The following is a 72,089-nucleotide window of genomic DNA, read 5'->3' on the forward strand; positions in this document are numbered from 1 at the left end:
ATTCGGGGTACATCAGTGTCATATATGTGACCATAAACTGTCATTTGGGTACATAGCAGGGTGCAGATATGAAGGAGCGATATGTACTTTTGGAGTGCAGATTTAGACTGTTAGTTTTTGGACACCATGTCACATTTGGAGAGACCCTAAAATTGCCCCTACAAAATGGGGTCACTTCTTGGGGTTACCTTTGAAGGGTTTTCATTGTATTGATGCTTTAGGGGCTTTGCAAATGCGACATGGCACCTGAAAACTATTCCAGCCACATCTGCCCTCCAAAAGCCAAATAGCTCTCTTCCTATTCTGAGCCCCACCATGTACTCATACAGCAGATTATGATCACATATGGGGATATTGCCATGTTCAGGAGAAATTGTGTAACGAACTTTAGGGAGCTTTTTATCCTTTATACTCTTGTGAAAATGAAAAATTTGGGGCTAAGTTGATGGTTTATTTGAAAAAAGTAATTTTTCATTTTCATGTCTCAATGTTAATAAATCTGTGAAACAGCCGTAGGGTCAATAATATAACTATTATATAATAATAGGAATAATATTACACTTGGTCACACGACAGCTATAGACAGAGATGTGACAGGGCCCACGTCTAAAAAAATCCAATTTGAACCATGTTCTGTCAACTGGTCGTTTTGTGACATGTACTTGAAAAAGGCAGATAAGAAGCCCCCAGGTTAAACCCCCAGGCTCTGGGTAACACCACCCCACAGGCACATCACCACAAGAATGACAGATACCATGCAGAACCACTTCCGATCTCAAAAAATTCACCTAACCAAATGGTCTCTGCTAGAGGACTGCGAGCTGGTAGGTGGGTTCCTAAGGGTCCATTCACACAGAGGAAAATGGAGCTGAACTTGAGCACTAAAAAAAAGCCTCCCATTGACTTAAATGGGTTCCATTTTCTGCTAACAGAATTGAAATTCTCCTAGCAGAAAAAGGAACCCATTAAAGTCAATGGAAGGCTTTTTTTTTCCAGTGCTGAAATTCAGCACCAAATTCAGCGCCATTTTCCACCGTGTGAATGGACCCTTGTGCAGTCACCTGATAACTACAAAACACCTGGGCCTCATGGAAGGAGTGCTGGTACCAAGGCCAAACAAAATGGGGACAGTCTCAATTAGAAGTGGTGTAAAATAGGTGATGGTTCATTATATTCTGTTTGTGGTCACTAATATAGGGTCATTTTTACATTGTATTAATGGGAGTCTGTCAGCAGACCTTAGCATAACAACCCCACAGATAGATAGCTTGATTCAGTTGCCCCTAACCTATCGTTTCCCCTTGTGGATCAGTGCCTTTGTTGCTGATTTGTCAAAAGGAAAATGACCTCTATGGAGCAAGGTGTTGCCTCTAATCTCTTTGGAGAAACTACAACACCCTCCAAAAAATCTAATTTGCATATTGAAAAAACAGCGATATCAACACTGATTGACAAGTAGAGGCTCCACTGTACAGACTCCATGGCCACAGCTCTAATATGTACAGGAGACCTTCAAAAGGTTTGAGCGGCTGAACGTGACCACAATGACTAGTTACCGGCCTCAGGAGTTGTCAGCAGGGGCGTAACTACCGTAGAGGCAGCGGAGGCGGCTGCCACAGGGCCCGGGCCATTAGGGGGCCCGGTGACAGCTGCTACCGCTGCATTTTTTTTTTTTTTTTTTGTAATAGGCTGTTACGGGCCCTATTTAGTGACACCGTGGGCCCCACAAATACTATCATTATACTCGGAGGTCTTTGCAGACCCCCGAGTATAATGATCGGCGGACCGAGAGAGGTAAGGGAACGTAAAAAATACGGTTACTTACCTCTCCATGATCCTGCCAGGCCTCCCTCCTACTTGTCTGACGTCTCTGATTTGATTGGTTTGCTTCCCGGGTCATGTGACATCCGACGTCATTAAAGAAGGATGAGAGCGGCGGCCGACAGCATAGGAGCCGGGGGACAGGTAAGCAACTGTTTTTTTTAATGTTTTAATTCCCTCGGGTCTCTGATTATTATACTCTAGGGTCTTTTCAGACCCCATAGTATAATAATTGTTTATGGGTGTCCACAGAGGGACATAATACTGTGAGCAGGGGACACTATTGGGGATAATACTGTGTGCAGGGGCCACTAAGGGACATAATACTGTGTGCAGGGCTTACTAAGAGTCATAATAGAGTGCGTAGGAGGGGGTCGGTCGAGGTCGTCGGTTTCGGTTGGGGGGGGGGCATGTCAAACGTTCGCCACGGGGCCCCGCCATTCCTAGTTATGCCACTGGTTGTCAGTAATGGCCGCCCGTGTTTGCTGCTTCACATACAGAATATATCCTGTGGTAATGTCAGTCTATATCCTACTGACCATGTCACATTTGGGAGATATAATCTCTCCATCACTGCTCCTTCTATTATCTGATGCCTTCCCGCTCATACAGGGAACAATCCAGATAATAGATGGATATTAGGGACTTGTCCTACCTGCACCCCTATAATGGATGAAAGATCTCACCTTGGTATATATGAAGTTTAGGTCTCCTTAATTTTTGTAGAAGACGACACTGGGGAAGTTTTACTTATTTATTACAAGACTACATGGACACCCAATGAAAATAAATCACAGACACATCATGTAAGGGGAGAAGGGAACATTTTATTTCTACTTAGTAGGGGAGGGGGGTTGGGGCTGAGTTGATCCAGAGGAAGGAGAAAACCCTCGTGTAAGGGGGGAAAATTCCTTCCTGACCCCAAATATGGCGGCCAGAACAAGTCCCAGGATCAAAAGCCAGTACTAACCTAACAGAGAAAAAAGTGTATTTTGTAGATATATTTACTAATATTATCTAATATCTAATGTTTTAGGAAGCTAAACCTAAGAAAAGATAAAAGTATAAGAAGAGTTAAAAGGGATTTATTTTTAATTTTTTTATATTTCTTTTTACTAATCTGGTATTAGGCTAAAGCTATTATATATATATATATATATATATATATATATATATATATATATATATATATATATATATTTGTTACTTATTATACAATTAATTCTAATAATATATAATTTAAAAGACAAATTAAAGATCTATTATATTAAAACTATTTTTTTCTTTTTTAAAATATTTAAATAATTTTCCTATGTGACAAAGGACAAATTAAAGATTTATTACATTAAGCCTATATTTTTTAGATTATTCCATATTATGTTAAATACATATTAAATTCTATTTCTATGAATAGATAATAAATAACCTACATACAAGATACATTAAAGATCTATGAATGAAGGCAGATCTATCTTATTTAAGGCAGTTGATCCAGAGGAAAGAGACAATTATTAGGGGAAAAATTCCCTCCTGGTCTCAGAAATGGTAGAACAAGTCCCTGGATCAAAAGCCATTGCTTAACCTATGTTTTGTTTTTTTGTTTTTTTTATAGTTATTTTAAATATCTGTGTTATGTTATTATTTATAGTACATGTTAATAATAAAGCAAATTATCAGACTAAATCTATTTCTAGACTGTGTTGATCCAGAGGAAGGCAAAACCCCCTTGAGGAATGAGCCAATTTTCCTTATATAAGGGGGGAAAATTCCTTCCTGACCCCAAATATGGCGATCAGAGTAAATCCCAGGATCAAACGCCAGTAACCTAACCTAACCTGTATGTATGTTTTGTTTTTGTTTTTTAAAAAAATATTTTTAGCCATCTAAATTTTATAAAACTAACCTATGTCTGTGTATATATATATATATATATATATATATATATATATATATATATATATGTATATATATATATATATATATATTTTTTATATAAATAATTGCTTATAAATTTTAAAGATCTATCCTACTAAACCTATTTAAGGCTGAGTTGATCCGGAGGAAGGCAAAAACCTCCTTGAGGAATGAGCCAATTGTCCTCAAGAGGAAAAATTCCTTCCTGACCCCAAATATGGCGATCAGAGCAAGTCCCAGGATCAAAGCCAATATCTACATCAGTTCTATGACTACTCTATCTATCTATCTATCTATCTATCTATCTATCTATCTATCTATCTGTCTATCTATCTATATGTCTGTGTGTATATTTGTATCTATGTGTCTATACTTATATCTATGTGTATGTAATGTTAATATACTGTATGTTGTGTACAACTTACCTGGCCTGTGCAATGATAGAATACATGCACAGGCCGCTGCTGGTTGTCTGGAGACTCTTCAGGAGGTGATGATGATGATTTCCAGCCAGATATTGAAGGATGCCATGTCAAGGTGTGGACAACGACTTGGTTGTAACTTTGCAGTCTTCAGATGGTTGGAGAGGATGTTGTCGGCAGCCGAGGTCTCGCAGCAGCAGAGGCATGGTCCGGGTCCAACTTGGGGACATATAGTTGAATTCGTCCTCCGGGTGAAGGGTTTGGTTCTCCGGCCATGGCAGATCTTCATTCTCCAGAATAGCCTTGAATGGAATGAAAGGCGGCTGTGCTCTTCTATTCTCCAGATCCTCCCAGCAAATGATGTTAAAAAATGGATGGTCTCTGATCTTGCTGTACACATCCATCTGCATCTTCGAGTTTACCTGCTGCAGGTTCAGGAGCAGATCTTCTAGGTCGGCATCCAGCCAAGATGGAAACTGTGGCTCGTTTCTGGTGTTGTTGCCGCCATAGTGAAATGGGGGGGATCCTGTTGACATCCTATACATAACAATCCCCAGTCTCCACCAGTCAACTGCTGCATGAAATGTCTGCTCCTTGGGGTCCTGATAACTTGATGTGCCCGCTGTTCCAGGGATCTTAGTAGAGGAGGTGACACTTTCACGGGCAATCCCCAGGTCGATGATGCAGATGTGTCCATTTCCATCCAACATGATATTTGATGGCTTTATATCTCTGCAATGAAAGAAGACGGATGACAGGTTAGAAAAAGAGAATGATAAATCTATTCAGATACAGTGACATAGAAAACATGACATGTACTATAACAAAACTAGATATCAATCAGGACTCTGGGAAAGCTGAGTACATTATTTTCCCCATTACAAGGGAAGTTTCTGCTTACCTGTGGACGATGTTGCGTCTATGGAGGAAGTGGAGTCCACATGCGATCTCTGCTGTGTAGAATCTGAGGACAGAGTATAGAGTCAGTGACATGAAATCTTTCTCTAACAATTCCCTAATATCATGTTACTATTACAGTGTCAGTCACCAGTAGTAGAGAGGAGGTGCTGTGTATGGCCGCCCTATAGTCACTGCATTCTTATATAGCTGACCTGTCATGTCACCCTAGATTTTCCACCCTTTAGTCTTCTTTCAGTCTCTTTTCCCTGATACGTCATTTACTCGCCTTACGGTGTCGGTGTTCAGTCTGCCGCACATTGTTATTAGTTCCTCCAGGCTGCCGCCGGGCAGATACTCCATGATGAAATACGCGGCGTCCTGAGACTGGTGTGCGGCATTCAGTTGGCAAATAAATGGGCAGTCTCGGGCCTTCAGGAGCATCTGCCGCTCTCTCATTATAACTGCTGCGTTGTGTTCTGTCTTGGTGACAACCTTGACGGCCATGAAGGTGTTTCTGCCGGGTAATGATGTCAGGAACACCTGAAGAAAAAGAAGGAAAAATTATTAAGAGGTCCCACAGGCTCTTCATTCCCTGAGAGCAGCTTTCCATCACACTGGATACTCCTTTCTAGCAGACTAGACCTATAGAAAGAGCTGCTGATACCGGTCACACATATGGATATACAGTTACTGGAGATATCAGATATAAGGAGGTGAGCAGGGAGCTAGAACATTTCTGGACATCCTAACATTCATGCCATTGGAAACTACACTTAGCCTCTGATATTGATTAATTGGCTGATAACAGGAAACAATAGCTTGCATACAGATGAACAGCAAAAAATAAATAAATACAAATATTCTCTTTCCCTTATTTAAAAAAAAAAAGAAATAAAAATAAATTAAGATTTATTTACTTACTTTGCCAAAGCCGCCCCTACCCAATACCCGATGGATGGTGAGTCGGCAGATATAAAAATTTGGGTAGGGGCTGGATGTTACAGGGTCCCGGCTGCTCCCTGGTCTTGGCCCGTCATCCTCCAATATTCTGGCCTCTCCTTCTCTCCTATTCTTTAAAGCTCTTGATCCACACTCATCTTCCCTCTTCCTCTTCTCTCTCTTCTTTTCTTCCCTCTCCTTCTCTTCTCTTTTCCTCTTCTCCTCTCTCTTTCCTTCTTCTCTCTGCTCCTCATCTCTCTTTCTCTTCTCCTCTCTCTTTCCTTCTTCTCTCTGGTCCTCTTCTCTCTTTCTCTTCTTCTCTCTCTTCCTTTCTTCTCTCTGCTCCTCTTCTCTCTTTCTCTTCTCCTCTCTCTTCCTTTCGCCTTCTCCTCCTTGTCCAGTGGACGCCATTCTCTATAGATCCTCAGGTAATCCTGTAGTAAAGTCCTCTCTCCGCCGTCGACAATTGAGACTAACTGTCAGTTAGTCGTGTGCAGGTCACATGATGCCACCTGCCTGCCAGTACTACATGTACCAGCTCTGCCATATAGGATGTGCGCATCATGACTGATAGTCCAGTGTCTAGAGGAATGGAGAACTTCATGGCTGGTTCTTCTAGTGCTATATTATCTGATGATGGGGCAGAGGATGTGACTTTATCACTGGCTTGGCAGTGATGCCCATAGTCCACCAGAATCTCTGTTGGCATTTTAGAATAAGTGCAGTTGTGTAGAAACTCAAATGATCCAGATACATTACTATATGTTTTATCTCCATAGGTGTTAATGGGCAATGTCCTTGTCAGTGTGGATCTGGGGGTACAGTGGAGAAGAGGCTTCTATGGAAGTTAGATCGGGGTTCCTCTACTGAGGTGTGAAATATTAGAAAGGTTTCATTTAGAAAAGTATTAGGATAGGAGTGATCTTATCATCCATAGTGGTCATGGTTTGGGTCATTGTAGGGGGAGGGAATGGTCACAGTACTGTATATCCTGCATTTTAAGACTTAAAAACGGCTAAGAGTCTATAGCAGGGGTGGGCAATTAATTTTCCCATGCGGCTGTATAAGAAATTGAAACTATGCTAGAGGGCCGTGCCACTACAAATTTAGCTCCACCCACTTCTACGTTGACTCCGCCCATTCCCAATCATCTTTCCATGTGCCCCCACACAGTATAATCCTCCTACAGTCACCCGTACATTATATGCCCCCACATTGTAATGTTCCCTTCCAACTGCCCCACAGTATTAAGTCCCTCTCCTGGTGCCCCAGTATAAACTGGTGGAAACTAGAGGGGACATGAAGCTGGGACAGCTGGAGGGAGACATTAAACAGTGGGGGTAGTTGGAGGGTGGCAATAAATTGACAGCTGGAGCGGGACATGAAACTGGGGGCAACTAGAGGGGAACATTAACCCCTTCCCGCCGATGGCATTTTTTGATTTTCGTTTTTGACTCCCCTCCTTCTAAACCCCATAACTTTTTTATTTCTCCGCTCCCAGAGTCATATGAGGTCTTAATTTTTGCGGGACAATTTTTTTCTTCATGATGCCACCATTAATTATTCTATATAATGTACTGGGAAGCAGGAAAAAAATTCAGAATGGGGTGGATTTGAAGAAAAAATGCATTTCTGCGACTTTCTTACGGGCTTTGGTTTTACGGCGTTTACTGTGCAGCCAAAATGACATGTCCCCTATATTCTGTGTTTTGGTACGGTTCCAGGGATACCAAATTTATATGGTTTTATTTACATTTTGACCCCTAAAAAAAATTCCAAAACGGTGTTAAAATTTTTTTTTTCTAAAAGTCGCCATATTCCGACGGCCGTAACTTTTTTATACATAGGTGTACGGGGATGCATAGGGCGTCTTTTTTTGCGGGGCCGGGTGTACTTTTTAGTTCTACCATTTTCGGGAAATGTTATTGCTTTGATCACTTTTTATTCTAATTTTTATCAGAATTAAAACAGTGAAAAAACGGCGGTTTGGCACTTTTGACTATTTTTCCTGCTACGGCGTTTACCGAACAGGAAAAATATTTTTATAGATTTGTAGAGCGGGCGATTTCGGACGCGGGGATACCTAACATGTATATGTTTCACAGTTTTTAACTACTTTTATATTTGTTCTAGGGAAAGGGGGGTGATTTGAACTTTTAATACTTTTTATATTTTTTTATATTTTTTTTTTATTTTTTTTTTGCATTTATTAGACCCCCTAGGGGTGTTGAACCCCAGGGGGTCTGATCACTAATGCAATGCATTACAATGCTAATGCATTGCAATGCATTGCAAAAAAGCATCATCTCTTTTGCAGGCTGTATACCCCAGCCTGCAAAAGAGAGAATTTGCAGACAAGCCTGGGAGCCTTTAACAAGGCTCCCGGCTGTCATGGCAACGGGGGGGTCGGCCCTGGAGCATGCTCCAGGAGCCGGCGATCCTTGCCAAAATGGCGGAGCCCATGCGCCGCCGGGAAAATGGCGCCTCCGGCGCCTTTGACAGCAGCGCCGGAGGGGTTAATGCCTCCGATCGGTCCGGGGACCGATCGGAGGCATTAGAGCTGGTTGTCTACTGCTTAAAGCAGTAGACACCCGCGCGGCTATGACGGTCGCCATAGTTACAGACCCGACACGCGCCGTACTATTACGGCGCATGTCGGGAAGGGGTTAAAATCAGGAAGCTGGAAGCAGACATTAAACCGTAGGGGTAGCTGGAGGGTGACATTAAACTGGGGGCAACTAGAGGCAGACAGGTTCCCCTCCAGCTACCTCCACGGTTTAATGTCCCCCCAGTCTGTGCCCTCTTCATCTACCCCCAGTTTCATGTCCCCCCACCTCCATTTCTCCCTCAGTTTCACATCCCCCTTTATTTTCCCCATTTCATGTCCTCCCTCCATCTCTCCCCCAGTTTCATGTCCCCCCCTCCATCTGCCATCTCTGCCCCTAGGTTACTGAGACACACACAGACAGACAGACAGACACATATATATAGACAGACAGACATAGACAGGCACACATATAGACAGACACACATATAGACAGGCACACATATAGACACACACATACAGACACATATAGACAGACACACATATAGACACGCACACATATAGACAGGCACACATATAGACAGGCACACATATAGACAGGCACACATACAGACACATATAGACAGACACACATATAGACAGGCACACATATAGACACGCACACATATAGACAGACACACATATAGACAGGCACACATATAGACAGGCACACATATAGACAGGCACACATATAGACACGCACACATATAGACAGACACACATATAGACAGGCACACATATAGACACGCACACATATAGACAGACACACATATAGACAGGCACACATATAGACACGCACACATATAGACAGACACACATATAGACAGGAACACATATAGACAGGCACACATATAGACACACAGACACACACACATATAGACAGACACACATATAAACAGGCACACATATAGACACACATATAGACAGGCACACATATAGACAGGCACATACAGACACACACACATATAGACAGGCACACATATAGACACATATAGACAGGCACACATACAGACACATATAGACACACACACATATAGACACACACACATATAGACAGGCACACATACAGACACATATAGACAGACACACACATAGACAGACACACACATAGAGACAGACAGACAGACACACACACACACACACACACACACACACACACTCTCTCTCTCTCCCCCCTGCAGCTCACCTTACATCTCTCAGTATTTTATGACACGCTCCACATCTCCATCTTCGGCCGGCACTAAGACACGCCCCCTAGACACGCCCCCCTAGTCAAAGCTGTGCGGGCCGGACTGAATCAGTCAGAGGGCCGGATATGGCCCGCGGGCCGTACTTTGCCCAGGTCTGGTCTATAGGCAGATCCCTAAAAATGATTTTATATTATACATATATGTGTGTATCCAATCCACAATATGACAGAGAAGATGTAGCCTGGTATATAGGTGATTTCGTAGAATGATATAATTTAGTATGTTACCCATATGGACATAACTGGTCTAGTGTTTATGGCCAGGGCCAAGATAATGATTAGGTGAAGAAGGAGGCCCCCTAGGGGTGCAGGGACATGTGCAAATTTGTTATTGCTCAGACAGGCCCCTGAAGTCACCCATTTCCCCTTAGCTGCTGCTAGTCTCTTTTTGTCCCCCACACAGTATAATTCTCCCTTAGGTGCCCCAGAAGCTATGCCATAGAAAGGATTTACTCACCTGGCTTGTTTTCATTGGAGCAGATCCCTACAGCGCTGACTATGGTGTGGAGCAGCACACGTGATGATGTCATCGCAGAGCGTCTGACTGCGCCAAGGCACAAGCAGTGCAAATCACTTGTTGAATAATGGAGCAGGGAATTTGTGGCTCTAGAGCTGATGGTTAAATCTGGTCTTCAAACGACTCCTTTAGGCCGCGGCCCCATGTTGCGGAAACACAGCTTTTTTTGTTGCAGATTTTGTTGTGGTTTTTTTTTTTAGCCAAAGCCAAGAATGGCTACAAAAGGAATGGGTACTTTAAAAAAAAGTTCTTATATTTTTCACTTCTACGCAATCAACTCTTGACTTTGGCTCAAAAAACCGCAACAAAAAAAAAAGTTGTGTTTCTGCAATGTGGGGCCGCGGCCTTAAGGTATGTATGTAACCCATAGCAGAATTTAAAGAATGTATAACAGGTGGATATTGGAAGACATCGAGAAGGCATGTGCCTAAATAAAAAACTGTGCGCAAACATGGAATGCAACAGGGCCGCTTTAATCAAAGGACAACAGTGCACTTGCACCAGGCCCTATGGCAGCGGAGGCCCTGTTGGGACAGTCCTACATATGCTGTTCCACGCTGCCCTAGTTGCATACAATAATAAAGCAGGGAGCCCTCTGTTCCCTGCTTCATCATTCTTCCCCTGGAGCTGCAGGCATGATGTGATGACATCACTTACATCGCGCTTGCAGCTTCCTGAGATTCCAGACCCCAGACAGCAAGGAAGAGAGTAGAGGAGAGTACTGTTGTTTTTTTTTTAATTTTTGTGTGGTTGGAGAGGGACATTAAACTGTGGGGACATCTGCAGGGCTATCAAGATGACCATTGATTCATTTTGAAGATGTGAATCATGATAGCCCTTACAGATCTGGAGTGATTCCCTGGTGAAAACGATGTTCAGCATTGAAATCCCATTGCAGATTTCAATTGCCGATAGTGTTTTTTTTAAACTGTAATTTTTATTGAATTTTATATAAATTTAACCTTTTCGCTGCCAAGGGTCTCTGGAAATTTTGCACCTCCAGTAGCCAGAGCAATTTTCACAGTTTTGAGATGAACAAATCAAACCTAAATTGCAACATTAAAAAAGCATCCAACCCCCCATACCTATATATTTTCTTAAAGTAGACACCTGCAGCATTGTCAGAATGCCACTTGGTACTGTATACGAACAGGCACCTTCATGCAATTTTGATTTAAAGTGAATGTTTTATGAAAAAATGCAAATAAATGTACATTAGTTGTTAAAAGCGGAAACCAAACAAAAAATTAAATGCACCAAACCTCCTAAAAATAAGAGTTCAACATGTGCAGAGTTCATACATATCACTATAGCCTGCACCCGCATGCAGGTGTCTTCAGAAAATCACTAGAACTGGAAGGAACAAAAATCTGCTTTGAAGCTGGAAATGTTAAAAAAGTATCATCCTATAAAATGTAGGGATTACACACCATGAAAAGTAAGTGAACCCCTAAACCCTATATATTTATTTTTTGAAAGTAGACAACCTGAAGATTACAAATATCATAATGGGTCATTGATAGCCACATCCACCTTCATGCAACTTTGCGACCAACACAAATAATTTTTTGAAAAAATACACTAAAACACATATTTGCACCTAAAACTCATGTTCAATCTCAGATTCATATACAAAATACTTTTAAAATAATAGCTTATGGTGTATACAATGTGTAAATATACTATATGTACTGCAAACATCAACTACAACAAGAGCTCAGACTCCCTAAAACACGAATACAGAAGACAAGCAGGATTTTGCTGTTGTTCACTAATATGTTAAAAAGCTATACTGCACCTACCAAACGGTGACTGTGATACCAAAATCTAACTTTTTTCAGAGTACACAGCATACCGTATATAAAAACACAATTTAATAGTTCATATATACAACCACCTTCATTCAACTTTGCGGCAAACAGAGATTGCTAGCAAAAATTGCACAAAAATTCAAATTTGCCACTAAAGTGCGGCTCAAGCAATCCCTTTCTGCAAATATAATGTACTGTCCATAAAACTGCAATATGTGAGGAGTTCATACATACCACACATGTATATATTTACAGGGGCGGGTGTTAAAGAATGGCCAAAATCGCAGAAATGCGCCATCCCATTTTGTGCATGCAAATTAAATAGGACTTTACATAAAAATGTTAGTTTCCATCCCCCTATAAAAATTTTAGCAATCTATACGTTCATCTCTAGTGATAACCGTTATTACTATTATTTTAGTGTGTAACGGATATCACTAGAGACGTATTTTACTGTAGAAAGCTCAGGTATAGACAGGACAGGGATTGGGTGAAATGTAAACTTTATTTGCGACTTTATGTATATGTTGTGTAAGTGTTTGGTGCGACTTTTTTTTTTGGCGCTACGACCTGGACAATGGTAAATGTCTGGGTCACAGCGCCAATAAACTTCCTGGTTATGTTCAAGAGGTATAACATAAGAATACCCCACTAGTAAAGCTAAGGGGGGGAATTACATTATACCTGTATGTGATAATCAGAGACAAATGTATAGTATGTTCTCTGATTGGCAGGAGAAGGGTTAATAGGGACAATAGAGTCCCTGCCACCCCCCTCCTGCTGTCACATACAGGGTATGTACAGAGTCTGATTGTTTCTCTGTCTCTCTCTCCTGAACTGCTCGTGTCCCTCTCCCTTTCCTGTTAAAGTTTGCAAATTGCTTGCTTAGACAGGAGGGGGGGGGGGGGGAGGGACACTTTGGAGCTCTATATCTTTGGACTGCATCAACATATCTTGATGCTTTCAATTGCATTTTAAAGAGGAGAATCCCATCTTTAAAATGATACCAGGAACTTGATGATTATACTTACGGTTTTGGAGCGATACACTGTTGAAACGCTGTCGGGAATTGAGATCTGCAGTTGGATCTCAATGACAAATAGTGTTTTCAACAGTGAATTGCTCCAAGACTAAGTATAATCATCAAGTCCCTGGTATAATTTTAAAGATGGGATTCTCCTCTTTAAAATGCAATTGAAAGCATCAAGATATGTTGATGCAGTCCAGAGATATCAGCATTAGTAGGGAGGACGTAGTAACTACGTCCTCGGCTACTGAACTGCCACCTTGGGAGCACACATAGCTACGTGCCTGGCAGTGAAAGGGTTAAAAGTACAAACAGAAAGGCATTGCAGACCAAACATAATAGTTTGGAGCACAAACAACTTGTACAATATGCAACCAGAAAAAGAACAATCCAAACGGGACAAACAGAACACAGGACCTTCCATATATAGAATGGGGAGATGAGGAAGGAATGAAAGGGGGGGAGGAGGGTATCAAAGACTGTGAAGTTTGCAATAAATGTCCCACGGAGACCAGATGAACTGGAAGGCATCAGTTGTGTTGTTGAGCGTAGGAGTAAGAAACTCAAGATTACACATCCTTGACTCGTGCCACAAGGACAGGGCCAGTAGGAGGATGTACACTCTTCCAGTTGAGGGCCACAAGTGTTTTAGCAGCTGTACAAAGATACAAGAAGAGTCTAGAGGTCTTTTTACCAAGCTGTTGAGGAGGTAAGTTAAGCAGGTAGATGAAAGGAACCGACGGGCCACCCTGGAGAAAGAGCCCATCAGCTAGTACCTTATTCTCTGTCCAGAATGTACAAATCAAGGAGCAGTTCCAAAAAAATGTTGTATAATGTGCCCTCCCCTGAGAGACATCTCCAACAGATTGTGGGAATACTGGGGCTGAGGGTATGTATGGAAGAGAGCCGGAGTGTGGTAGCAGAACATCAAAAGCTTACATTGATTTTCACGGAAAGTAATACATGCGGATGACTTGGCTGCTCGGGACCACATGATCTGCCATTGTGCGGGGCAGAACTGCTTACTCAGAGCCTCCATCTACCTGACCATATATTTGTGGAAAGGGGGAGGAGTCAGTATATTACAGCTAATATACAGGTATATTATCTGTGGACAAGGGAGAAGTTGGAATGACTAGGGGGCTCGGTGTTGGTTCCAATCATGTGACAGTGACTACAGTCTCTAAAACACCCCACAGGAAGTATTTACAGGCTCCCTTGAAAACCCCTTTATTAAATGAAAGTAACTTGAAGAAAATGCCAACAATTTTTAACCAAATAATTTAATATTGGCCGAAAAAAAGAACAGACAAAACAACTATGATATTAACCAGTGTTTGAGAACATTTACATCAATAAAAGGAGAATATCCAAAGCTCCTTCCTTATACATTCAGAGAAGGATCCTTGACAGTGGAGCTGAATTTACAATAACTGGAGCAAACTAAAAATTTTGTTACAGAAACCTAAAAATCGAAATGAGGAGTGTTTAGATGAAAAGCAATGAAATAAGCCAGAATCATCTTCAGTTGTCAAGTTGTTAAAATTATAATAAACTGTTTCTTAAGGGGGGATGTCTTAGATTTGCAAAATCACTGCTGCTTTCTTCCAGAAACAGCACCTCATCTACTTAGAAGTGACTGGAGCTGAACCATTCTACACCCAACCAATGGACAAGTGTGGGGTTGTTCTTGGAAGAAGCTGTCTAATCTGGAATTCTACTAAGGAGACTGTCTGATTTATTAGGGAATTACTTGCATTAGTACAGAAATAAATATCTGTACTCTTATCTACTATCCGCTTGATATCTGTTACTGGAGATCCTGCCATGTCTGTACATTATATGGACAACAGATTGATATGACCACGCGCTTGCAATGCTTCACTTTCCTGTGGCAAGAGGAACTGAACATTTGCTGCCAGGTTCCCTGACGGGTTCCAGCTAATTGTTAGGGGTGCCTGCAGCAGGACCCCTGTAATCATCTTATTGTTGGGGTACCCTTTTAATATAGAGGAATTTTTCTAAACATAGGTGTTTTCCCACAAGGGCAACCTATAAGATAGGGAACACATGGCAAATTTGTGGGGTACGAACGCTCAGACACCCAATATCACAGTGAAATGAATGCAGTAGTGTGAATGCTGTCCGAGTAACCTCTCCATTCAGAACTGGGGACAAAATATCCCTTGTTCTGATCGTAGGGGGTCTGAGAAATAAGACCTCCACTGATCTGCAAATTATTCCCTACACTGTGGATGCAGATCATTTGCCCAAATGGGAACACCCTTTTAATTACAACTGATTGTGGGAAAATTCTGTGACTTTGTTTTGTGACTTTTGTAAATCAATATGGCCAACGTTACAGCACTCACTGGAATTGTCACTCAGCACTGACAATAATCAGTTATACAGTAAGTAAGAGTATAACATTGGCAAAGTAGGGGCATCTGCTGTAATGGCCGCCATATTGATTAGCATATACAATTAAAGAAACTAACAAATAGTTAACAACTTGACAGACGATGATGACACAACTTTATACGTACTGAGAATAAGATCATATCCTACTTTGAGCAGTGCCGAATGTACTTTGTTCCCAGATGATACATTCACACGTTATCACAATGTTAGCTACAGAGTCCGGTTACTGGATGTGCAGTGTTTGGGCTAAGCATTACACATGTACAGCTAATCTCATTCATCCCTTTCCCATTTGTGTATCACACTTAAAGTGCTTTTCGTTCCTTAAAGAAACACTCCGGGAAAACCAAACTGAAAAACTAGATAAAACAGAGGGAATCCGTTTTCCTCGGGGTGTTCCTTTAAGTGCATTTAGTATTTCTAATGAGACTGGGCAATACTAGAGAAATACTCCAGGATGTCTTGAATGGTGAACTCCATGGTGATTCCAGCTCCTGTGTAACATTTCTCAATCAGACCTTCAAAGTGCTTATACTGGCGGATAAATTCATCTTGCATGGTGTGCCAAACCACCTGCGGGATAGAATAGACACCGCATCACATTAGAACAGACATGACCATGTCATCATGGTGCAGCCCAAACCTTTAGATACCTGACAGTTCTCCTGAAATCCCTTCTATATGCAATATAAATGAGGTCACAAAAGCAAGAAAAGCTATACAGAATTGGCAAGTGTCAGTCTATTATTTTTTTATATACTAATTTTTATTGTTTTGTTTCATAAAAAAGTGGACATAGTGAAAATTGCAGAATATAGTATTTTTTTTTATTTTTAAATATGCACTCCAGTGATTTTTTTTCCCCATTCATTATGAACCTAGTCCCCCAATATATATAATTCTGCCAGTATTACATCTTATTTAGTTATTCCTTTCTATCTGAAATCTTCTCTTCTGTAAGGTCATATAACTCTCTCTCTGACCAAATAAAATACACAGGAGTTAAAAAGTCAGTTCCTCGCCTTCTGTATTATGGACTGTTCCGCACAGGCTCTCCTCACCTCTGTCACTAACTACTGATGGACAGACAGTTCTTGTCACATGGCTGTAATAAAGGTGCTCAAAGTTCAGCCCAACTATATATTTACAGTATCTGATTGCCTAAAAAGGATCTTTACCAGCTCCAACAACTCCACTGATATAACAGGAATTTTTTTTCTCTAGCCCCCGCTATTCCTGAGCAATCAATGCTGTTAGTTTTGGTGCCTGATACGCTATCTAGACTCTGTACTGTCAGGTGTTGATGGCAAGCAGGAGCATACAAGGGGTGTGATTCTGAGCTCTGACACTGGCTGCCTCTGATTGGAGCTCTGAATCACACCCCCTGTCTGACACAGCCCACCTGACATTACAGAGCTTATATGGGACATCAGGCATCAAAACTACCTGTACTTGTTACTCGGGAACAGGAGGGGAAAGAAAAGCTAATAGAGGAGTATATTAACAGATGCTAAGAGCTAGAATTTGTTGGAGGTGGTGAAAGGTCCTCTTTAAAAAAAAAAATAAATAAAAATAAAAAAATACATATATAGATAAAGTGCAGCCCATGGGATGCTGTGTTGATATATTGTAGAACTGATATAGCAAAAGGTAATATGAAAAACAAGATGCTGTATGAGCAGGAGCATAGAAGATGGATAGCAGGAGTATGAGGGCAGTATATATGAAAGAAGTCTAGAATATGACAATCAGGTGATAAGTGCAGGGATAGAAAAAATGCTGGAGTGCTTCTTTCAAATAAAAAGGCTGACAATTAAAAAATAAATGTATTTAATATATTAATAACTCTAAGTCAGAGAGGGGCAAAAACAAGTCAGAATATATAAATTGTTAATATATATTTTTCCCATTATCGGCTATGTCACACTGGTTAGAATTTGACCATCATCATTACAGGGATTTCACCATTACAATAACTATATTTAAATTTGTAAAAAATTAAAAATTATATATTTTTACAAAAATAGGTAATGAAAAATTTTGCAAAGTTTTAACCCCTTCCCGACATCAACTGCCCCAGTACGGCAGATGCCGGGTGTATAAACATGGCATCGCCATGACCGCCGGGTGTCTACTGTTCATGGGAAGGGGTTAAAGATTTTAATCTTAGTGGTGACAGTCTGTTGTCTTGATCAGTTGCCAATGGAGACCATGAATACTGGAAATTTGTATGGCTGAGACTTGTCAGAAACCCAGCCATGATTTCCTTATTGTGCCCGGGTTATCGCTCACACATGTAGTGACCCTGCCTGATAATCTGTCCATAGAAAGTTTCTGCATTCATGGTCGTATGCATTGGCAACCCATCAAGACCACAGGCTGTTACCTCTAAGATGGTTAGAGAAAATCTTTAAAACTCTTCAAAATTTTATTTATTTCTATTTGTCAAAATATATAATTTTTAATGGTCTATAAATTTTAGTAAGATCATAGTTCGGGAAAGCCATTGACCTTTTGTGCTTCCTTGAATGTGGTTTTATAGAACATCAAATCTGCTGTCAATCCCTTCTAACCATATAGTCACCTGCAGTAAGTTCTCCTCCTCACACAGATGCTTGTCCACCTTTTTGTAGAGGTTATCTAGGCCTTTCTTCACCTCTTTACCAGGATAGTCCTTTATGACTTTACGCAGCTCTTGCTTGCTGAATGCCAACTGGTAGCTTACTTCATCGTAACCAATTCCCTGGGCAACACGAGCTTTCACCCCTTCAAAGAAAATCTTTGGGGAAAAATAAATAAAACAATCATTATTTTAACCTTATAAGAATTATAATTTCTATATAAAGAATATTTTTATTTTTTTTTATTTGTGGCTAAAAAACTAAACTAATAGAGATGAGTGAACACTGTTCGGATCAGCCGATCCGAACAGCACGCTCCCATAGAAATGAATGGAAGAACCTGTGACGCTGACTTTGCCGGCGGCCGGCGTCACAGGTGCTTCCATTCATTTCTATGGGAGCATGCTGTTCAGATCGGCTGATCCGAACAGTGTTCGCTCATCTCTATAAACTAACAATGTCAAGAGTACCTGCCCTGATATCCGTCTGCATTCTCTATGAAAAAATGTAGGAGCTTGTTTTGCATCAAGGGGTAGGAATGTGAAGAAGAAGAAAAAAAAATGTAAGCGGCCATTTTCTTGTGGCCTGGGCATGCGTAGTGACTCTGCCCAAGGCCTAGAAGATTGAAACCCAGGATGGAAGAAGACACAGGGAGAGGGCATTCCAGACGAAGATAGAGATGGCGCTGGAGAGTTCTCTCACAGCATTGGGGACGCACCCAGTGCTATTTGAGCATTGGGGCCTGCCCCCAGTGCTGCAAAAGAACTCATTTGCATACTGAAGAAAACTGGGATTTCTACCGAACGGCAGTGCGGAGAAGACATTTAAAGGTAGGAGAAAAATAGCCTTTCTTAAGGCTATTCCTACGTGTTAGTCAGTAAAAAGGGTATCCAATGATAGGATCCCTTTAAGCCCTATCCACAACTCCTGCGTAACCCCAACCTCTCCCCTCCAGCAGCAGGGAACTTGTGCAGAATGGATCAGGGAGTGACATAAATTACAGGGTTCTGCCATGAGTTATGGTAAATCTGTCACACCAAGACATCCCTAACCTCGACCCCTACCCTGTTCTGTCCACTTTTCTCTAATGTGGCATGCAGATAAAAAAAAAAAAAAAATGCCTAAAGCTCACAGGCCGCTGCCACCATCTTTGCTAACAAGCCCGCTTCTTGTGACATGCCACTATCATTCCAAATGTAATACCATATCCACATTCCATCATCAAGAAATGACCCTTAGAGAAGACATTACATTTAACTTCTCCAGAGGATGTCCCAGGGAGTAGATGACGTAGGACTGCAGATGGTCATTATACTTCTGTTTGGCCTCTCTCTTTTCTGCTTCCAGACAGGAGATCTTTAACCGAGAAAGAGTTGCAAAGATGTGGTGGAAATTTTCCATCATGACGACATCTCGAGGAGTTTTCTGGCTTTCATTTGCAACTTTTTCAACTTGAAGAAAAGAAAAATGACAAGATGACATAACTGAACTGTTTTTAAGTGGCACAAATGGGATGACCCCATACACATCATCATACTCCTTACTTTCAGCCCTCCTTTGCATACATTTATGCTTTTTTTAATGAAATTTACCATTTATGAAAACGGCTCTTATCAGTTTTGTATAAGCTTTATCCAAGTCTCCTCGTCTCTCAGCTGATCGAAAGATTGACTCTGCCAGTTCAGCAAACTCTTCAAACCCAGACACAAATGGAAGAATGCCGACCTTGCTCTTTTTTGAGATTTTGACATCCTCCATCTGTTTGATCTGGTTGGTCTGAACAAGGAGAAAGATACCATTAAAAGGTGGAATACCTTCATTTTCTGCAACCATTGCTAGATGCTAAAGGTTATCAACCTTGCCTTAAGGTTATGTAAGTTATGTAATATACATTCTAGCATATAATATAGTGTGCAAAATCCTGTATATATGGCTTGTGTGTACTTATACAGCAATGAGAATGCACATTTACATACATGGAGATCTTAATACATACTCGTAAACCTGAAGAACATATCTCACAGAAGCCAACAACAGACAGGGAAGGTCAAAGTGCTTTAGACATTACAAGGCAGTTTTACCTTCTTTAACCAGACCGCAAGAACTTCCACAGACAACACAACACAACCATGAAAACAATCTAAAAGTTTAGCCTCCATAGGAATAATTGTTAATGCATTGCTGTATCGGAAAGGATTCATTTTGCTTCTTGATGGTTCTACTTCAATTCTAGCTTTGTACCATATGGTACAGGGGTGTAAAGTCCCAATCCAAACCAGTAACCATAAGACATGCATACAACTTCTGGAAAGTTCTATACATTAGGGAGAGGGGTTACAACGTTATAAAAGTTCAGTGTATAGGCTTTGAATTGACTGTATATCTTGGGGTGACAACAGGGGCGTAACTACCGGGGTAGCAGCGGTAGCAATTGCTACAGGGCCCGTTTTTTTTCCTCTTTATAGGCCGTTACTCCAGCCAGTAACGGGCCCTATTTACTTACCTGCCGGGATTGGTAAGCAGCGCCATGGGCCCCACAAACACTATTATTATACTTGGGGGGGATGTTCTTTTCAGACCCCCGAGTATAATGATCGGAGGTCCGGGAGAAGTAAAAGAACATATAAAACACTGTTACTTACTTCTCCAGGCAGGCTTTGGGTCTACTTCTGTGACGTCGTCCCTGATGTCACATGACCAGGGCCTTCTGGCAGGAGCCATTATGGGGCATAATAGTATGTGCAGGGGCCACTATGAGATATAATTCTGTGTGCAGGGGCCGCTATGGGGCATAATAGAGCACACTGGAATGCAGGGGTATCGGTCGGTCGAGGTCTTCGGTTGGGAGGGGGACCCCTCATGTCAAAAGTTCACTACGGGGCCCCGCCATTCCTAGTTACGCCACTGGGTGGCAGCGCATATCAGATATGGTTTCTCCACTTGAAAGTAAGTGGTAGGTGGTATTCTTATTCTCAGTATCCTTAGAAGCCAATGTACAATAACTTGCTAGGATTTTACAATACCAGGCCAGTGTAATATTCTTGAACCCTCCCAAGTCAAATGTTAGGTCAGGGCATTGTGCATAATAAGTTATTATGACTTCTTCTCGGTCTGCCAGTGACTATAATACTACAGAAACATATTGCCCTGAATTTGCATGTAGATTTATGTAAGATCATACAAGGTCGTTCCACTTACTATGCACTTATCAAAGTTCCTTTTCACTGTAACCAAGACATTGCCAAGTGTAGTACTAAGGAAGGAGGCAGAGTCCACATTCTCTGCCGTCCATACATGGTGGCTCATCTTCACCAGCATATACAGAGAATTAAAGCTGTCAATCTTGTCTCCCAAGGCAATGAGGTTGTTGAGTTCTGGTTCTATGCAGCGGAAAATGTGAGTCATCATCTGTCGGATCATTTCTTTCCTGTAAAGTAGTAAGCAAGCCAAAGTAAAAATAAATGATCAAGAATCATTACTTATTAAGAGATTAAATAGCTACATCAAGTGCATGTAAGAATCAGCGATTCTGTGACTAGAACCAAAACGCAAGAGGATGAAGCTAATCTCTTCACTAAACAAATCTAAGGAACATAAAAAGGAATGGAGGAATTTATTAAAGGGGTGGGTCAAGTTTTGAAAAGATCCTTTATTGATAGAATAGGGGATAAAATTTCATGACTGCTGGGACCCCCCAGTGATCCAAAGAATGGGGCCTGGTTCTGTCCTGCTGGAGCAACAATCGAAACATACCCTGCCACTCCATATTGGAATGTGAATGCTGGCGATAGCAACCATTCACATGCAACAGAAAACTTCCTGGGAAATTTTTGGTTCCACCACGTCACAAAAAGTGTTGCAGAGATAACTAGAATATTATTTATTTCATGTGTAAAAGCAGAGAATCGATCCCCTTCAATAACAATGGGGCTAAAATTCAGGAGATACCAGGAGCTCCCAGAGACACCCAGAAATCACTCTAAACCAGGCTAAAAAGGTATATGGGTGCACTTATAGGGGGTAAATGAATAAAAACTGACATTCAGAAACCACTGAGGCAATCTACATACTAAAGGTAGGTGTGGAATAGCCTTTCTAAAGCCTATGCAAGGATGTGTTAAGATAAAAATGACTTTTCCCAATGATAGAGCCCCTTTAATAGCTCTAATACACATTTTTTTAAATACATTTTTTGCCCAGAAACCGCCTTTAAGTACTGATGATTTGATACAAAAAAGTAAAGTAATAAATACATAACATAAGCAATAATAATAAGTGCAGACGTACTCTGAGGATGCGGTTAGGGTTATGTTTTGTGATCGAGATACTCCACCACCATCTGCATCATCTCCGTCACCCTAAAATAAAATTAAAAAAACCAAGGGGATTACATAAAAACCTACACAAGCAGGATTTCCTTACAGTGGTTTATCCCACAGCTACCAGATATTCAAAGGACCACAGTCCTAAGCTCCATTGAAACGCCCAAAAATCTGCCGGTATGACTTCATTCTGAATTTGATAAATTTGATGTTGATAATATCGGATTACTTTGTGGAGAATTAATATCCTAACATTGAAGCATTATTTCTGAGAGTGCGGTGAGTCTATTTTGATTTGACCTAGTTCTCCAAACGCACCTTGCCTTCCTATGAAGTGTTGGTTCAGGGGAGTCTTATTACTTACTTACTGCCTGGGTTTTTTATGTGTTAGACCTCTGGCTTCCAAGCTGGTTCTGAAAACAGGTCAGGTGACCGGAACAATTACCCGGTACCCTCCTCTTCACTCTGCTCCATGTTTAATAGTAGGACGTGTACATGGAGGCTGGCAGACTCCATCATTGTAATAGTATAAACGTCTTACCATTAAACATGGAGCAGAAGGAGGAAGAAGTGGGGGTTCTGAGTGCTGGTTCTGATCACCAGACCTGGCGTTAGAACCAGTCCAACTGTATCACATGGGGCCTCAAATTTAGCTGTGACTGATCTGGAGTGCTATGATGTCTTTAAAGAGGACCTTACACCACTTGAGGCACATGCGGTTTTATATGTACTGAATTCAGCGCACTGTCGGCTTTCATGTTCTGTGCTCTGTGTGAAGCGCTCTCAGTGCTGGTAATGTAGCTCTTCACCATCAGAACGGCGTTTCTGACAGTCAGTCAGGATCGCCCTTCATCACAGTAGCGTTTATAGTGCTATACTGTGAGAGCAGGGAGGAACACCCCCTGATAGATGAGTACTGGGGAGTCGTTCCAGGCTGACTGTCAGAAACGTCCTTCTGACGAGGAAGAGCTACAGTACCGGCACCAAAAGCTCTTCACCCGGAGCACAGAACATGAAAGCCGACAGTGCACTGAATTCAGTGCACTGTCGACTTTCTAGCGGTATATAGAACCGCATGTGCCCCAAGTGGTGTAAGGTCCTCTTTAATCATGTGATTGGTGGAGGTTACTGGAGTCGGAGCACCGATGATCTGATATTGATTACCTACTGTATGCTAAGAATAGGTCATAAATATTAAAGTCATGGAATACCCCTTTAAGTACAAGGCACTGAAATATAGAAAAACAAGGCTTTATAAACAACATTAAACGGAGTAATACACATTAATATCATGATCAGGTTTTGTTTAATAATAAATAGTTTTCTTTTCAACCGAAATAATAAGAGTGAGACCCTCATCCACCTCTAATCCATTAACCTTATGATATACTATATACATGTCAACTAGTCTTTTACAAAACCACAAAAACAGATGAGCGAGTTCAATTATTCATAGTGTCATCATTTCGATTTATTTATCAGTCGTCCCGGTTCCCCTTAAAAACATTCACTTGTGATTTTGTGGTTAATTCATCTGTTCATCTAGACATAAAAGCCTTGGTTATATTTGAGATGCCGCTTATTAGATATCCATTACCTAAACCTCCCGCCCCCCAAGAACAATAAAATTATTAGATTGGTACATAGATGCAATTATATCAGACTGGCAATGAGGATGCAATTCCCATACAACATTACTGACTGCTTAGAACATCATTTCCAAACCTAGGTACCCCAATAAGATTTTTTTTATATAGTTAAAGGGAACTTGTCATAAAACTGCAATCTGATCTGCGGCAGCATGTTATAGAACAAGAGTAGGTGGGAAGATTGATATATAGTTTGGGAAGAGATTCAGTAACTTACTCCGTTATATCTTTGCGCAGTCATCTAGTCTTGTGGCCAGTCCTACCAGTGACTGACTGCTATCTCGGTGCGCACATACATCATGCATGGAAGGCTTTCAGTTACTGAAAGGACCACCACCAAGACTAAATGACTGCAAAAGGAAGTGATACAATAGAAGGGGCGTTTTTACCAAGGTCTGTACAGCCCAGATGAATCAGATGTGTTAGTAATAGAGATGAGCGAACACTGTTCAGAACAGCCGTTCCGAACAGCACGCACCCATAGAAATGAATGGACATAGCCGGCACGTGGGGGGTTAAGCGACCGGCCGCTGGCAAAGTGTACGTGCCAGGTGCTTCCATTCATTTCTATGGGAGCGTGCTGATCCGAACAGTGTTCGCTCATCTCTAGTTAGTAATCTTGTATTTAGAGGCACAGAAGGAAAGAACTGATGTCCTGGTAGATTACAATATCATAGTAAGTCCATTTACTATTATAGAAATTTGTGCACAGTAAAGAAAATATATACAGTAACATTAATAAATAATTAGTTACTATACCATGGGTGTCCGAGACATGCTCTGATGTTGGGATAGATTAAAGAATTTACTGATGAAGTCTTGTTCAGCTAGACAGAGCGGCTCCAGTTCACTTAAGACCTGCTCAAAGATCTGAACAGAAAAAAAAAAAATTAAGATTATATTGAGTGGCCATTTCTTATTAGCCACACTTAAAACCCTGTTAAGCAATTACTCTATACAAGTCACGAAGGGCAGCAAATGAGTAGCACAGTTGTGCAAAAAAGTAAATGTTCCTAAGTGATGTACCGGTTAAGGAATATGGACATCATGGGGGGAGGGGATTCGTCATCAGGATCCCGCTCTGCAGGCTAGAAATGAGGAACTCTACGAGCAGCATCTCTTCTGATGCACTTAAGGTGTTCTTGTATGCAATAGATGGTCTTTGTTCATTCAGTCATTCTAATGTGGTACTTTCCCCCTCTAAGGGTAAGTTCACTCGGGTTATTTTGGACTGGATTTTGATGCAAAGGCTGCCTCGGAATCCGGTCCAAAAAACAGCTAGCTGCGACTGGATGCTGATGCAGTGCACCGGCATCCACTTGAGGCATTCCACTCTGCATTAGGCCCAAATGAATGGGCCTCGTCGGGAGGGAGGTGTCGTGCTGCGGAATCCGTGGCAAGAAAGGGCAGCTCGCTTCTTTTTTTCCCGCGAGCGCCAAAAAACTGCTAGTGGATAAAAGAAGTGAAGGGCTCCCGTTGAAGTCAATGGGAGACAATTTTTGGAGCCAGATTCTGAGGCGGATTCTACGTCAAAATCCGGTCCAAAAAACCCTGTGTGAACGTACCCTAAATCATCTATCTCCTTGGGGTGTTGGGTGCAGGATCTGATGCAACGAAGAGTCTGCATTCTGAAAAATGTTGTCTCTCATAAGGCAAATCCTTTAATGACACGGATGCATAATGGGATTGCAGTTCAGCCCAACTAAATGGAGCAGTGTAGGAAGCACAATTGCAGTACCATTCTGAGGACCAGTCTTCTAAGTGTAATGTATGGGGGTCAGGTTATTGGTGCATCGAGTCTTCACTGTTGTTTCAGATATAGAAGTACAAGTGCCGGGTAGTATAGTTCATATTCAGTCACTTCCTTAGGGCTGAACTACCTGTACAGATGCACTGCTATATCTGGAAAAATAGTGACAAGTCCAAGTAATTTAAAGGAGCTTTCCAGCCTCTAATGTAGATTTCATATTGATGGTAAATTAAGTCCCCAAGCGGACCCTATGTTCACGCTGTCTACTAATCAGCCATATAATACCTGAAAGTATCTGCTTTTAGAGAATAAAAGGGAAAGGCAAAAAAATAAAAATACCTTGTCAAATTTAGTGCGGTCTGCTACATCCAAGTCAGAGGCAGACATGTTGCCCATGTCTAATAATGAAGAGGACTGGGATCTGCGGCTTCCTGAACTTTGGACCGACAGCTTATTCAGACTGGACGTGGATCCCGTAAGCTTCCCAGAGCTGCCATGAAGACCTGAAACCCAAAAGGTAAGAAGAGATATTATAGCACAAGAGGAGGAAGTGGTTTGGAATTATTATTTCTCTGAATAATCCAACTACCTATTTTAAAAAAATATCTGGGTCTTGTTATTTTAAAAAGATGAACCAATATGAAGGAGAGGGGAACATTTTTTTTTATAGTCCTATACATGCTGCACCTGGAATATAATGTTTGGATCAAGAATTATAGGATGATTTGATATGGTATTTTTTTTATCGTTAAAGAGGTTTACTAGGAGTTACATATTGATTGACCAAAACTATTATAAAAAAAATAAAATAAAATTCTGAGTGCAACCATACAGATCAGCCACCAGGTGGCCAAATACCACATTGCACTTTTAAAAATGTTATTAATGGCGACATTTCTACATATCCACAGCACTGTAGTTCTACCAATGAATCTGAAAACTGCAATGATCTGCATTAATGCCGTGTGTAGGTGCAGTCTGCCAATAGTTTGTGTGACTGTTTCCTTAATTGTTTGGGGGGGAAGGGGCTGCCTTCATGGAAATTCTCTATAATTACATATTAATTCCATATACTTTTCTCGGTCTATGTACTGCAATACTTAATAACCTATGATGACCTGTTACCAGAGGCGTAACCTGAAGCTCCTGGGCCCAATGCAAAATCTGTAATGGGGCCTCTACCTACCATGTGGAATTTATAATATTGCTCCCAATGGGTCCAGGGCCTGGTAGTGACTGTCACCCCTATACCCTCTGCAACTACGTCCCTGCCCATAACTAGATCTGAATCTTCTATGTGAAACAACTCAACACACAAATTTCCAATGATGGGGGTGACGTATTAACATGACTTCACAAAACAGAACCTAAAGGGTAGCGGTCAACACTGACATACTGGACCTAGTAAATACCTGATATTCCAGAAATGTCATTTCATAGGATAAACATCTTCTTTAACTCTTTAATGTACCCTGAATATTTTTTGAATAAATTGATAACTGGGCATTACCATTTATCTTGTCAAAGGGGTGTGTCACAGTCTAACAATGCCAGCACTGACTGGACGGTCTCAGACTACACAGTGACACTTCCCCAATGGTAAGACCCACTTGTCAATGTAATCATAAATTTTTAGCAAGAAGTTGATAAAAAAAAAAAAAAAAAAAAAAAAAAAAAAAAATAATCTGCTTCAGAATTGTTATTTCATGGGGAATACATGTACTTACTAAATTAGACATGTCAGGGATAGGACAAGTCCTCTTTACAAGACTGTCCACTTCTTTTATTATAAATGACGACCTAGCCTTAAGTCATGATCCCCTCAGTTTACATCGCACACAGTTTCATAGCAACTGGGTGACATAATAATTACAGCTTGGGATGAGTAAAAGTGATCAATAAAAAAAATAAAATAAAATGGACAATCCCTTTAACTACATTTGCAAAATAACAACATATTTGAATGCAGAAGTTTTGAAAGTGCCCTGCCAGGTTCTCTATCTTTTTAGTCTTCTTCTAGCAAACCATTCAATACTTTGGAGTAATATGAAAAGACGATGATCATGAACATGTACAACAGTGGAAGTTTTTTTTTCCTCTGATGTACTAAATGACATTCGTCTCAAGAAGAGATTTATGTGACGGTCTCAGAATAATAATAAACCATGCAATGTGTCAGGCATTCTGTTGTTTTATTCCATCCGGTTTCCATCATGGTTATAGGAAAAATATATAATCTCCAGGTGTGAACAGTCCCTTAGAGGGATACCTACTTGTTTACTTGTCTCAGTACAAAATCTAAAAAGGTCTTCAATGAACACCATGCAAGAATCATCCAGGAGGCAACAAGTCCAATGATGCAGTCATGTATCAAACCATTTGGTAACATTGCTGAAAGATGGCAACCATGTTATACTCACTTTCCGTCTCCTGCTTCACGGCACTCTCTTTTCGAGGCAGCGTAGCTGGTTTGGATTAAGTTGCAAGCACCAAAGACAAAGATGCATTAGAAAACAGGCATTTAGCGAAGACCATGCACAAGAGGCAAGTTAGGCACTAGTTGGAAAGAGACATGCAGAAGACTATATTAAGTAGATACGGTTAACCAAAGCTGTAAACAGTTACATGGACAATTCAACGTATAACTGTTGTAAGGAGACACACAAAGGCACACGTCGTATTAGAGGTACCCAGTCATTCATGTAGGATGGTATGAGGTTAAATATACTCCAGGCATGGGAAAGATATCAGAAGAGACAAGGATGTGACTGGATATATATCTTTAAATGCCTGTTTAAAGAACCAATGCAAATTTATTTGGGAGATTAATATTATAGCAGAAATGGATCCTATGGACCTTTCACCCTTATGGCGGTGACTGCATTTTTAAATATTCTCTAGACACAGATACAGGTATCAGAATAGCCGATTATTTTCCTTTCCAGAACACTATCCATTCTAGATAACATCTGGTCAGTAGGTAGTTAAGGTAAAAAAAACAGGACAACATTATGAATGTAACACAAAGGATTCTGACTTAGGTGAACATAGGGTGTATCCATTACGCTTAGTGCACATTAATGTACTGACTTTCTCCTTTACCGTGTTTATTGATTATTCTTGTGGAACCAACATTATCTGTATTAAAAGGAGAAAAATGTGTTGTGTGAAGAAAACTCAGACCATGTAACATACAGCCACCAAGACCACCTTAAAAAACCTTCTTCATGTTAAGCCTCACACATCCAAGCTCAGTCCACACATCAGCAAGCAAGTCAATGAATAGCAGGCATATAAAAAATCTATCAAATGCTAACATGATAGACTTTATAAGGACCTTAAGAACTGCACACAAGCTGAATGCCATCTAGTGTTACAAAGTACAGTACACCTGCGGAGCTGCAATGCCTGCAAAGCAATAGCCTTAAAGGGATCGTTTCACAATGTATTTTGTTACTTTTATGACCCATCTGATTGAGAGGTCATAAGTAAGAAAGGCAGATGTACAAACTGTAGGAACCTCGTTGAAAGTAGTCACTGGGTGCCACCATGTTAATTCCTGTGTTCCCATTATTTCCAAAAGGAGTTGTCCCAAGATTCAAAGAAAACCTGTCATTAGGTTTGGGACCCTTAAACCAGCAGCCTGTGCAGTGAAGTGAGGTGTATTGTCTTCACAATGTACCGAGAGTCGCCAAAGAGGAGTCGAGCTGGTCCCTAAATAAACATTACCAGAAGGAGAGTTGGGAATAAGATCATAAAGTTTGCGGCCCTAACCTCCAGCAACGTAAGTACATGATGGATAGCAGAGCCAAACCTCATGACAGGTTCCCTTTAAACATATATCCACAAGACTGGTGGGATCCCCAGAAATCAAGAGAATGGAGGGTCTCATGTATGAATAGAGATGCATGCTGTCCCTCCACTCAATTCTGTAGGAAAGATGGCGATAGCAGAATGTGGTACTCGGTTGAGTGGAGTCCCATAAAGGGATGCATAGGATTCTTGTTCTTGTGATCCTGTGTATAGGTGATAAGTTTAACTTTTGGGACAACCCCTTCAACAAACGAAACACACAAGTGTGACTATACATCTTACTGAGCTAATTTGTTCTGAATAAACTCATCCATTTGCCCGCATAAACTTACCAAACTTCTTTCCTTCCTTAGCAACACCGGTCATCTTGTTTTTAGCCACCTCGAAAAAGTCCCTGATCTCTCGGTCATATAATCGGACAATGTAATCAATATAGTTCTGAAACAGATGAAAAGGTCAGATTGTTAAATAATTTCTCTTTAACTCCTAAAAATAGTCAATTTTAGATGTCAATATATGGGAGACGTATTGGGCAGTATGCGGATGATCAGTCACCCAGGGAATGTCGATGTGAACAATTCCACCAACTCTATAGCAGATTACACCAATGAAGAAGCCAGTCTACAAAAATAGAACATGATTGTCTAGATTCAGACAATCACGCCATATACTTGTGTTTTTGGCCAACTCCAGACGTTTTCCAGTTGGATATAGAACACATTTTGGCACATAGAAGTCCACATAGGTACTGAATAGGGAGAAAGTAACTCTAAGGATGAATTATCTTCCCAGAGAACAAAAGGATTGAGTAGAGATGAGCGAGTAGTATTTGTTCAAATATCGAATCCTATTATAGTCTATGGGAAAAAACGGGAATGTTGTTCTGGTTTCCATGGAAAACAAAGTTCGACACCTTGGATCCTCCAAGTTCCGGAAGTAGCAGGATGAGAAGCACGAGGAGGTTTTTGCATTGAACTCAATGGAATTTTCCCGTGTGGTATTCGACCGATACGAGTATTTGATCGAATAGTAGTATTCGATCAAATACTACTCACTCATCTCTAGGATTGAGTATAGTAACACTTACCTCCAGACAAAATCTGTCTAGGTAGAACTGGAACACCCCCAAATACATCAGATATTCGGCCAACCTCACCAGAATCAGCCAGTGTCAATGTAATGTGACCAAACATTTTACCCTTTATATGTTCTAGGGTTTTCTTTACAACAAGGCAGAGACAAAGAGAGCAAACCCAACAAACCTTGGTAAGGCCCTCGTATCTGTTATACTCGGTGGTTTTCAGCCACTCCATCAGCTTGGCATATCTGAGAAGGTCGCGGTGAAAAGGATGGTGGTTGGGGAGAGTCAGCTCAACGGAGAGCGTAGAAGTCTGATCATGGCCCTTTTTAAAACATTAACAGGAGAAAATAATTTTGTATAATCCATGTTATATCATCTTTTATACAAAGGACATATAGAATATTTAGAAAAATTAGCAGACCATAAAAACTTTGCTCCAACACAAACCGCTGCGCTTAGACAAGTACTATAGAATATTCCCCAGGACATCAGTACATAGGAAACTATAAAAAATGATGAAGAGTAAACACCAATAAAAACACAACATTGCCTAATTCACCGCATACTTAACCTCCATAAAGCTAACATGGCCTCACGCCTCATAAATAAGTCAGCGCTTGCTACAATAAGTGGACTTACATTTACATCCATAAGGTGGGATTAAATAGGAAATACCCGTCATAAGAATTATGCTTTCACCATAAATTATGCATCGCTATAGAGAAGCTAGATACAGCCTGTATTTTCTGATATATATGTTCCTATCATGCTCTGAAAAAGTAGCTTTAACCTCTTACAGTTGGCGAATATCACCGATGGAGGGGGAGCGTCAGCTTAGGGACCGTATGGCGACCTCAATGAGTGTTTATTAGCTAGGTTTGGTGTCACAATGTAATAAATTACAAGGGTGGCCATGTAACATTACATATCCTTTCTACCTACCCCTGCAGATAGCAGTCATTCCTAAATATTGGCAGCTGGGCCCCTGGCTGTACCCACCTGTTATCTACAGAAAGTTGGCCGCCATAAACTAAAAGTTATCAGTAATTCTACCGAGCTTCAAAGTAGAACTCAGACTTATAAAGTTGTCCATAACCACAGTGGAGGGGGGCGAAGACACCATGGTGCCCCAAGTCAAAATTATAACAAAACTTTTTCCCAAGAGCCCCAATCCCTCTTCAGCAAAAAGCAGGGCTAATGAAGTCGGTAGGCCAAACCACTGACTCCATGTTCCCACAGCCTGACTGGTGCCAAATGGTCTTGGCACCATTTGCAAATATTCAGTTGCAATGGGTTTGGTCACAATCTGCAGAATTGCAGCCTACACAGCATTTCATGGGTCATAGCTGACAGATGGGATATGTGAGATTATGTGAGCTATGTGAAGAGCGGAAATCTTTAGCACATCGGTCATTGAAAATACCAGATTTACAACTTTCTTACAGAAGTTACTAAAAGTGCACAAACCCACTAGAGGCAATATACATTATTTTGTTGTGTTGTTCATTAAACACAAAGCGATTCCAAGAAGACAAGTCAGGAGGTCACAGATTGTTGTCTATTATTCACCGCAAACACAAAAAAGATGAATGCATAGTGAACGGAGAAAAAGGTTAATATCCTATTTCCTGCCTCATCTAATGCTTCTTGTTAGGAAACTTCGCAGGCACGTGGTTAATATTCTAATTATAGCAACAAAGCAAAAAGACAAGGGCTATACAGAGTATACAAGTCTTGTTCTTATGGGCTGACGGTCACATTCTACCATGGCTGCTAAGACAAAAAAAAAATCACAATCCCAAACTTTAAAGCCAAGCAGCCATCAGTCCAAAGCACATAATAAACGAATCGGTTGACATACCCTTAAAGGGAGTCTGTGAAGTCCAACATGCCTCCTAAATCAATAATTGTGTTTTGTAGGGACTTCCAATGGAGCAGAATCATACCTTTAAAACCACAAGCCAGTGAAGCAATGCAGAGATCATCTTTTTATATATTTGTCTGCAAGTGCACTGGGGGCAGGGCCTGATTTGTCAGATTTACAGACAGATAATGTGATGCAGACAGAGGCTGAAAATGTCAATCACAGCTAAAGGAGAGATACTAGGCACCGATTCCAATAAAGAGCTGGAGCCAGCTGGCTGTAAACAAATCTGCTAAACTAAACTCCGCCCCCAATGCACTTGCCGGCTGATTTGCATGTCCATAAAAAATTTGCTTTTCTTCATCAGGTATACCTCTACTGCTATTAAAGGTCCCTGTACAGCACTATTATTGGTTTGAGAGGCATTTTGGACAGGACAGACTCCCTTTTAAGTCTCGTTTGACATAAAATATATAGTATTGTTAAAAACTGGACATTAACTTTAAGTGCAAGGATGCATGTTTGGATTTATTAATGCGGTTTTTGAAGCCAAAACTACATGTAGATCATAAAGGGAGGGAACCTATAAATGCATAGATGAATACTTCTCTTTTTTCAATCTTCTGTGACTGAAGACTGGATGTAGGCAAAGGAGAACTGTCAAAGTAAGTGTGAACTGCAGTGATCCAGCAATCTTCCCATGTAAGTTAGGCTCTATTCACTTCATGTTAGAACCCCACAATTGGAGACTACATGGGAAGAGCAACCAGTATATACACCAAGCTTACAGGGCTCCAAAAGATTGTCCATTTGATATATAGTTGCACATTTTTAATGGTATAGAAAAGCATCATAGCCATGATTTTCGTTACATAGGCATTCTGCCAAAAAAACAAACAAAAAAAAAAAACCTTTTCAGATCTATGGAACCTTGAAAACCCTAGTGGCCAAGTATTTGTAGATTTACCAGGCTCTCAAGCTAACCTTATGCAAACTAAACCAATGGTCACACTTCAGAAAACGGCAATCCAACAAGGGTTTAGTAGTTAGTAGCAAAAGGACAGTCTCCGTTCATCAAACAACCAGCAATACAAGAGCATGACAAGAGCATGGCTTCACAACCGCACTCTGCGTACTCACTGCCATAGAGAGATAGTAGGACCTGCTATACAAGTGAGGAAACATCTGAGTAAACTAGTGGAAGATAAAAATGTAGAGAAAACCAGCTTAGACATAGAAAGTGGGGAAAAAAATTTGGACAAGTTCAAAAAACCTATTGAGGGAAAGGAAAGATAAATGACAGATTATTATTATATAAAGAAAATGATCTGTAATCCATAACTATTAGAATATTGTAGCTAGAGTCAGATCTTTAGGGTAAATCATTATACCCAGCAGTGAACTGGAAGCTTGAGCAGAAACACCACTGTTAAGCAGTGCGCAGTCTATTGACATAGCGGGGCCTATACTAATCTCTTTAAAGGGGTTCTCTGAGAGTTGTTTAAAAAAAAAAAAAAAAAAATAATAATAATAATAATAATAATAATAATGATAAAAAAAAAACAATATCAGAGGACTGAAAGATGTCTGCATACCCTTAGTAAGAAGCAGGAACTCATTTTGTGCACTGAAGTATGATTAAAAAAAACAAAATGGCCACCTCTGTGAAAAAAACCCCATTCTAGAATGTCACTAAGACAACTTCTCTGCTGTGGAAATGGGCAGAGCTTAAAGAGATTGTGCCATTTTGGATACTGTTTCCCTAGCCACAGGATATGTGTCCAATCACTGGGGGCGTGCTTGAGCTGCTCTGCAACCCTCAAACAGCTGATCATCTGGGGTCTGGCTATCAACTCCCCAATGATCAAATATTTGTGGTCCATCCTAAGCATAGGCCAATGAATTAAAAAATTCTGGACAGCCCTTTTAAGTACTTTGTCCAATCCAGCAGCTAGTTACATTTTAGGATGGGTTTTATAGTACTGGAAGCCATTTTACTTATCACAATCATATCCCTATAGGAAAATCATGCCTTTGGTGCATTCTTGCTATCTTTGGGAAAGCTAGCTCTTGCCTCAAACTAGTCATAAAAAGTAAAGGCATATGCTATAGCAATACAGTACCACTTTCGGTGATGGGTAGAACTGTTTCCAAAAATTTCTCTCTTGTGTTAACCATACACATAGGTACTGGCCAACCATTGTTTGGCTGACAGCTATCATTGCCAAGGAATACTTGTATACCAAACAGTAGAGGGGAAGAAACTTCACTGCCAAACACCTCTAGCAGCAGTCTAACTTCACCCCATCATATACCGCCAAGAAAGAATTAGAAGACTGAACCTGTCAAAAATTGGTGGGTTCAGACGACTATCATCTAATTCAGTTTGGGAGCTAATGTAGAGAACAGATCTGTAGAAATATAGTATAATGGTGACCATTAGTAGTAATGTTTTTGATGCTAATAATCTACTATACATTGTCAATGAATATGGCTTTCTATTATAACTATAAATCACTTTCCAACCCTCTATACAGATATAATACAATAATGGAGTACCTGTTGGACAAACACATTGTTCAAGTGGCTGGCTAGTCTTCGAGCAAATTGCTCCCGGAGGTCTCTGAACATCTGCTGCTGCTGCTTGACAGCATGGAGCATGGCGTGTCCTATGCAAAGCCAACAGATCAACCAGTCACATCACATGGTCTATACCAAAGCAATAACGTTCCTGTATATCATACACCAAATGCATACCTGGTTGGAGCGTGACATTCATACACTGCAGAAGCGCCTCTGCTGCATTCGTGCAGGCCTCAATCCCACGAGATGAAGAAAGATCAGCCTCCTGGAGGGCTTTAATGTGACCCTTAGATAAGTCCATATGATTCTGAAACATAGCAGAAAACATTTGCTCACCTTCCTATATGACTATAGCATCATAATGTATACTGAAAAAAATTCATAAAAATGTAGAGTATAAAAAATGGAACTACAAGAAAAGATTCTCTAAATATCAGTTGTTTTACATCCGCACAAACCTATATTTGTATTTTACAGTTCTGTCCATATACACTACGATACTGTTGTATATTATAATAGTTAGACCCTGTTCTTATCATATTTGTGACATAAATCTAGTGGGTATGATAGGAAAAGTTCCCAGTGTACATGTACATTAATCCAAAAGAGGCCAAATGTGTGTACTTTTGGTCTCTGTTGGGATGGAATACATTGATATACTGTAAAATAAATAGGGTATGGAGTAGTGTACAAGATTAGATTTTTCTATAGAAAGGTTTACAGTAAGAAAACGGGACAATGTATACCATATTACTATACAGTGGAATATGTTGCAGCTATACATAAGGCAACCACTTTACAGAGCTAGAAATACACCTGAAGCAAGTTATTGTTTCTCTTTCCCTATGGCCCCTGGCCCATGAATAGCTGGTAAAGGAACCAATTTGTCTCCTAAGTCCTCGGTGTCACTGTTGTCATTACTGTACTACAACTAAATAATCTGCATTAGACACAGTTCACATACACAAACACACATACAACGTGACTATTAGTGTACTACATGTAGTGTCTAAGTAAGAAAATGCTGATGTTGGAGCACGATGAACTTAAAGGCTTTGTACCATTACAGACACCCCTCTTCACAGGATAGGGGATAAGTGTCACATCATTGGGGGTTTGACCACTGGGACCAAGACCGAGAAGGAAAATGGGAGCTCGAAAGTCCCCCTGCATGCTCCCTGTGAATGTAACATGGCCAGTGCTCCATTCACTTTTATGGGGCTTCTGGGACTGCAATCTCCAGCGGCCACATTGAGGTGAATGGTGTGCCAGTGCTATGGGGCTGCTGGGACTGTCATCTTTGGAGGTGACTTCAGCCCCATAGAAATTAAATAAGGCTGTAGCGGACTTTGGGGCCCCTTGTTCTTCTGACTGCTGGGGGATCTTTAAAGGCCAAAACAAGAATGCTACTTATAACGTATAAGATACTGTTCACTGTGCTGTGGTTTCTGTCATGAACACAACTATAGTCAGAGAAGCTGCAGGGTAGGGGGTAGGACCTCCCCTATGAAGCGGTTCACAGGCCTATTGAATGGTTGTACTTACAACCACTGAAGGTGAGGAGCTTTCATACTTATCTCCTACTTTCCCATACGGCACTTCACAATATGCAGCTCGGTGCTGTTCTTTGCTTTTTTTATTTACATGAACACAACTATGATTCACTGGCCAATCTGTCAGATAATGGACACAAGCAGCAAGTGGCAGACCTCACTGACTTGTAATGGGGTTCTCTTGGCAGGTAAATAGTGCAGAATATAGCTCTATACAAAAATAATACTCTCCGTCTTTATTTATAAAGGTACTTACAACAAGAAACTCGATTTCCCCCAGCAGGGTCTCACTGTTGGCTTTACTGAGCTCAATGAGGTGGTTACTTTCAGAGATGTGATCCATCTGCTCCTTCACGCTCTGAAGCATCTCCTCATAGCTGCTCAACTTCCCTTCAATCTGGTCCACCTCCTTCAGAGCCTCATCCAGCAGCTTCATCAGGATGTTCACTTGTTTCTCTGAGGCCATGATGGACTGGATATTTGCCTGAAAGGTAAGGATTATATACATGTATTATGTTACATCATCTTTATAAAGACTGTTTGAAGAGGATATGTTATAGGATAGCCAAACGTCATATAGTAATGAAATATAGTATAACTGGGAATAGGAAATGCAGATCCCTCCATAAACACTGGACCACATTAACTGGCACTAGCTATGCAAATGGTAGGTCTTGGTTTATCACCCAGTGTTTATGCACCTCCTCCTGCCCCTTGGTCCTATTTTGTTGGACTCCAGAATTAAAACCAAGAAATATTCTGTGTCCCCCCCCCCCTAGGAGATCACATCCCCCTCCTTCTCCTCATTGACCTGTATCTGGCAGTAAGACAACTGGCTACAGAAGGAGCCTCCCTTTCTGCTGTAGGACACAAGGATCGCACCAACCTGTGACCAAGGGTCGACTCCTCTGTTGCTCTCCAGCCACAAATAAAGAAATTAATCCTCAGATCAGAAAAAAATTAAAGGAGTTGTCCAGGCTATTTTTTTTTTTTTTATTAATCAGACCAGGGTTGGTGAAAATAATAAAATAATATACCACACTCATCTGTTGCTGGTCCTCCGGTACCTCCCAGAGTGGTCCAGTCCTGCAGCGCCACTGTTTTCTTCCGCCAGAAGTCCCCGCTGCACGTGACCGCACAGGACGTCACAGTCACCGAGGAAATCCACTGCAAGAAGACAGCCGAGCAGCAGGACTGGACTGCGCTTGGAGGACACCGAAGAACCAGGGACATTTTTTTCTTTTCTTTTTTTACCTCCACTGACCTAATTAAAAATTAAAACTTAAGCCTGGACAACCTCTTCAACCCTTGTGTTCTCTAAGAAGTAGTCCATGACCAGCGTGGATGCAGACTAGTATGTTGCGCACTGTTTACTATTATTTTGCATCACTTAAAGCAATGTGCACTGTGCCTTTAAAAGAGGGTAATACTTTTAAAAGGGTTTCCAGGCTTATAAAATGGATCCATTAGATTGGTTATCAACCAAAGATTGACCTGTTCCCCCACAGATCAGATGTCTGAAGTGACAGAGGAGCTCAGTGATCCCACATTTGCTTAAAAAGCCATGTGACGTCAATTTCTTCCGTTATATGACCTGTTTGCAGTTCAGTCCCATTCAAGTAGAATAGAGCAAAGCTACAATAACAAGTACAGCCACTGTTCAATAAACAAGGTCCTTGGTTTTCAGTGTTCTTCAAAAAGCTGATCCATAGGGTCCCAGGTGTCAGACCCCTGCCAATCTTCAATTGATGATTTATTCTATGTCTTGAATACCCTTTTAACATTTATATGGGAGTTACATTTCCCCGTGACTCTTTCTAGAAGTTGGTTACAGCTAAAGAAATAAGTAGCCACTGCCTTAGTTCAGAGAGAAGTTGTGAGCTCAGCATTTTGTGGTAGTAAGGGGACCTGGTATTAGACTGGGGTCACCTTAGAACAGCCATTAGAGGTAGTCTGCCATTGAGGCAGACTAAAGAGCAAATGCCACTCCTGTACTCTGAGCACATAAAAGGACCCTGTAACTAAGAGTGAGCCTCCATCTTGACTGGAAACGTAACTGTTGGGAATCTGAAGAAGAAAGTTCCATGAACTACCAGTGTTAACTGTTACAGGGTCTTTTGTGTATTCATAACATACACTACACCATTACTTATTGTATCATACGATAACCAATACATCCTCCCCTTTCACTGCAATGCCCCGATGTGTTGCCATATGCGATCAGCTTCTGTTTACTAGTATGATTACCGTATATAATCCAGTATAAGGCAACTTTTTCAGCACAGTTTTTATGCTGAAAAAGCCCCCCTTGGCTTATACTCGAGTCAAGCGAAATGTGCATTTAAAAAACCCCCCAACCAAACAGTGTCTTTATCCCACACAGCGCCGCAGCAGCACAGTCGGCAAGACACGGCTCTGAAGGCAGCGAGATCGTGAACACCTCCTGCATGAAAGCAGCTTGACTACATCTTCTCAGTGCGCTGCTGCCTTCAGCAGAGAAGACGCTCTGGAAACATCTTGAGGCGGCCCTGGAGACAGCGCTGCTTCACCACTCACCTATTGACAGCAGTGCTGCTCCAGCGGCCACCCACAGTCAGCAACGGGCCTCCGCTCCCTTGCTCTCCAGACCCTGCTTCCCCCACCGCTCCATCAAACGCCAGGTGATGTTGCCACATAAGCTCAGGCCCGCACCCGACGTGTGCCTGCATTCATGGCCTGCTAGCAGAAGTAAGTACACTTCTGCAGTTTGAAATTAATAGTAAGAGTGATTTTTCAAGTATTTGTAACAGATTGATGGGGGGGGGGGGGGGGGTGCAGTAGTTGCTGAGGAAGGGGGAATTCAGCCAGACTGAATATAGGGTATCTGCAGTGCTCCTGTTCCGTCGGGACAGGGTTAATAAGAGCACTATAGGATACCCTATATTCAGGCAGGCTGAATTCCAAGTGGGGGGAAATAACCCGTCCTTAAGCTCAGGGAAGGGGCAGACAGACAACCAAAACACCCCCTCCCCTTCCTTAGCACCCAGCAACTATTGCACCCAAAAACTCCTGCCACCCTACCTATTCCGTCGGTTTTATTGGTGTTTATTTTAATTTTTAAAATTTTCCAGTAGCTGTTGCATTTCCCCCCCTCGGTTCATACTCGAGTAAATAGGTTTTCACATTTTTGTGGTAAAATTAGGAGCCTCGGCTTATATTCAGGTCAGCTTATACTTGAGTATATACCGTAATTTCTAAGTTTAGAGTTTCTTTAACATAAAAATCATATGTCTTACCCCATCCAAAACCTGAAGCTCCCTGGATAACTTTTCTGCAAAGGCTTCAGCATTGGAAATGGCATATTCACAACCCTCCATCATGAACTCAATGTCCTGCTTCTCGCGAGTATTTAGCTCCTGGTACTCGGCTGCTTCCTCTTCTCCACCAGCCACACTCTGATTCTCTCCACTGGGAACTGATTCTTTAAATATACAAAAAAAAAAAAGAAAATGAGAAATAAACCAAAGTTTTAAACAGTCTTAAACTGCGGCAGATTTGTCATAGTGCTTAATGCTGTTTTGATAAATCTGGCGTATGTTTAGACCGCGTAGTCTAACTTTACACCACTTATTATACACCTTAGATTACAAAATAAAATATTCCAATACTTGTGTGCATTTTTTTGGCCAACTTAGGTCACGTCCACTTTCTGATAAACCACATCACTATCTTGTAACCCGCTCCCCTTTTTATGCAAGTTGCAAATGATGTCTAAAATTATTTTTATCACAAATTATGCCAAGATTCTGAGGCATTTGGTTTAAATCTCCCTCAATGTGTCAATGCTTTTTTTGTATGAAACGGGAATACAAGATTTCAACTAAAATCCCTTTTATGCTGGGGATATGCAGCCTAGTTCTATTGGCAGATGCAGTGAACCAACGTTACCACAAAGATTTTCCAGTATGGAGTTGGTGGGACATCTGTTGATACAATGCCCATTCTATTAGAGCAGTGAGATAAAACTACAACTAAGGGCTCGTTCACATCTGCGTTGCCCTCTCCGTTATGCAGGTTTCCGTTTCCTGCATAAAACAGAGTAGGATATGGAAACCTGCAGGAGGCTTTCTCACCCATTCATTTGAATGGGTGAGAAAGCTGTCCGGCCGTGAGCGGCAGTGAGCGTTTTGCGCTCTCCGCCGTGAATGTACTGAAGGCCTACAAACCCCCCCTCCTCTATTCTTCATACTGCTAGGATCACCACCTTTGTGGCCCAGAGTTGCCACAAAGATAAGATTCATCGCTCTCACTTAGAAATGCAGGTCATAAGAATGTTTTAAAAAAGTTTACAAAACACCAGACATAAGTTATCTGACAGAGCAGTAGAGAAGTAAGTCAGATCACCCACCTTCAGAAACTTTAGGCAGTTCTGGAGAGTAATAAGTATGGGAAAAAAAGAGCAGAGGACAGTAAGCAAAGGAGTATTATAGCAAGACAGATGTAGATTGAACTCAGACATATATATAAAAACACAATACGACATCCATTGGAAAAGTCACGCTATGAAATAACCAAAGCATAGAAACATTAAAGGAGGTATATTACTTATGGACAAAAACATTCCTCTTAAAGGGGTTATGGCACCAAGTAGTTATCCTCAATCCAAAGGATAGAAGAGAAATACTAGATTGGTGGTGTCTCACTGTTGAGACCCCCACTCATCCTGAAAATGGGAATGCCAGAGATAGAAGAATGCTTTACTCCAGCGCTCTCATTGAAGTTAATGGGAGAGCCGTCCACAAAGTGACACATCCACATTCAGCCTGGCTTCGGTTAGCCTGAATGCGCAACAGGGATAACACACCTCCCTCCCCGTTCCCAGGATCAGTGAGGGTCTCAGTGTTGAGACCCCTTACGATCAAGTATTTATCTTCTATCCTAGTGATAGATGATAAATACTTTTCGGGGCATAACCCCTTTAATTTAATAGAGAATGCTACAGACAAATCACAAACAAATGCAAATGCCGGTAGCTTTGCACATGCTGACAATCTTCAAAAAATTGGAATATTACTGTATTAGTTTGTATTCACGTCTATCTCCATTGACATTTCATTTTTTCTGTTTCATTATAGAAAAAGAATAGTGGAAACTCCGACAAGGGTGGAATTGTCATATGACAAACACAAATGAGTCGCCATGGTCCCCATAGGCTGTAATGGGGTTCTGGTGTCGTTTTGCATGCAGGACACAGTGAGAACATAGCCTTATCTAATTTAATCTATTATCCATGGTTACAGCAGACAATGGGCACCTATAATGTATGAAAACTGCTGCAAAGTTTGCCACTGAATTCTGTGCTGAGAAATTTTACTTAGCTAAAGAAAGTGTGTGAGTTGTCAAATTGTACATCAATTTCTCTATCTATCCAGCTCTCAAAAGACAATAATCTGGTTGAGAAAAGATATCCGATCATTGTCAAAAAAGGAGTGACCCTTCTCATGCAACAAACCTTATATTGCCTTTACATTGCAGACAGTTCTCCTCTTTTAATTTCTACTTACACAGTTGAATGAAAAGTCTATTCCCCTTACCATGATCGAGCCCTTAGGACATACCTTCCAGAAGCTGGGAACTGACATTTGCAAAGTCGATTTTCTTCCTTAGATATCGCTGGTTCAGCTTCCACAGGCAGGAAATAAAAGCATTCTTTTCAGCGGGGCTGCTGGCCACCCACTTGTAGATTTTGTCAAAATGGAGGTCAAAATCTGGACTTTCCTGCAACATAATACATTTAAATTAGACAAGGCCAAGAATGTGCCCTTATACTAGTATTCAAGACCAGTATTTTAAAGGGACTGGTCTGGACCAGTCCTGTCTACCACGGATTGTATCCGATCCTGCAGTTTACTTGAATGAGGATGAGTTGCAATACAAGATATAAGTAAGGCCCAAAGGATTTTTCACTTATTGCACATTCTCAATATAGAAAACAGTTTAAGCCACAGGGCTGGTAGCAGTTAGTAGAAATATACCAGTAAGGATTGATAATCCCTGTACAACCCCATTATTATCCTAGGAGATAAGTGACACCAGAAGTGTCTGGAGACGATGCACTTACCATCTCCACTCTCATAAAGCAACATTTCTTTCTGAATACAGAGGTAGCGAAGGTCAGGAATGTAGAAACAAGTCTGTGTGCCAATGCCACTAAACAGCTAGAGGCTTGTAGGGAACTATTAGGCCATATTTAGATGTGACAGCAGTGCATTAAGCACCATAAACTGGATGAACAAGACTTTGGTGAGATGTAGAAGAAAGTAAAACAGGAAGGAGCAAGAAAACTACTTAGGCTGACACAACTCCTGTGGGATTACAATCACTCAGCTTTCTTAGGCTCTCTGAACCTTTGTCTGAGGGATCGCCAAGCTTTCCTATATTTCCTTTTTTAAGCACTGTTCTTGCCATCAAACATATTGGAGCCCTGAAGGACACCATTAAAGCCATAGGAGATACTGACCATCCTGACACATTGTAGGAGATATACATCATAGTGGGCTTGGCTTTGTCATAAATAGAAATTATGATACTATTGTGAACAGGGCCATGTCACCATTAACAAAATAATGGGAAATAAAGCACACAAACTGGAAATTGTTTTATTATACAAAACTTACTTTAAGTGCATCTTTGGCATCCACCATAGACAGGTCTTTGAGTAGCCATGCAGTCTGTGTTTTGTAGAAGTCTCCCTTATCAGACTTCTTCACCTTCACCACTCTGACGTGTGCAGGCCATTCTGTCGTCACTATGAGAAGAGAGCTGGTCATTAGTTACATAATGAAACACATGGACACAGATTTACTAATAGTGAGACAGTGTAAACTTAAAAGGGGTTGTCCCATGACAAGGATCCTATCTATACTGCTGGTTAATGTGGATGTAAGACTTTTCCTAAATACACTGCTTCAGCAAAACTGCTTTGTTTGTCCACTATATTACTTTATTCAATTCATTGTTGACACAGCCCTTGACTTATCTGCTCAAAAGTCAAGTGATGTATCTGCTGCTCTCAGGGGGAGGGAGGAGGGGCAGGGAGCGAGCCTGTGTTTCTAGCTATTCCTGTGTCTACACCACATGTCCTAGGTCTTGCACTCAGATAGGGGAGAGGAGCTGCTTACATTTCTTCTGTTCTCCCAGTTATCAGGCTAGCTAACTCATTTGTGTTCATTATGGCAGAGACAGGAAGTCTCTGTATGTAACAAAGAATGGAGTTGCTGCTGCCTGTACTTCATAGTCCAATATGGGTGGGCAGAGCTACACACTAATTTGGGGGCGGAGCTAAATGGCAGGTTGCATGTGAAACTACACCCACCAAATGATGCAAGAAACCAGGAAGAAAGAAGATTTTACAGCAGTGAAGACTGGTGAGTATGCGACGTGGGAATACCCCTTTAAAGACAGGCAGTCTGAAAAGAATCCGGATCTATCACAATCACTGATGCTGGATGATAAATCTGGTGTGTCTTTAGACTGTCTAGTCTAAATTTATACCACTTTTGCGCTGACTTGGTTTGAGCTAGAAATTTACGACTGAATGTTGGAACATCTAGGACGTGAACCCTTTGTCTGAGAATCCATACCCACACATGACAAGTCCAAAAATGTAAGCCCATCTAGATGTGCCAGGGTCTAGTCATAACCACAATAGTGATGCAGAAAACCAAAATCTCTTTGAAAGTTTAGTTGCAATATTTGTACAATCTTCAGATAATGCAGTGGTTCAGTATACCAAGGTTTGGAAGTAGTTAAGACCTTCTTGAATATACGGTAGCATACCGTGTTTTCCCGAAAATAAGACAGTGTCTTATATTAAATTGTTGCCCTAAATATAGGACCTGTCTTATTTTCGGGGGTGCCTTATTACAACCGGCAGTCATGCCGGCACTTCCTTAGTGGAGCGTCAGCATGACTGCCGGTTGTAGGTAGTGTAGTGTAGGGGAGGGGGAAGGTATCATACTTACCTTTCCTTTCTTCCTAGCAGCGCTGGTGCTGCTGTTCATCCTGGAAGTGGTGAGCAGGGCTTAGCTAGGCTTCGGGGAGAGGGGCTTAGCGAGGATTCGGGGGGACGGGGCTTAGCGGAGCTTTGCCAGCTCCACTTCACTGACACAGCAGCCGTGCTCTGTGCTCCGTGTGCACAGCAAAGCCGGCAGCTGCCTCTTCTGTATGGCAGCTGCTGTCTCTACCTCAGGGATGAGCTGGGAGAGCCCATCCTACAACAGCAGAGGCAGCAGCTGGCTTTGCTGTGCACACGGAGCACAGAGCATGGCTGCTGTGTCAGTGAAGTGGAGCTTGCAAAGCTCCGCTAAGCTCCGCCCCCGAAACCTCCGCTAAGCCCCGCCCCCCGAAACCCTGCACACCACTGCCGGGCATGCCTTTTTTTCGGGGGATGCCTTATATTAGGCAATTCAACAGAAACCCCCGCATGCCTTACTTTCAGGGGGTGTCATACTTTCGGGGAAACACGGTATTATATATTTCTGCATTCAATAGAATGTAGAATTATTTACCCTTTCATTCCTGTAGAGTCTCAGCTCAGATTAGAGTCCACTTACCAGTGGCACACAGAAAGCAGTTCTTCTTCTTCTTCCCAGCCTTACAGACATTGACAATACTTAGAAGACGCTCATCATTAGGGGTAAATATGTCCCTCTGCAGGGCATGTTTTATGGCAGTCATCTTCCTGGAGCTGAATTTACATCGATGTCACCCTGGAAAGACAAGAGTCTAATTACATTGAGGATGAAAACCTAAAGACTAAAAGAGCCTATGAAACTATATGTTGTTGCATAAAGATGGATCTGAACGTGCAGAGGAATAGAGAGAATAGAGGTGGAATTAGTGAGCGATTAATGGATCACTGTGAACCAAACAGATCGATACAGTAACAATACAGTCAACAATTACAAAAAAAAGTCACAACTTTTGACAAAAGTGACAAGACAGTTTTGAGACGTGACAATTGTAATGTCACATGGGAATGCAGGGAGCAAAAGAGAAATTTCATTTTGAAAAATGTCTCGGTACACTCCTATTTCTACGATTATGTTCACATCACACAGAATAAATGGTGTTAATCGAGCTTTAGGCCTGTAATTTGGTTACATTTTTAGCATCCCTATAACAACAGCAAGTCCTAATCTGACCACAGGTCTAAAGACCTGATAATATGACCACAGGAACACTAGCGTAACTACAGGAGTCACAGTAGTTGCGGTAGGAACCGGGCCCAGAAAGCACTGGGGGTCCAGAGGTCACCCCTACTACACTAAGGATGAAACTTGAAGCCATCTTCTATTCATAGAATAGGTTACAAGTTTATGATTAGTGGGAGTTCAACCACTTAGACCCCATTGATCCTGAAAATGAGGTTCCCGTGCTCCAGTCCAATCATTCTCTATGAGAGCACCAGGGCACATGATCAGCCTACTGCTCCCATAGAGAATGAAAGGAGCCACAAGGTACATAATAATATAATAATAATAATACATTTTATTTATATAGCGCCAACATATTCCGCAGCGCTGTACAATTTGTAGGGTTAAAATACAGACAGATACATAACAAAGAGAATCATTTCACACAATGGGACTGAGGGCCCTGCTCGCAAGAGCTTACAGTCTATGAGGTAGAGGGGGTGACACAAGAGGTAGCAGGGGCGGCATTACTTATACAGGGGTCAGACACTTCTGTAATAGAGGTGACGGTTATTACACAAACATAAAACTTTATGAGCCGTCACCAGTCGTGTCCTGTAACATGTGGATGGAGCTTGGACCTATAAAGTTATCCTGAGATGACATCATATCATGTGGGGTAATGTGGGAGCGGGGACAGAGGACGGTTAAGGGTTTACGTTAGACATTGTGATAGGCTTGTCTGAAAAGATGCGTCTTTAGTTTGCGTTTGAAACTGTAGAAATTGGGAGTTAATCTGATTGTCCGGGGTAGAGCATTCCAGAGAAGTGGTGCAGCTCGGGAGAAGTCTTGTATACGAGCATGGGAGGTTCTGATAATAGAGGATGTAAGTGTTAGGTCATTGAGTGAGCGGAGAGCACGGGTTGGGCGGTAGACAGAGATGAGGGAGGAAATGTAGGGAGGTGCGGCATTATGGAGAGCCTTGTGGATGAGTGTGATAACTTTATATTTTATTCTATATTGAATAGGCAGCCAATGTAGCGACTGGCACAGACCAGAGGCATCACTGTAGCGTCTAGCCTGATAGATGAGCCTGGCCGCTGCATTCAGAATAGATTGTAGAGGGGAGAGTTTAGTGAGGGGAAGACCGATTAGTAAGGAGTTACAGTAGTCAAGGCGAGAATGAATCAGAGAGACAATAAGTGTCTTTAGTGTATCTCTGGTAAGGAAAGGGCGTATTCTGGAGATGTTTTTGAGGTGGAGGTGACATGAACGTGCAAGTGATTCAACATGAGGGGTGAAGGAAAGGTCTGCGTCAAACATAACCCCAAGGCAGCGGGCCTGCTGCCTAGGAGTTATAGTAAGGCCTGAGACTGCAATGGATATATCAGGGACAGATCTATTAGATGGTGGAAACAGTAGTAGTTCAGTCTTGGAGAGATTTAGTTTCAGATAGAGAGAGGACATGATATTTGAGACAGCAGAGAGACAGTCACTGGTGTTCTGTATGAGTGCAGGGGTGATGTCACGGGAAGATGTGTATAATTGGGTGTCATCAGCATAAAGATGGTACCTGAAGCCAAATCTGGCAATGGTTTGTCCAATGGGGGCTGTGTAGAGAGAGAAGAGCAGGGGGCCTAGGACCGAGCCCTGAGGAACCCCAACAGCAAGGGAAAGAGGGGAGGAAACAGAGCCCGCAAATGATACACTGAAGGTGCGATCTGAGAGATAAGAGGAGAACCAGGAGAGCGCAGTGTCATTGAGACCAACTGAGCGGAGCCTATTGAGGAGGAGATGATGGTCAACAGTGTCAAAAGCTGCAGAGAGGTCCAGAAGAATAAGAAGAGAGAAGTCGCCATTGGATTTAGCCATTAGGAGATCATTGGAGACTTTTGTGAGAGCCGTTTCAGTAGAGTGCAGAGCGCGGAAGCCAGATTGTAAGGGGTCAAGCAGAGAGTTAGCAGAGAGATAGCGGATTAAACGAGAATAGACCAGGCACTCCAAGAGTTTAGAGATGAAAGGGAGGTTAGAGACAGGTCGATAGTTAGCAGCACAGGATGGGTCCAGGGAGGGTTTTTTCAATAGCGGGGTTATAACAGCATGCTTGAAGGAGGATGGTCATGTTTGGCCTGCTGCTCCATCAGGATGAGAGCACTCTTGGGAACAGTGGGGTCCCACCAGTCTGACCACCTACCTATCGGCAAGGGATAACCTCTAAACTTGGTATAACTTCTTTAAACATCTTTGATCTCCCTTCTGATTTATTTGATGTCCAGTTGTCTGTGCTTTGTAAATTTACGGACCCTAACCTCTAGTACACTGGAATAAGATTTACGATACACAACCTTCTCCTGTCAAAAAAGAGAAAAGTAACCCTTTATTGGTATAAATAGCAGTTATTCAACATCATATAATTAAGGAGGGGTTCTGAGTCACAAAAGGAAAGATGATTATTATGTGGGTAGAAATCACAGGGGATGTTTGTGTGCACTTTTCTCTCTGCCTTTTTAAAGTGGATTTGGGGATGGAATCCCTGAACGTTGAGCGAGTGCTAGTGTAAATCCAGACTTTTGCGTCCTTTTCACCTGCATATGTCTAAAATGTCAATTTACATGAAAATGGAGCGACAAAGCTGAATAACAGAGAAATATGAGGAAACTGTAGGATCACCTCTACAAGGCACTGGGATAAGGTGTATAACAATTTACTGCGGACAGACTGCCTTTAAGTTTAAAAAAGCTATTTGTAAATGCGATCTAAATTGTAGTAATGGAGCAAGAGATGTGTTCTGATATGTGGCGGCAGCGTGTAGCATTCATTATTTACACGTCTCACCCATACATCTGCTATCCTGGTGTGATGCACAGAAATAGTAGCATCATCTAAATATTCATGTAAAACTCCATTACTAATAGCCCATTATATGCCCCTCAGGGGGCTCAGGGCATCTGGTGGCATCAGTCAACCATTACTGGTCCTCATGGATGTCAACCTGGTATGACAGCACCTCTGCCCTCCACTGTCAGAGCCTGACAAGCCTACAAGAGTAACTGGCCAGACAATCTATATATAGTGTAATGAATGAAAACAGACAGTCACCAGTGGCCAGTTATTGACTATCTATACATAATGCAATGAATGTATACAGAAGACTCAATGGCCAGCTACTGACTCTATATAATGTAATGACTGTATACAGCAGACTCAATGGCTGACTATATACTGACTATATAATGTAATGACTGTATACAGAAACTCAATGGCCAACTACTGACTATATAATGTAATGACTGTATACAGAAGACTCAGTGGCCAGCTACTGACTATATATAATGTAATGACTGTATACAGAAGACTCAGTGGCCAGCTACTGACTATATATAATGTAATGACTGTATACAGAAGACTCAGTGGCCAGCTACTGACTATATATAATGTAATGACTGTATACAGAAGACTCAGTGGCCAGCTACTGACTATATATAATGTAATGACTGTATACAGAAGACTCAATGTCCAGCTACTGACTATATATAATGTAATGACTGTATACAGAAGACTCAGTGGCCAGCTACTGACTATATATAATGCAATGACTGTATACAGAAGACTCAATGTCCAACTACTGACTATATATAATGTAATGACTGTATACAGAAGACTCAATGGCCAACTACTGACTATATATAATGTAATGACTGTATACAGAAGACTCAATGGCCAGCTACTGACTATATATAATGTAATGACTGTATACAGAAGACTCAATGGCCAACTACTGACTATATATAATGTAATGACTGTATACAGAAGACTCAATGGCCAACTACTGACTATATATAATGTAATGACTGTATACAGAAGACTCAATGTCCAGCTACTGACTATATATAATGTAATGACTGTATACAGAAGACTCAGTGGCCAGCTACTGACTATATATAATGTAATGACTGTATACAGAAGACTCAATGGCCAGCTACTGACTATATATAATGTAATGACTGTATACAGAAGACTCAGTGGCCAGCTACTGACTATATATAATGTAATGACTGTATACAGAAGACTCAGTGGCCAGCTACTGACTATATATAATGTAATGACTGTATACAGAAGACTCAATGTCCAACTACTGACTATATATAATGTAATGACTGTATACAGAAGACTCAATGTCCAACTACTGACTATATATAATGTAATGACTGTATACAGAAGACTCTCCTCACTGCACTGGGCTGTGAGTCCTGACTATGCCCCTGTATATGCCACTGTCAGGGCTGCAGTGCTGGGCACACACCGGCACCACAGGCCCCACCAGTATAAACAGTGACAAGCCCAGCCCGGAGCGCAGCCTCCCCCGCACACACAGCACTGCGCTCCCACTGTCCTCTCTGAAGCTGCTCGGCACCCACCAGGAAACACCGAGAGTCCGGAGGCGTCACCGCGCTCTCTTCTCCGCTTTCCTGCCGCTCCCAGTCACCAGGGCCGGGGAAGGGAAGACACAGCGATAGGACTACACCTCCCAGAAAGCCCTTGCGAGAGGAAAAAAAACATTCAAAGCATTGCAACTTTATTAATACACAAGTGCGCAGACAGTGTCACACAGGAGAGGGCAATGTGCTAGGAGCAGAGCGGCTGCATTATGTGTGACTGTGTGTTTTTACTGGGTCGGTAGGGGGCTTTTATACGTTTTTGTAAAGCGTTTTTTTTTCCTATAGATAAAGCCTGTGGAAAAATTTCTGTCAAAACCTCCATACACACCGCATCCTGGATAAAAATGCAGCAAAAAAAGAAGAAAAAATTCAACAACATAAAAACAAAACCCACTGTTTGTAGTTTCCCTATTTCACAGAGATGTTTCCATTTTATTTTAAGCTACAAAAATCACAATTCTCTAGGTAAGGGCACACAGGGATTTTTGGACTGGATTTTGACAAAATCCGCCTCAGAGTCCCGTCCAAAAAACACCTCCCATTGACTTCAATGGGAGCCGTTCACTTCTTTTTTCTGCTAGCGGTTTTGTGCCGCTCGCAGTAAAAAGAAGCAACCTGCCCTTTCTTGCCTCGGATTCCGAAGCAGAATCCAACGCAGCGTCCGCTGTGTGGACACTCCCTCTCGACTAGGACCATTCATTTGGGCCTAATCTGGAGCGGCATCTGGCATCCAGTCGCGGCTAGCCGTTTCTTGGACCGTATTCTGAGGCGGCCTCCGCATCAAAATCCGGTCCAAAAATCTCTGTGTAAACACATGCCTTAAAAAACTTGCAGTGAAACATGTAGTAATATGCTTTCTCCTGGTGCATACCTCCCAAACGTCCCGATTTCCGCGGGACAGTCACGATTTGGGTGACATGTCCCGCGGTCCCGGTTGGAGGGAGGTATGTCCCGATTTCAACTCAGATCTGCGTCCAGAGGACGCAGATCTGAGTTGAACACATATGCAGCTGAAGCCGCATATGTGTCAGCGAGAGAGGCGCGCAGAGAGCGGCGAGGGAGTGGAGGAGAAGGTAAGTTTAATGCGGAGGTGGAACGTGAAACTAGGGGCAGATGAAGGAGAGTACGGCATGACACTGGGAGCAGATGAAGGAGAGGACGGCATGACACTGGGGGCAGAGATGGAGAGGACGGCATGACACTGGGGGCAGATGAAGGAGGGGACGGCATGACACTGGGGGCAGAGATGGAGAGGACGGCATGACACTGGGGGCAGATGAAGGAGGGGACGGCATGACACTGGGGGCAGAGATGGAGAGGACGGCATGACACTGGGGGCAGAGATGGAGAGGACTGCATGACACTGGGGGCAGAGATGGAGAGGACGGCATGACACTGGGGGCAGAGATGGAGAGGACGGCATGACACTGGGGGCAGAGATGGAGAGGACGGCATGACACGGGGCAGAGATGGAGAGGACGGCATGACACTGGGGGCAGAGATGGAGAGGACGGCATGACACTGGGGGCAGATGAAGGAGGGGACGGCATGACACTGGGGGCAGAGATGGAGAGGACGGCATGACACTGGGGGCAGAGATGGAGAGGACTGCATGACACTGGGGGCAGAGATGGAGAGGACGGCATGACACTGGGGGCAGAGATGGAGAGGACGGCATGACACGGGGCAGAGATGGAGAGGACGGCATGACACTGGGGGCAGAGATGCAGAGGACGGCATGACACTGGGGGCAGAGATGTGGGGACATGAATCTGGGGGCAGAGATGGAGGGGACATGAATCTGGGGGCAGAGATGGAAGGGGGACATGAAACTGGGGGCAGATGAAGGGTGTATATGAAACTGGGGGAGAGATAGAGGGGGACATATAATTTACGGGTGACTGTAGGAGGATTATACTGTGTGCGGGCACATGAAAAATTAACGAGTGGGCGGAGTCAACACAATAGTGGGCGGGGCTAAATTTTCTGCGGACATTTTGTCCCTCTTTCAGTTCTTCAAATGTTGGGAGGTATGTCCTGGTGATGCTATCACTTATTACTCCTGCAGCTCTGCCCTTAGCTTTTTCTTTCTGTCTAAAGGCAATCCGATCCCATGAAAAACGGTTCACACTGTATGTGGATTGCTTATTTCATAATATCACCTTCATACTTGAGTGCCTGAAATTCTGTCCTCAGAACATACAGTTATGGCCGTAAGGGTTAGCACCCCTGAAATGTTTTCACAAAATGAGGTATTTCTCCCAGAAAATTATTGCAATGACGTGTTTTGTTATACACGTATTTACTTCCTTTGTATGTATTGTAACCACAAAAACAGAAAAAGTCAAAAATTACGTAATTTGATGCAAAACTCAAAAAATGAACCAGACAAAATTACTGGCAACCTCATCTTAATATTTGGTTGCACGCCCTTCGGAAAGAATAATTGAAATCAATCACTTAATATAACCATTAACAAGCTTCTTACACCTCTGAACTGGAATTTGGGCAACTCTTCTTTTAAAAACTGCTCCAGTTTGCTCATATTTGAAGGGTGCCTTCTCACAGCAATTTTAAGACCCCTCCACAGGTGTTCGATGGGATTGAGATCTGGTCTCATTCCTGACCACTTCAGAAATCTGCAGCGCCTTGTTTCCATTCATTTCTGTGTGCTTTTTGAAGTATGTTTGGGGTCGTTGTCTTGCTGGAAGACCCATGACCTAGGATGCAAACCCAGCTTTCTGACACTGCAACCTACAGTACAACCCAAAATCCTTTACCAAAGGCAAAAAAACATCCCCAAAACATCTTTGACCCCTCTACCATATTTTACTGTTGGTACTATTTTCCTTTCTTTGTAGGCCTCATTTCATTTTTGGTAAATAGTAGAATGATGTGCTTTCCCAAAAAGCTTTATCTTGCTCTCATCAGTCCACAAGACGTTTCCCAGAAGAATTTTGGCTTGCTCAAATACATTTTGACAAAATGCAGTCTAGCATTTTATTTCTCTATTTCAGCAGTGGGGTCCTCCTGGGTCTCCTGCCATAGGGTCTCATTTCATTCAAATATTGAAGGATAGTTCACGCCGACATTGATGCACCCTGAGTCTGCAGGTTCTTTGGAACTTGATTTGGGCTGCTTATCCTCCATCTGGACTATTCCGCATTGCAACCTTTCATCAATTTTTCTCTTCCAAATTTTCTCTTCCAGGGAGATTAGCTACAGTGCTATGGGTTATAAACTTCTTGATTATGTTGCGCACCATAGACAGAGGAACATCAGGATCTCTGGAGATGGATGTAATCTTGAGATTGTTGATATTTTTTCCACAGTTTTGGTTCTCAAGTCCTCTGACAGTTCTCTTCTTCTCCTTCTGTTCTGAATGCTTAGTGTGAGACACACAGACACAAAGATTGAGTCAGCTTCTCTCCTTTTCATCTGGTTTCGGGTGTGATTTTTATATTGCCCACACCTGTTACTTGCCATAGGTGAATATGAACAAGCATCACATACTTGAAAGAAAGTTACTTACCCACAATTGTGAAAAGGTGCCAACAATTTTCTCCGTGTATAACAAAACGTGTAATTATAATAATTTTCTTAGAGAAATACTAGAATTTTTTCTGTAAAAATTTCAGGGGTGCTAACACTTATGGCTGTGACTGTATGTGAATGCACCCTAACTGTCCTAATAATGGATTAGGCACATCTCTGGTCCTCTGCACACCAGAAAGTTAAATAAGTGATCAAATTTTTTTGCCAGAATAGGTTGACTTTGGCCTTAAAGGGGTTTTCCCAGCTTAATATTTGAAGTCATCTGTAGAATATGGTTAGGGGTCAGACACTCAGGATCCCTTCTAATCAACTTACCAAGCATAGCACCATACATTTGTACAGTAGCTGTGCTTGGTATCGCAGCTCAGCCCTCTAACTTGAATAGGACTGAGCTGTGAACAGTCCATGTGACCAATGAATGTACTATATCACATGACCCGTAAAGTGGAAGTGGCACTTGTGGAGCCAAGACTACTTTATATGCATAAACATATACACTCCTTCTTCTGCCAAAATAATAGTCCAACCATATATTTCAATATAATAGTACCAGACATATTTCTCATTTAATACCAGCCTTAGTAAACACGTGATATCAGACATAATAGTGTCTATGTAGTAATATCAACCTTAGTGATTATATAAGAACATTTTTCAGTTATTTGTTATTTAGAATTTTCAGAGTCTTACAATTTGCGAGGTGTCATTTATTTTGGAAGTGTAGATACCAGCATATGTGTCCAGTCAATAATAATAGCAGTAGACTCAATCATATTTGTTAGACTTTTGTTGACACCAGTTCTACCTTTCACACTGCCAGTCCTGGCAAACCGCTTCATTAGTAGCTTCCGGCTCTTTGTTAGTTCTTCTATATCTCATTTTTTGATGGATGGATACTGCTGCTTTGCTTGTACTCATGTATCACAGCTCCTGACGTCTTTCCAACTATGTAGTTCAGGGATTTTTTTTGTTATTACACAGTGGACTTCTTTGTTTGTTTGTCTTAATGCAAATGGAGACTATTAAAGAGGACCTTTCACCACTTTTGGGCACATGCAGTGTTATATACTGCCAGAAAGCCGACAGTGCGCTGAATTCAGCGCACTGTCGGCTTTCCCGATCTGTGCCCGGTGTACAGAGCTTACGGTGCCGGTACCGTAGTGCTCTATGGTCAGAAGGGCGTTTCTGAGCATTAGCCAGAGACGTCCTTCTGCCTCGCGGCGCCAATCGCGCTGTACTGTGGAGCGGGGAGGAACGCCCCCTCCCTCCCTGATAATGCTCGTCTATGGACGAGCGCTGTGAGCAGAGAGAGGGGGCGTATACAATGTGTAAATATACTATATGTACCGCAAACATCAACTACAACAAGAGCTCGGACTCCCAAAAACACGAATACAGAAGACAAGCAGGATTTTGCTGTTGTTCACTAAGTTCACTATACTGCACCTACCAAACTGTGACTGTTATACCAAAATCTAACTTTTTTCAGAGTACATAGCATACCGTATATAAAAACACAATTTAATAGTTTATATATACAACCACCTTCATTCAACTTTGCGGCAAACAGAGATTGCTAGCAAAAATTGCGCAAAAATTCAAATTTGCCACTAAAGTGCGGCTCAAGAAATCCCTTTCTGCAAACATAATGTACTGTCCATAAAACTGCAATATGTGAGGAGTTCATACATACCACACATGTATATATTTACAGGGGCGGGTGTTAAAGAATGGCCAAAATCGCAGAAATGCGGCATCCCATTTTGTGCATGCAAATTAAATAGGACTTTACATAAAAATGTTATTTTCCATCCCCCTATAATAATTTTAGCAATCTATACGTTCATCTCTAGTGATAATCGTTATTACTATTATTGTAGTGTGTCGGATATCACTAGAGACGTATTTTACTGTAGAAAGCTCAGGTATAGACAGGACAGGGATTGGGTGAAATGTAAACTTTATTTGCGACTTTATGTATATGTTGTGTAAGTGTTTGGTGCGACTTTTTTTTTTTGGCGCTGCGACCTGGACAATGGTAAACGTCTGGGTCACAGCGCCAATAAACTTCCTGGTTATGTTCAGGAGGTATAACATAAGAATACCCCACTAGAAAAGCTCAGGGGGGAATTACATTATAACTGTATGTGACAATCAGAGACAAATGTATAGTATACGCTCTGATTGGCAGGAGAAGGGTTAATAGGGTTAATGTCTCTCTCTCTCTCTGCTGAACTGCTCGTGTCCCTCTCCCTTTCTTGTTAACCCCTTCCCGCCGATGGCATTTTTTGATTTTCGTTTTTCGTTTTTGACTCCCCTCCTTCTAAACCCCATAACTTTTTTATTTCTCCGCTCCCAGAGCCATATGAGGTCTTAATTTTTGCGGGACAAATTTTTCTTCATGATGCTACCATTAATTATTCTATATAATGTACTGGGAAGCAGGAAAAAAATTCAGAATGGGGTGGATTTGAAGAAAAAATGCATTTCTGCGACTTTCTTACGGGCTTTGGTTTTACGGCGTTCACTGTGCAGCCAAAATGACATGTCCCCTATATTCTGTGTTTCGGTACGGTTCCAGGGATACCAAATTTATATGGTTTTATTTACATTTTGACCCCTAAAAAAAATTCCAAAACTGTGTTAAAAAATTTTTTTTCTAAAAGTCGCCATATTCCGACGGCCGTAACTTTTTTATACGTAAGTGTACGGAGATGCATAGGGCGTCTTTTTTTGCGGGGTCGGGTGTACTTTTTAGTTCTACCATTTTCGGGAAATATTATTGCTTTGATCACTTTTTATTCAAAATTTATCAGAATCAAAACAGTGAAAAAACGGCGGTTTGGCACTTTCGACTATTTTTCCCGCTACGGCGTTTACCGAACAGGAAAAATATTTTTATAGATTTGTAGAGCGGGCGATTTTGGACGCGGGGATACCTAACATGTATATGTTTCACAGTTTTTAACTACTTTTATATGTGTTCTAGGGAAAGGGGGGTGATTTCAACTTTTAATTCTTTTTATATTTTTTTATATTTTTATTAACTTTTTTTTTTTATTTTTTTTTTTGCATTTATTAGACCCCCTAGGGGTGTTGAACCCCAGGGGGTCTGATCACTAATGCAATGCATTACAATGCTAATGCATTGCAATGCATTGCAAAAAAGCATCCTTTCTTTTGCAGGCTACATAGACCAGCCTGCAAAAGAGAGGATTTGCAGACAAGCCTGGGAGCCTGTACAAGGCTCCCGGCTGTCATGGCAATGGGACGTCAGCCCTGGAGCATGCTCCAGGAGCCGGCGATCCCGGCCAAAATGGCGGCGCCCATGCGCCGCCGGGAAATTGGCGCCTCCGGCGCCTTTGACCGCGGCGCCGGAGGGGTTAATGCCTCCGATCGGTCCGGGGACCGATCGGAGGCATTAGAGCCAGTTGTCTACTGCTTAAAGCAGTAGACACCCGGCGGCTATGGCGGCCGCCCGGCTCCCGGGCGGTTGCCATAATTACAGACCTGACATGCGCCGTACTATTACGGCGCATGTCGGGAAGGGGTTAAAGATCGCAAATTGCTTGCTTAGACAGGAGGGGGGGGGACACTTTGGAGCTCTATATCTTTGGACTGCATCAACATATCTTGATGCTTTCAATTGCATTTTAAAGAGGAGAATCTCATCTTTAAAATGATATCAAGATCTCGATGATTGGATGTACAGTTTTGGAGCAATTCACTGTTGAAACGCTGTCGGGAATTGAGATCTGCAGTCGGATCTCAATGCCAAATAGTGTTTTCAACAATGAATCCCTCCAAAACTGTACATCCAATCATCGAGATCTTGATATTATTTTAAAGATGAGAGTCTCTTCTTTAAAATGCATTTTAAAGCATCAAGATATGTTGATGCAGTCCAGAGATATCGGCATTAGTAGGGAGGACGTAGTAACTACGTCCTCCGCTACTGAAGTGCCACCTTGGGAGCACATATAGCTACGTGCCTGGCGATGAAAGGGTTAAAGGGGCTCTATCATTGGGAAAAGTCATTTTTAACTAATCGCATACTTGCATAGCCTTTAGAAAGTCTATTCCACACCCACCTTTAGTATGTAGATTGCCTCAGTGGTTTCTGAATAAGTCCGTTTGGATTCATATGCTAATTAGACTGGTGCACGATGCATCATGCACTCCCCTTTGCTATTGTTTCCTATGAGTGTATACAGCACAGGCTGCTGCTGCTGCTGCTGCCTCGCTTCCTGTTTGCACACACACATAGGAGATAATAACAGAGACAAGTGCTGCTGGGAACTTCCTGTGCTGGCTGGAAGCTCATTAGCATATGATTGAAAACTGACTTATTCAGAAACCACTGACACAATTTACATACTAAAGGTAAGTGTGGAATAGCATTTCTGAAGGCTATGCAAGCATGTGATTAGTTGAAAATGACTTTTCCCAGTGATAGATCCCCTTTAACCACCCTACAGTTCTGAGCAGGTCTCGCGGCTTGAGCAAACTGAATTACAGTTCACCCAGATTAGAACATGTTCATTGACATTGTAACTAATGGTTTTAACTCCAGAGCCCCAAGGCAACGTTTGCGGCCACAAAAAATGGCCGCGGGCATGTGCAGTCGGCTCTGCCCGAGGTCCAATAGCAGAGCCAACTGCACATGCGTGGAAGTTTGAAGCCAGCGCTGGAAGAAGACATGGAGAGAGGCCATTCCAGACAAAGATGGAGACGGTGCTGGAGATTTCTCTCGCAGCATTGGGGACGCTCCCAGTGCTGCGAGAGAACTCACTTGGATACTGAAGAAAACCAGGATTTCTACTGAATGGCGGCGCAGAGAAGACATCTAAAGGTAGGAAAAGAAAAGCCTTTCTTAAGGCTATTTCTACGTGTTAGTGAGAAAAAATAGCATTTAATGATAGAATCACTTTAATGTGACTGTCATGAGGTCATAGGATGACAGCAATGGACATTAGATGTAGCGGCGTAGCGAACACAGATGGAGCCCCCTTGTTTGCTTTGTGTCTCTTCCCATTGACTCTCATGTGAATAGCACGAATACACTTTCTTCCATCACGACAGGCTGCCTTCACACGATGTAAACGCGAGCTGATTTTGTCAAAAATACACGTGTAAAAATCAGACTCCCATTGACTTCAATGCCATTTTTTACACGTGCATTTTTTGTGTGTTTTTTGTGCGTTTTTTACACATGTAAAATATGGCATTGAAGTCAATGGGAGTCTGATTTTTACACGTGTATTTTTTACACATGTATTTTGACAAAATCAGCTCGCGTTTACGTCGTGTGGAGGTAGCCATATAGTTTACTTTTGTAATGGTAGAAAGAGACCTGTATGCACAACTTTTTCTCACCTTAGAAGAGTGAAAAAACATGATGAATGAATGCATCTGTCACATTTTTTTTTACATTGGGGTGCATGCAAACAGACACAAGACACTGCATTGTATTTTATTTCATAGTTGGTGCAGATTTCAGTTTACTGGCGTAAATGATTATAAATCTATTGGGCCAATTCCCCTTTCAGAATAGTGGCGAAGGGGTGTAAAAGAGAAAATAGACACCATTTTATTGTGAAAAAAGGCATGATAAATTTCCCCCAATGTGCCAGAAATATAAACTAGAGTACCTTCCTTCTCCAGATAAAAGAGCAGTACTCTTCTGGAGAGAGGAGGCACTGTCTGTCAGCACATTTACTTAAAGAGGACCTTTTGTGTCCTCGGGGCACATGTGGTTCTATATACCTCTAGAAAGCCAACAGTGCGCTGAATTCAGCACACTATCGGCTTTCCCTTTCTGTGCCCACAGGGAAGAGCTATCAGTGCCGATACCGTAGCTCTTCACTGTCAGAAGGGTATACTGACAGTAAGTTGGGAACGCCCCTCCTCACAATAGCACCTATAGTGCTGTACTGATAGCGCACTGTCGGATTTCTAGCGGTATATAGAACCACATGTGCCCCAGGAGGTGAAAGGTCCTCTTTAAAGGGATTGTCCAGCCCCTTTCTACCTCTCAGTCTGATGTTAGGTGTATGAAAAAAACCACAGCACTCCTAATAACTTACCGTAGTTGGTGCACTTGATAGGGTTTCACCCCAGACTTATTTAGAAAAATATATCAGGCGCTCAAAATCAACCAAAATTCTTTAGTTGTGCCAAAAAAATTTGAGCTTTATTACGGAAATATGCAATCCAATAAAATAGGGTGAAACGTTTTTCAGTCTATATTAGACCTTCATCAGACCCAGGTTGCCATGCAAAAAGAACCAAAGGAGAAAAGAAAGTGTCAGTGTAGCAGTAGTTTAGGAGACTAGTCTCCAAATGTGCGTCTGATGTGCGTCTACATACTCATTTGGAGACTAGTCTCCTAAACTACTGCTTAAGAATTTTGGTTGATTTTGAGTGCCTGATATATTTTTCTACATGAGTCTGATGTTAGGTGTAAACCGCTGCCATAGACAGACATCATAGAGCAGAGGTCAGCAAACTCTGGCACCCACTCCAGCTGCTGTGAAACTACAACTCCCAGCATGTTCCATTCACTTCCATGGGAGTTCCAAAAACAGCAGTGCAGTATGCATGCTGGGAGTTGTAGTTTTACAACAGCTGGGATGCCGAAGGTTGCCTACCCCTGTCATAGAGTGATGTCCTTTACTCAAGACTGCCTTTGCACCAGAGAGGAGACAATATAACAAACATCTGGTTGGCCATTCTTTTGAACGCATGGCATTAAATATTACATTTTACCTGCCATATTACCCTAGAGAGAAAAGCTGATCACTATTTCATCAAGGACAACCTCTTTATGTAGAAGCAAACACTATATATACAGGCAACAAATACCAGCAGTGTCTCTTTCCTTATAATTACTTTCAGGACTCAGTATGTTATATCCTTTGTATGGAAATTTTCCCGGCTGTATATAGGGACTGCTGACAACTTCCCATTGTTGGCGAGCTGGGAGATATGTGGCATAGTTGATTGTTTGCACTTTTAGAATGCATTATAATCAATAATGTATGAAGTGAGAGACATAGTAAAGTACTGGATACTTGAAAAGATAAATCAACATTTATAATATACTGACAATTTGTTATATTGCTTTGTAGAATTAACTCATACAGTTCTTTATGTTAAAGAGTATCTGTCATTTTGGTTTTAGTAAATATGTTCTTGTATTTCCTATGAAATAATTGTGGAGCTGCTTTTCTTATAACTTTGCCTTGTGCAGTTCCTCTGTTATTCCTAGTAAAAATGTATATAAAGGAATATATTGACCAATTGTGGGTGTTTTCTTATAATTCTTCAATTAGCGCTGACTGTGCCAAACTGTGTCAGGACGCATCCTTTTTACTAGGAGAACGGTAACAGGAGGAATGGCACAATGCAGAATCAAAAAGTGAAAATACTCAAAAATTGTTAAAGGATTTTTACAGGCTTATCACATTTATGATCTATGTTTTGGATAGCTCAATATTTGTAAATAAAAACCCTATTCTACATAAGTGCTACATCTGCTTCACAGGTCTTGGAACTTCATGCTTATTGGTCACATGGCCTGTATGTAGCTCAGTCCCATTCAAGTATCTGGGGATGAGCTGCACTACCAGACTTAGCTGCTATACAATGTACAGCACTAGGTTTTCAGTGAAGAGGTCGCAGCTCTTGTCCGAATGCTGCAGTCTTTGGCATCAATATCGGCTTTGAATTTATTTTGGACATTAGAAGGTTTACTGGTCTATCAGCATTTTTTTCAAATTTACCAAAAACATTTTTTTATGGACCACTTCAGTTGTGAAGGTGATTTTAAAGGCCTACCACCCTTACAAAAAATTGAAAAACGTGTTTGGGAAGTTTAACTCTTTAAGCGTTTCATGGGAATTAAAACAATATGGGTGTGAAATTTAGACATTTGATTTTTTTTACAATATTTTTTGGCCATAATTTAGCCCAAAAATTTACACATTCACAAGGGGTTAAAGGAGAAAATGAATTACAAAATGTATTATGCAATTTCTCCCAAGCATGGAAGTATCACAGATGTGGCTGTAACCTGCTGTTTGGGCACACAGCCGCAGGGCAAAGGCAAGGAGTTCCACTGGCCTTTTGAAGAGAAGATTTTGCTGAAATAGTTTTTAGATTCTCATTTGCAGAGTCTCTAAAATACCAATACAGTGGAAAACCGCTCAAAAGTTACCCCACAGCGATTTCACAGATTTTATTAACTTTGGAATGAGAAAATGACAAATCGAATCCACCTCTCCCCCTGTTTTTCATCAGGTTCTGCCCTCTACCAGTTCCTTCAATGGCTGCCCAGCGCCCAGTGAATACAGCTTAAAATGTTATACTGTACATTAGCGATGAGCGAGTACTATTCGAAACAACCGTTTCGAATAGCATGCACCCATAGGAATGAATGGACGCAGCTGGCATGCAAGGGGTTAAGCAGCCGGCCGCTGGCAAAGTCTGCATGCCGGCCGCTTCCATTCATCCTTATGGGTGCGTGCTATTCGAAACGGTCATTTCGAATAGTACTCGCTCATCTCTAATGTACATCTCTGACCTAATCTCCCACTACATACCCACGTGTAACCTCCGATTCTCTCATGATCTCCCACTCTTCTCTGCTCTTATCCATTCTTAAAGACTTCTCCCATGCATCTCCAATACTCTAAGTTGATACCATGACACATAAAATTGGCCCCCACAATCACAGGCTTCAAGAGGACCCTGAAGACTCCCCTATTCAGGAAAGTCTACAGCCAATAACACTACTGCCACCACACCACCATCTTAACAGCTTGTACCCTCACCTACTGTCTCTAACCCCCCTTCCCTCATAGATTGTAAACCCTTGAGGGCAGGGCCCGCTATCCCACTGTACCAGTTGGTCATTGTTAGTATTGAACTTTGTGTATTGTATGTAAAGCCTTAACTGTAAAACACCATGGAATTAATGGTGCTCTAAAAATTGATAATAATGATAATGATGAACAGAGCACTTTTTAGGCCTAATTTGTTTATTTCCAATCTATTGGTGGGCAATTGCACAAACTGTTAGGTAAAATTAAAGAAGTGACCCCCAAAATATGACCCCATTTTATAAACTACAGCCCTCAAGGAATTTTTGTATAGTGAGCAATTTGAGTGCTTCCCAAAATTGAAATATGCTATTTTAGCATTCAATACATTGTGCTCACTTTGTGTCAACAGAGACACACACTTCTAAAATTATAAGTGGGTTATCCTGGATACAAAAAAAAATAAATAAAAAATATGTGGGCGAAAACTGCTGTTTGGGTGCACCTAGTCTAAATATTGAGTATCCAGTGCATCATGCTTTGCCAAAGAAGGCCAATGTTTCTTAAAGTCTCCTCCATGTATAGCCAGTTGACATAATCGAAGGTCTTCTCAGCATCCATGGAAAGGAGTATAAGAGACCTCAGAAATGCTCAACGGTGTCTATCAAAGCCAGAGAGGATGTGAGGTGGGTTAAAGAGCTTCAGTACAGCTACAAAAAAAATGGCACATTGGACCTAACATTATGATATTGGGGCAAAGAGATCAAAAACAGAAAGCAATTTTGGGACTAGAAGTTCTAATGGACAGAGGCACCATGCTATCAATAGCACAGGTAGCCAAATGTGATGGAGATGGCCACAAGTAGCGCCTTCTAGAGGGGAACAGAACACTGTGGCAAGAGCAAATTGGTCCATGGAGATGAATCGGTGAATGTAGTTATGCCTTAGAGGGAAGGTGGATTGACAGGTCCAGAAGGGCCGATGCAGGTACATCCAAGGTATTTTCATTCAATGTGTATCCGCATAGAAGAAGGGCGACAAGAGCCCTGCAGAAGATCAGGGAACATCATGTGCCCATCATTTTGGCAAAGCAAATAAGTTTGCAAGTCAGCAGGAGTGCGCAGCAGAAATGAGGTAGAGTCTTTCTGTACAATCAGGTAAGAAGGATGTCCCCACCTATAGATGCCCCTACTTTCCTTGATAAGAGTTAAATGACATTGCAGGGTCTGTCACGTGGCCAGTGTGACATCAGGAAAAAGCATACCATAGAGCCTTCAAAGGCTACAAGACCAGTTGACTACCCACAATCAGTCTCTGGGGTTCATTAATGGTGAAGTGTCCTAACTTACCACTCAAGCAGATTCTACTGTAGAGATAGTCTCCACATTGCACCAAAGAATCATAGTATAAGCTCTTTCTCAGAGCAGTTTTGCAGTCCACACCGCACGTCGACACAGAATGTCGCGAAGACTTGCAGGATCAAATGGGCCTGAGTGTTGAATACAGTGCACCCTGTCAAATAGAAAAGTAGCTTTCAAGGGGCACTGAGTCACAGTGTTGAAGAGATCAGAAACTCTGTTGGGAATGGCATCGTGCGGGTCTCGCTCAAGGACACCCAAGGTGTCAATGTGTCAAGGCAAATGTTTTTCCTCCAACCTCTGTTTTCCTGGTCATCAAGCTGGAGAGTGAGGGCCTGTAGGTGGGTCACAGAGCAAATCTGCACCATCTTCAGTACTATGACTTTGCATTGCAATGTGGAGACCATCTGTTCAGTAGAACATGCTTGGGTGGTAAGTTGGGACACTTCACCTTTAATGAACTCCAGAGCCTTATTGTGGGTTTGTTCCAGATGTAGGACCACAGTATCCAGGTCTTTTTTAGTGGGGAGCACCTGGATAAGTTTCTGGAACAGCTGGAAGTCAGATAGTGGGCTTCCCAACATTGCAGCTGGTGATGAGGAAACTTCAAGGGATCTGAAGTGCATAGAAGCTACTGAAGAGTGATGAACTAGCAGAGGTAAGGCCAGTAAGGAAGGCAATGAAGGTAGTGGGTCAGTCAGGATATTCTCTAAGTGCAGGTGCCATGTCTTCAGTATCAGAGGAAGTGGCTGATATACATGTATGGGAGAGGTACCTGGCGATGGATAAAGTGGGTAAGAGACCTTCCCTATGTATGAAGGAGACAAATGATGCTGTCAAATCATTCTTTGTGCATGTCCCACATGATGAGGATCAAGGAAGACAATTCAAAAGTATTTTTGGCCATGGAGCTAACACACAACACACCTTCACAGCACCTTTGTTTATGTCCACTGCATCCCCTTTCACTGCATGTTTTTCCCTGATCTTTATATCCTCTTGACACTGTTGCACAAGAAAACCCCACAACTGACTAGTCTAGCACCAATGACCAGGTCAGCTCACTTTCGATTTTCCATGGATTCTCACTGAAAATGATCCATGGAATACCCGAATACCCACTCACTTGATATTATGCTGCAGTCCGCAGTCACATGTCTATTTTACGTACTGTCAATGACAGCTTTCCCTTGTGTGTACACAGAACACTGTCACTTAACCTGTGCGTTTCCCCCGGAGTCCTATTAGGAAGTATTCGGCTTTTTACCCATAAAAATTACTCCGAATCATATAAATCTATATATCACAGAACTCAACGCAACTGTGGAAGATCCTATTTATATGTTATTAGGCCAGTCTTGCTCCTGACAGCACAAATACAATGGGATAGATGATTATTGGCACAGTCTCTGAATAGTGCACCAGTCTCTTTCCCAGCGCAGTGTGCACTACGTTCATGAACAAGGTGCAGGTCATGTTGAAGAATAAGGTGCCGAGTTAAAACAGACCTGGCATTGTTTTCTTCCTCTTTCCTAATGTGCCTCCTGGCATTAATCCACTGATAAGTCTGCACCATTATTTTTACACCACTGTAGCGGACTGAATTTATTGCTGTGTTTATTCGACATCGTTTCCTCTAAGACATCCTCTGTTTTTAGACTTCATCCCAGGGGTACATTATTCGCATGTCTCGACCCATAACTCTTAGACTGAGGATTAAATCCTCTATCTTTGGTTTTGTGGGAAAATATTGGTTGGTGTAAATTAGCTGTAGGCATGTGAATGCCATTTACGTTAAAAAAGCTTTTACTATACAGTAATAGTCTAAGTCTGTAGGAGACCCCAATTACCCTCCAAACCACTTCCCTCTTATTTCCCCACAATGTGCATTATACAGTGAATGATAAATGCTCTGTCATCACTGATCTACCTTTATGGCTTTGTAAGGTTTTCTAATAACCATGCCTAACATAACAAGTGCTGAGATACTGTCCGTTTACAGTAATGGGAGAACGTGAAGACTATATATGCCTACGGTTTCTATTCTAGTATCATATTTTTTCTGTTTCTGTATAGTATACAGTATTTTGTAAAAGTTTTAAGCAGGTGTGAAAAATGCAGTAAGGTAAGAATTCTTTCAGAAATGGAAGTAATTTTTGACAATTATGGCTAGGTTCACAAATGCGTTGGAGTCTCCGTTGCAGATACCAGCGGACAACCAAAGGACACCCAACAAACCCCATTAAAGTCAATGCAGTCCACCTGTGTCCATGTGTAAATGTTTTAGCAGTCCAGCTCTCTGTCATCCGGGTCCCCCGGCAGCCTCAACAATGGAGAGTACTGTGCTAGTGTGAACCCAACACCAAGTGTATGAAGAACAGAGAAATCTAAATTATATCACTACTTGATGTGTATAAAAGCACAAAAACAGAAACCCATAACAAAAAGAGCATGCCCAAAATATGGAAATATATATATATATATACTATATATATATATATATATATATATATATATATATATATAATGCCACAACAAGGCACATACAGAGTAACAGAGTAACATACATGAATAAAAACAATTAAAATACATTAAAATTGAAATAACAGGAGTCCATTCACAAGCACTAACCCTAACCCTGCATTGAGATAGTCAAGACCTATAAGTATCTGGGTGTGCTCCTGAATAATAAACTAGACTGGGCTGATCACCTGGAGGCGCTGCACAGAAAGGGCCACAGCAGACTCTACCTGCTCAGGAGGCTGAGGGTATTAGGAGTCCAAGGGACACTTCTTAGGGCTTTTTTCAACTCTGTGGTTGCTTCAGCCATCTTTTTCTGTGTGGCCTGCTGGGGGAGCAGTATATCAACCAGGGACAGAAATAGACTTGACAGGCTGATCAGAAGGGCAGCTCTGTCCTGGGGAGCCCCCTGGACCCAGTACAGGTGGTGGGTGACAGAAGGATACTGTCCGTGGTGAGCTGCATGCGGGAGAACAAATCCCACCCCATGTATGGGACCTTGATGGCACTTAGCAGCACTGTAAGTGACCGTCTGCTTCACCCCAAGTGTGAGAAGGAACGCTATAGCAGGTCCTTCCTTCCAACCGCGACCAGGCTGTATAATCTACATCAGACCAAGCGAAGATCACTCCGCACAGAAAACTAATGATTATGAAGTCTTCCTTCTTTCTCTTCCGTTCCTTAGCTGCTATGGACTCCTAGTATATCTTTTCTTCTCAGCATATGTGTGTCTACTTCTGTAATATATTACTGTGTATTATCCTGTATCTGTATTACTATGCTGCTGTAACATACTGAAATTTCCCCACTGTGGGACTATTAAAGGATTAAAGGAAAGGATTAAAAGTCCTGCATGTCCGACTTTGTGTCCGTGCAAAAAACAAAACAAAAAAAAAAACGGTTTCACGGCGGAGAGGCTACATAAGGACACCGGTGGTTTGCTTTAAAAACCTATTGAAATGAATGGGTGTTTAAACTGACCGCCAGCAAGCCCTCCCTAAGAATTTTTTCCTGGCTTTTTGGCGGAATCACAAAGGGAGCACAGTGGCGCAAGTGTGAACACCCCCAAACCCTCTAATTTAAGTTCTGCAGAATAATGTTGTTGATATATAAATAAAAAAAATATATTATTACCTCCATGACTCAATGCTCATGCTCGAGCCAAGAATGCAAGCCAGCATCTGAAGCTTTAAAGGGGCTCTATCATTGGGAAAAGTGATTTTTAGATAAGCACATCCTTGCATAGCCTTTAGAAAGGCTATTTCACACCTACCTTTAGTATGTAAATTGCCTCAGTAGATTTTGAAAAAGTCCGTTTTTACCCACATGTAATGAGCTTCTACCGTGCACCGGAAGTGTCTGTGTACACTGTCTGCTCTATGTGTATGTACAGCAGAGATGAGTCATCAGCACAGAGGCATCTGTTATACATACACATAGAGCAGACAGTGCACACAGAAACTTCCGGTGCACGGTAGAAGCTCATTAACATATGATTAAGAACAGACTTATTCAAAATCTACTGAGGCAATTTACATACTAAAGGTATGTGTGGAATAGCCATTCTAAAGGCAATACAAGGATGTGCTTATCTAAAAATCAGTTTTCCCAATAGAGCCCCTTTAAAAAAGACTTGCCATTAATCTTTGTATTCTTATTTTAGTAAAGATTTGTGATTTTATTCCCTTCGAAGTAGCAATTCCTAAAAGTTTTTACATAAAACGATTATTCCTCCTAGACTTTTAGAGGTGAAAGGTCCTGTATAAGCTCCTAACATTTTTGCTGCCATTGAACACCTCCAAAAAGGAAAGGTACCTCCATCCCTTCCACTGCACTTGCATAGTTTAGTTTGATGGTATCTGCACACACCTAAAGACAATATCCTTTTTGGGTCATTTAAAGATCCAGACACTAACTTCTATAATTTCTGTTCTTAGAATGAATTTCGAAGCAAAGTTGACCTTTCTCGAGTGGATACAACTTTCAGCTGAAACTAGACTTAAAGTAGTTTGCAGTAAGCCTGCTTTTTGAGGTGCAGAGGATACCCCTCACACAGCCCAGTCTTTTTATTCAAATCCATACAAATCTCTCGTCTTGTTGAAATGAATGAACACGATTAGCTGGAATATTATACTGTTGCACTTGCTTCAAGGTACAAAAATGAATTGCACAGCCATTGCCACCCTATGACTCAGGGCCTCATTAACCATAGGATAAATGGTGCTTGTGCACTGAGCCCTCCGGTAGTGAGGGCCCCTTGTGACAGTGGGACAGTTTCAGGGCAGAATCTGTTATGAGGACTCAGATGACAGATTGATAAATCCCTGAGGGGCAGCACAATCATTTTGCAGGCAAACCTAGTGGTTCCCTTTGGGCAGAACACCCTCCAAAACAGAATTGCTACTATTAGTCTCTTCAGCAGAGGCCATGGGGAGGTGAGTAAAAATTACAAACAGTGTTACTTACCTCCCCTGGGCTCTGGTGCTGATCTGCAGGCCTTTTTCAGTCTTAGAGATGTCACAAATTACTTCAGAGACCACTGAGGCCTGTGATTGGAACGGATTGGAAGCCCCTATAGACATGAATGCATAACAGATGGTCACATATTCTCTGGTGTGATGAGAGCAACAGTGATGTCCTCATTGCACCAAACAGCTCATTGCTCAGCCAATAGATAGATCATCCACCTTTAAATGGATCCTATCATGCAAACGCATTTTTTCTTAATAACACCTCAGAATAGCCTTAAGAAAGCCTATTCGACTCCTACCTTTCATTGTCTTCTCCGCACCACCGTTCCGTAGGAATCCCGGTTCCTGTCGGTATGCAAATTAGTTCTCTTGCAGCATTTCAGATTTCTAGGACGTTCCTGATGAAGATGGAGGCGGCGCTGGAGAGAGTTCTCTCACAGCATTGGGGATGCCCCCAGTGCTCTTTGAGCGCTGGACCCCGCCCCCAGTTCTGCAAGAGAATTAATTTGCATACCGACAAGAACCAGGATTCCTACGGAATGGCGGCACGGAGCAGACAACGAAAGGTAGGAGACGAATAGCCTTTCTTAAGGCTATTCCGACATGTTACTAAGAAAAAAAAATGTGTTTAGATAACATTTACAAGCAGGTGGATCATAGGAGGCAGTGTAACTGGTGCCGTAGACTACTTTTACCTTTTGTGTCTTGTACAGATCCCCTTGAGCTCCTCCTGCGCTTGTAACTTTTCAGTGTCTGCTTTTTTCCTCGGTGAGTTCTCCAATAGGTGGAATAAAATCTGACTGCTATAAATTCTTACAAAGAGCTGGTGTTTCCTCTCCGCTTAGTGATTTATGTAGCATGCATGTCAACATTTTATATTGCGTTGGCTATTAGTTCACTAAATTTCACAATTTGTAGTTTTACTGTGATAGTTGGGCTCAGGGGGATGGACGTATGCTTCATGTATTATTATTCTTTCCTTTTTCAGCTCACAATGATGTCTGTGATTTTCCAGGGCAGCGATGTGCTGTGTCAGTTCCTTCCTATTCCTGTTTTTTTTGTTTCCTTGTTACTTATTTTTCTCTTAAATAAGCAGAGAACAATGCATTGAAATATTTTTTTCCTGAATACATTTACAGTAGATAAGTGTTGTACATTAGTAGATAGTTGTATAACTGATAACTGCAGTTGTCTGTAATACAAAATAGTTTATGGCTTTAAACCCATTTTTTGCCTACCATCATGTCAACAGCCCTTATTTTACTAGATTGGATCATTTATTATATTAAATCATTCACTAATCACTAAGTTCATTATAAATTGAATATATTTTATGAGCGGGTATGGAAACTATATATACACTAGCAGAAGGACCCAGCTATTTCCCCATAAGAATTGTCCAGTTTTGTACTGGGGCATTTTGTATGTCGTTTGTGTCCATAAGTGTCATGTGATCATGAATATCTCAGTTTGGATATCAGTGAAAAACCTGTGATCGGTTGTTATTGATACCTGGAGTAAAACTGTGTGTACGTGACCTTGTGTAACAGTGTCATCCACAGCACCCTGCCCCTTTAAAGCTAACCTACAGCAGTGAAGAAAAATGGCTGTGTGGTTATGAAAACCTGGAGTACAGTTCTGATGTGTAATGGAGTGTGCTGAGCTGTGTATCTAATCCTCTGATGTGTGATAGTGTGTGCTGAACTGTGTATCTAATCCTCTGATGTGTGATAGTATGTGCTGAGCTGTGTATCCAATCCTCTGATGTGTGATTGTTTATGCTGAGCTGTGTATCCAATCCTCTGATGTGTGATGGTGTATGCTGAGCTGTGTATCTAATCACCTGATGTGTGTGATGGTGTGTGCTGAACTGTGTATCTAATTCCCTGATGTGTGATGATATAAGCTGAGCTGTGTATCTAATCCTCTGATGTGTGATGGTGTATGCTGAGCTGTGTATCTAATCCCCTGATGTGTGTGATGGTGTGTGCTGAACTGTGTATCTAATCCCCTGATGTGTGTGATGGTATATGCTGAGCTTTGTATCTAATCCTCTGACGTGATACTGTGTGCTGAGCTGTATATCTAATTTTCTGATGTGTGTTGAGCTATGTATCTAATCCTCTGATGAGTGATAGTTTATTCTGAGCTGTGTATCCAATTCTCTGATGTGTGATAATGTGTGTGAGCTGTGTATGTGTATATTGCTGCATGTGACTGCTCAGGACATCACTCACATACGTCACTGTGAAGTCCTGATTTGTTTTCTTAAAATGCCAAAATTAGCTATAGCACATTAAAACACAGGGGAACAATGGCCCATATGAGATGATAAATTCCCTACAGACCACCCATATGTTAGGCAAAGATTATAGTCATTATGATTGTAGATATTTTCAATAGAGATGAGCGAATACTATTCGAAACTCCAGTTTTGAATGGCACGCACCCATAGGAATGAATGGACGTAGCCGGCATGCAGGGAGTTAAGCGGATGGCTGTCGGCAAAGTCTGCGCGCCGGCCACTTCCATTCATTCTTATGGGTGCGTGCTATTCGAAACGGCCGTTTAGTACTCGCTCATCTCTAATTTTCAACTATATAGTAGTGAGTTTGTTTCTATAGTGCAGTACTGGATAAGAGATACCATAGTGCACTGTGAATATTGTGCAATGCTACTGCCAAGCAAAGATACTGCACTGTGGAAAGATGTAAGATAAAATAAGATAAGATAATCCTTTAATAGCTGCATGATAATACAGGTACAGGATAATAAACAGTAATACATTACAGAAGGAGACACACATAAGCTGAGAAAAATACTATATTAGGAATCAACAGCAACTAAGGAAGAAAAGAAAGAAAGAAGACTTGAAGATCATTTATCTCTCTCTATTCGCTTATCCTG

The 72,089-nt window shown here is 41.7% G+C and overlaps 1 protein-coding gene across 6 annotated transcripts; it reads right to left on the bottom strand.

Annotated features, from left to right (window-relative positions):
* Positions 1 to 14,481: 14,481 nt before the first annotated feature.
* On the bottom strand, positions 14,482 to 50,551 carry EXOC1 (exocyst complex component 1). Of its 6 annotated transcripts, XM_075259440.1 has the most exons (22): positions 50,436 to 50,551; positions 45,436 to 45,591; positions 43,498 to 43,628; positions 42,439 to 42,598; positions 41,229 to 41,249; positions 40,117 to 40,301; positions 37,098 to 37,325; positions 35,463 to 35,595; positions 35,265 to 35,374; positions 33,846 to 33,899; positions 31,023 to 31,163; positions 30,093 to 30,198; positions 29,038 to 29,085; positions 28,368 to 28,412; positions 26,287 to 26,450; positions 24,957 to 25,067; positions 22,514 to 22,584; positions 21,425 to 21,653; positions 19,819 to 20,002; positions 19,478 to 19,677; positions 18,190 to 18,384; positions 14,482 to 16,178 (listed from the first exon to the last, which is right to left on the bottom strand). In XM_075259440.1, exons 2-22 carry the CDS (start codon positions 45,557 to 45,559, stop codon positions 16,026 to 16,028), a joined length of 2,793 nt encoding a protein of 930 aa, XP_075115541.1. In that variant the 5' UTR covers positions 45,560 to 45,591; positions 50,436 to 50,551; the 3' UTR covers positions 14,482 to 16,025. The 6 variants fall into 6 exon arrangements, with proteins under 6 accessions (XP_075115541.1, XP_075115559.1, XP_075115550.1 ...); XM_075259458.1 differs by lacking the exons at positions 29,038 to 29,085; positions 33,846 to 33,899; XM_075259449.1 differs by lacking the exons at positions 28,368 to 28,412; positions 29,038 to 29,085.
* Between the last annotated feature and the right edge of the window lie 21,538 nt (positions 50,552 to 72,089).

This window comes from Leptodactylus fuscus, chromosome 1, assembly GCF_031893055.1.
Source record: "Leptodactylus fuscus isolate aLepFus1 chromosome 1, aLepFus1.hap2, whole genome shotgun sequence".
NCBI lineage: Eukaryota > Metazoa > Chordata > Amphibia > Anura > Leptodactylidae > Leptodactylus > Leptodactylus fuscus.

Bases quoted from the DNA above. Each gene is read 5' to 3' on its own strand.
- EXOC1 (XM_075259440.1), bottom strand. From the start codon at position 45,559: ATGACTGCCATAAAACATGCCCTGCAGAGGGACATATTTACCCCTAAT. The intron at 43,629-45,435 runs GTAAGTGGACTC...CTCTTCTCATAG, and splicing joins CTGCTTTCTGTGTGCCACTG to TGACGACAGAATGGCCTGCA. The intron at 40,302-41,228 runs GTGGGTGATCTG...GTATATTTAAAG, and splicing joins ACTGCCTAAAGTTTCTGAAG to AATCAGTTCCCAGTGGAGAG.